General features: G+C 34.2%; 2 protein-coding genes and 1 long non-coding RNA gene across 7 annotated transcripts; 1 reads left to right on the plus strand and 2 right to left on the minus strand.

The window, feature by feature from the left end:
* The first annotated feature begins 24,597 nt into the window (after positions 1 to 24,597).
* On the plus strand, positions 24,598 to 25,595 carry LOC112737629 (uncharacterized). Its single transcript, XR_003169038.2, has 2 exons — positions 24,598 to 24,949; positions 25,217 to 25,595. It is a non-coding gene; the product is annotated as an uncharacterized lncRNA (long non-coding RNA).
* A 1,834-nt stretch (positions 25,596 to 27,429) lies between these two features.
* On the minus strand, positions 27,430 to 28,109 carry LOC112735808 (uncharacterized). Its single transcript, XM_025785297.3, has one exon. It carries the CDS (start codon positions 28,029 to 28,031, stop codon positions 27,669 to 27,671), a length of 363 nt encoding a protein of 120 aa, XP_025641082.1. The 5' UTR covers positions 28,032 to 28,109; the 3' UTR covers positions 27,430 to 27,668.
* A 28,563-nt stretch (positions 28,110 to 56,672) lies between these two features.
* On the minus strand, positions 56,673 to 61,301 carry LOC112737630 (probable protein phosphatase 2C 52). 5 transcript variants are annotated; one of them, XM_072211427.1, is made up of 8 exons: positions 61,030 to 61,122; positions 60,621 to 60,668; positions 60,133 to 60,224; positions 58,970 to 59,503; positions 58,529 to 58,873; positions 58,325 to 58,442; positions 58,004 to 58,227; positions 56,673 to 57,410 (listed from the first exon to the last, which is right to left on the minus strand). In XM_072211427.1, exons 4-8 carry the CDS (start codon positions 59,228 to 59,230, stop codon positions 56,943 to 56,945), a joined length of 1,416 nt encoding a protein of 471 aa, XP_072067528.1. In that variant the 5' UTR covers positions 59,231 to 59,503; positions 60,133 to 60,224; positions 60,621 to 60,668; positions 61,030 to 61,122; the 3' UTR covers positions 56,673 to 56,942. The 5 variants fall into 5 exon arrangements, with proteins under 5 accessions (XP_072067528.1, XP_025643388.1, XP_025643391.1 ...); XM_025787603.3 differs by lacking the exon at positions 60,621 to 60,668 and having other exon boundaries at positions 61,030 to 61,301; XM_025787606.3 differs by lacking the exon at positions 60,621 to 60,668 and having other exon boundaries at positions 58,970 to 59,476; positions 61,030 to 61,295.
* Between the last annotated feature and the right edge of the window lie 10,788 nt (positions 61,302 to 72,089).

The raw sequence follows: 72,089 nt of genomic DNA on the forward strand, positions 1-72,089 counted from the left end.
AGTACGATATATGTCAACATGCAGTGATCCAGCCCTTGAAGTCACTGCTACTGCACTATTGATGATGGCCCGGACAGCATCCTACATACCTAGAGAATTTTCGTTGCCATCATTTAGCCTATACTTGACTAATTCAAGCCAAAAAAAACACAAAGCCAAGAGGGGTAGGGGCAACCAGAACCTCAGGTGGAAAAAAATCCAGAAACCACAGTAATAATAGGAGAATTAGATGAGGTGGTGGAATAAATTGCAAAGGGTGGAGCAAAGACAGCACTAGCTTCTGCAGAAGGTAAAAGTCCCCCAATTGAAAAGCAGACTGTGGGCCAGATTTTTGACAAGTTTGAAACTCCTGCAAGGAGCAATTTAATGTCGGCCGAAATGAAAGAAAAATTCTACCTCTGGGCTACACTTATAAGGACATACGGGGACGGAAGTACTAATGAGTATGATCCAATTTGCACACTCAATGCCCAACAATTATTGGTGTTGTCAAGAGTCCACTTTGCATCTCTAAAAGCTACTTCATATATCGAAACTGACGTAAGATTAGAATAAGATTAATGATTATGTTATGACATGTGACTACAATATTGATTGATGTAATTAATTTGGCTATTTTGTTTTTCTAGATTGTCACTGTTATGTGCCTGATCCTGAACCAAGAAAATATTAAAAGATTCCAGGAAGAAATTTACTGTCTCCCGTCTAATATTGTGGTAAGGTGCAATGTAATAAAATTTGGGTGTATTTTGTTATCTTTTAGGTGTATTAAAAGATTTCTTTTGGTGTTTCACAAATGCTGCAGAACATGGCCATTGGAAATCATCAAGGTGGGGAGTTCTTATAGCCGAAATCCAAAAAGCCATTTAAGGTCGAAGACTACCCAATGTTTATACCCTTTTTGGTAGGGGTGTTCGCGGTGCGGTTTGGTTTGGTTTTTAAAGGAAAAGCCATCCGATCCGATCATTTAATTAAGCTGCGGTTCGGTTTGGTTCGGTTTTTTTTCAAGATCATCCGAACCAAACCAAACCAATTAAAATCGGTTTGGTTTGGTTCGGTTTGTTTGGTTTTTTCAATCAAATCAAAAAAATCTACCATACTATTATGCAAAGTCATAACATTGAAATCGACAAACCGAAATACACAATAGGTAACAAAGTCTTGATCTAATGAAATATAACGACAACAAAATTCAAATACGACAATTAAAGGAGTTTAATAGTTCAACAATCAACACAACTGAAAATAAAAATAAATTGTCATTAAAATGATAGCAAAGTTATGGTGTCTTCTCCAACAAAATAGCTAAACTTCTTAATGCAAACCAACCTGAAATAAAAAAAACAGTTACATAATAAGAACAAGAAGAACAACAACAAAAATAATTAAGGAACTGGAGGCAATCCAGTGTCGCCCATATTCTCACTTGAACTGGCGTCAAACTACATAAACAAATACAATAAATCAAGGACAGAACAAGCAATAAAAGTTTAAATCATTAAGCAGCAGCCAGCAATAAACAAGCAATAAATTGAACAAAACCAGATAATCTTAACAATAAATCAATCACAGAAACAAGCAGCTGAAGTTTAGATCATTAAGCAGCAATAAACAAGCACAGAACCAGCAATAAACAAGCACTTTTACCAGCAATAAACAAGCACAGAACCAGCAATAAATCAAGCACAGAACCAGCAATAAACAAGCACTTTTACCAGCATTAAACAAGCACAAAACCAGCAATAAACAAGCACTTTTACCAACAATAAACAAGCACAGAACCAGCAATAAACAAGCACTTTTACCAGCAATAAACAAGCACAGAACCAGCAATAAACAAGCACTTTTACCAGCATTAAACAAGCACAGAACCAGCAAAAAACAAGCACTTTTACCAGCAATAAATCAAGCACAAAACCAGCAATAAATCAAGCACAAAACCAGCAAAAAATAAGCACTTTTACCAGCATTAAACAAGCACAAAACCAGCAATAAACAAGCACTTTTACCAGCAATAAATCAAGCACAGAACCAGCAATAAACAAGTAGCTGAAGTTTAAATCATTAAGCACAGATAAACTGATAAACTGATAAATCAATAGACTGCTAAATTGATAAATCAATAGACTGATAAACTGAACAATAAACAATAAATAAGCAATAAACAATAAATCAGCAATAAACAATAAATCAATAAACTGATAAGTTATAACCCTAGGCCTAAACTGAACAACAAATCAGCAAAGTTTACCTGAATAGATGGCTCGTACTCCATATGCACTTGAATCGGACAATCGGTGGCTGGGTGGGTGGGCTCCAGAAACGCTGCTGGGTGGACTGGAGGCGGCGAGGTCGGACGTGGCGAGGTCGTGGGAGGGCTCCAGAAACGCTGCTGGGTGGACTGGAGGCGGCAAGGTCGGACGTGGCGAGGTCGGAGGTGGCTCCAGAAACGCTGCTGGGTGGACTGGAGGCGGCGAGGTCGGAGGTGGCGTGGTCAGAGGTGGCTCCAAAAACGCTGCTGGGTAGAGGCTGGGTCGTGCACCGGCTGTGGGGGTTCTCCTCTGTTCGGCGGTGGGATTTGGAGGAACTGAGGAAGGCTTCGATCTGGGATTTGGAGAGGGAGGCTGTCGCGCATGGGTTTGGCCGTCTGGGGAAGGAGAAGGATCAAGGATGCGTTTGGGGGACATGGGGAGTGGGGGTGTGGCCGTCTCACACTCTCACGTCTGGGTCTGGGTCTGGGGGTGGGGTAGGTTTAACTTTTTAGGGTTTTGGGAAGAACCGGTTCGGTTCGGTTCGGTTAGGGTTTTGGTGGTGAGAACCGAAAACCGAACCAAACCGCAAAAAATAGCAACACATCATTTTTTCGATTTTTTTGGTTTTCGGTTAATTCGGTTTTTGGTTTTTCAGTTCGGTTCTTCGGTTTAGTTCAGTCCGGATCGGTTTTGAACACCCCTACTTTTTGGACCTGAAAAAATTAGCATCACATCCATATGTAGGTTTTCTTTTCTAAAACTTCTTATCACAATTCTTTAGTTATGTGCGAATTAAACTAAAACACTGTTCAATGTGGACATGCTTCAGATTTTTGCACTTGTTTGCTATTCAGAGCATTGGTGGATATGTGTGGCTAATGTAAGAAAGAAAAAATTTTATATACTTGACCCGTATCACAAGAAGTGTCCCTCCAAAGACAGAATGAAGCTAAATAAATTTATTTTAAGTTGATTATGTTTTTTGCATTTTAAAATTTGGGTGTATTTCAATTCAAAGTAAGGTGTATAGTGTGATCCTTTGGGTGTATTCATTTATTAGATTTATTCTTTCTTATATTTTGCTTTGTTTTTTGTTTTTAGGGGTACGTGATTTCGAGAATTAGGGTATATGCTGGGGGGCACCTCTCAAGATAAAAGATCGTGAAATTGAACTTCCATACATTGACATTTCAGGCCAACAAACACCGTATAAATCTTTCACTCTGAAAATTGTATTTTCTTTTGCTGTCCTATTTTAATTTGCTAAATTATTTTTAGTTTTAGCTATGATTGTGCTGTTTATGTAATGAAATGGCTTGAAATAATCCAGCCTCAAAACGTTAACAAAGGGAAGTATGAGTGGGATAATTGGACTCAGGTAATTGTGTTTAAAACTATATAACTCTCTATTACTTTTCTAAATTAGCAGAGTTGATTAAAAGAACATTCTTTTAAACTGTAGGCAGATGTGGACCACTTCAGAGTTGAATTTGCTTCCCGAATTCTTTTTCATGAGATGAATCTGATAAACCCATATTTTATGATTTACCTTGTGCTCAATTTGAGTGTTTTTTTATCAATTCTTCACCCACTTATTCATATGAATTGCATGATTTTATTTTTCCTTTTTTATTATATGATAAGTATGAAAACATGTTTCCTATGCTTTAAAAGTATTAATTTTAATTATCCTTTATTACCATTCGATGTCGTGATTTGTGTGTTAATTATTTTCAGGTCTCATAGAGCAGGAATGGCTTAAAGGGCAGAAAGGAAACATACAAAAATGGAAGGAAAGCACAAAAATGAAGTTTTGAAGAAAAGGCAGTGACACGAACGCATGGATGACGCGGACGCGTGCCTAGTGCGAAATAGCATCGACACGAACGCGTGACCCACGCGTACGCGTGACAGGCGCCACGTACAAAAATCTGCAGAAAACGCCCCCAGCGATTTCTGAACCCTTTTTCGGCCCAATTCCAAATCCAGAAACACAGAATATAAGTCAGAGAATGGAGGAATACGACAACAACTTGCAGAACATTCAATATACATAATTTTTGGTTTAGATGTAGTTTTTAGAGAGAGAGGCTCTCTCATCTCTCTTAAGTTTTAGGATTAGGATTTCAACTTCTTCTCAGGTTCAATGTTCCTTTAATTTATTTTCTACTTTTATTTATTTTATTACTTTAATTGATATTTATCTTTTCAATTTGGCTTATGAACCATTCATGTTAGGATTTTCTTAATTAATATAAATTGAGGTATTTCAGATATAAGATTGTTTTATTCTATTTATGTTATTGATGTTTTCGATTTATCCAAATTATTTTCATTCGAGTAGATTTCCTTCTCTTTTGGATTTGGTTGATTAATTGGTAACACTTGAGTTATCAAACTCAGCTGTGGATTGAAACCACCATACTAGTATTCTGAGTTATCAAACTCAGCTGATGATAGATATAATGGTAGTAGGGGGCTTGTGAGTATGGTGGTTTATAGATATGGTTTATAGTTATCAAACTCTACAATGTATTCCGAGGTGCATACCAAGATGATAGATATGGTGGACCCCCTTGTGGTTACCAACAAGTCCCATCATACGCCTATAACCCACCTCATCAACATAACTATAAACCACCATACTCACAAGCCCCCTACTACCATTCACTTCCATATGACCCTAATCCATATCCACCCCAATTACTCCCAAGAACCACCACTTCCCTATGCACCCTGTCCATATCCATCGCCCCAAGAATCAAGGGAGCAACTCAAGGAAACAGTGGAAAAATTTCATGCCACCCTTAACCAATTGAATCAAGCGATAAATCGATTACCTTCCCGACGTTCGGACACTCAGGGAACTCCCATGGCTTCATGTGGACAATCTAATGAAGAACGCAGCATGAAGGAGATACTAGAAACTCCACTGGACAGTAAGGAGCATGATTTTGTACTGGAACAATTGGAGGAAGCTGAAATTATCGAAGAAGAAGAATTGGTTGAAGACTTAGGAGATGCTGAACCTCCATGGGAATCCAGAATTGTGGAGAATTCCGTCAAGGAATTTGCAATTGATGCTAAGGAGGATAGTGCACAGCCCCAAAGCAGGTATCTTATGAAGAACTGGACGGAACAACTCAAGAAGCGAGTTTCCTTGATACTGATAATCACGAGTCAAGTTCTCCTAGTAATGAACTTACATCCGCAAGTGAATTCTTTGAAATTGAAGAATCTTCCCCAAATGAATACGAAGATGATGCGGAGGTAGACTTTTCTAAACCTCCAACTTATGACTTGAGCGATGAGGAAGATATCGAAGACTTTGACCAAGACGTGATTGTAGTTAAAGAAGTTTGCAAAGAAGTGGAAGAATTCACAGAAGAACACAAGGGAGTAGAGCTTGCAAAACCACTGGAAACACATATCCCAAGGCCATTACCACCCAATACAAAATTCAAGTGGGTAAAATCCTTAGCCTTTATCTTTACTTTTCCACTTGAATATGGTTTTCTTGAAACAGATGGCTAGCTTAGAGCTCTTTGCGGCTTTAAGAGTAAAAGGGAAATGGTTCGTACTCAGAGCTGGTATGCAAGATTCAATAAGGTTCCACGCTTCAATTTGAAGTGCAAGGACTGGTATCAAGCTCGATTGAATAGGTCTAGGAAGATGTTTGGTCATCTTGGTGAGAATACAACTTCCAAACCGCCCGTCTGGAAAAATGTAGACCGAGACAAAGGCGGATATAAGAGCAAGGTTTTGGATCCTGGAATCTATTCTGACATTCAACACCTCGGGAGCCTGAAAACCTGTTTGAATTTACTCAAAGGCTTTACATTCCTAGTTTGGGACCCCGGAGGCTGTTGGCATTCCAAACAGTGGTGGAGATTTTTGGATGAATTCAACCACAAGTCACCATAGCAGGAAGCTCAGCAAATGTCCAACTTAAGGACTTTAACCAAAAGTGCTAGGTGGGAGACAACCCATCATGGTATGATTGTTCCTTTTCTTCAATTTTAATTTTATTTTGTTTTGCTTGTTTTTAAGTTTTATTTTATTATATTTTCATTGAACCTGGAATTGTTCACAGCATCCACATTAGCATTGCATGTTGTATCCTGCATCAAAAAAAAATTTTTTTTGCACCCCACGTGTGCGCATGGGCCACGCGTGGGCGTTGAGTTGAAATCCGCGTCAAACATCCAACGCCCAGAAAGTTGGGCTGGAATCGTGCGGCTATGGTGCATTAGGCACAAATTGGGCCACGCGATCGCGTCGGTGACGCGAATGCGTCACCTTCATTATACCTCACCCATGCGATCGCGTCAGTGACACGAATGCGTCACTTTCACTTCACGCACACCACGCGAAAGCGTGGGCGACGCGTACGCGTCGCATGAAAATCCTTGCCCCCTAATTGGAAACAGAGAGTTGCGCCAAAACGACACTAGAACTGCGCGTTTAGCACAATTCTCAGCGACGCGTTCGCGTGCTTTACGCGTATGAGTCACTTACATTTTACCTGACCCACGCGATCGCGTCACTGACACGTTCGCGTCATTTCCCTTTTCGTCCCAATCACGCGATCGCGTGCTCCACGCATTCGCGTGAATTCAAAATCACTAACACCCACCCACGCAAAACCCTACCCCCCCCCCCCCCGCGTCACAGTTCATCTTCTTCCTCCCTCCTCTGCACTCTCTCCTCCCTCCTCTGCAACCCACCACCGCCGGCCCACCACCAGCACCGCCGCGACACCCCCCTTCTTCTTCTTTCTCTTATTCTTCTCCCCCTTCCCTTCTTCCCCTCTCTTCCTCCCCTCCACGACCCCAAACCCATTGTCGTGCCGCCCCATCACCAAATACTCACCACCGCGCCACCCACTCAGAACCGCCGGCCACCACACCCCCCAACCACCACAACCCTCACCCCCCTTCTTCTCTCCTTCCCCCTTAAACCTTATCCACCCACAACCACCAAACCGCCCCTGCCCCCACCACGGACCGCCGCTGTGCCGCCTTCCATCGCCGCCGCGTCACTGCCGTCACCATCACAATCCTATCACCTCTCTGTGTCCAATTTCTGTTCCTACATACACACCAGGTTCCGCCGAACACCGATTCCTCTATCAGTAGCTAGTTAGTTGCATATTTTTCAATTTCTATTCAAATTAGGATAGTTAGAGATGCATGATCGTAGTGGATTTTAGGTGGTTAGGTAGCTAGGATGTGGTTAGTGGATTTAGGCCTGATAATTGCGCCGTTCTTGCTACCTGTTTTTATCTTATTCGCAATTCTAAATTTGCTGTGATGATGATGCTGTTCATATGTTGCTCTTTCATGTTTCATGCTACTGTTACACTGTTCTTTAATTTGTTAATCTTTTCAGCACTATTTAATATCATATGAACTGATTTTCTTATTGTTTATTATCTGGGAACATCCAATTTTAGCCGGAATGCTGCCCAAATTTTTTAAGCAAATTGTTTCACTCAACTCCCATTCATGAATTGGTTTTGGCAAATTTAAGTTTTGCGCTATTTGGTTTCAAGCTAGCCAATTCATGGATGAATGGGCTTGCATTCTCACCCTTTCTGGTTCCCGAATTACTAAATTGCATTATTGATGATTTCTTTTCTTTCCTTTAGCAATCTTATATATTATCATCAATAATCTGCAACCTTTGCTTGAATACGAGTTGATTGTTCTTCAAGTTTGTGAACTTATTGTTAACTAGGAAACCCATTATCATGCCACTTACTTTAACTTTCTTTTTACTTACTAACTGCTTTAACTTTCTAACTTCTCTTTTTACCTAACCACTTTTACTTTCTAACTCAAGGCATGATTACTGTTTTTCCTAATTAACAAGAATTCCACATATCATATATTTCGAATTGTGATTTTTACTCTCAGACTTTTCACTTGCATGCAGTCCAAAAATTTACTTATATTTAACTCATTTCATGCTTCTACTGCTCTTTTGCCTTTATGCTTATATTGATAAATCCTATTTGCTTACCTGTTTTCCTACTTTAGTCTTAAACTGTATCCTGCAACTTCTGCTTTTCAGGATATCTGATCCCAAAAATAAGGAAAAAGGCAAAGCAACTATAGGCAAAAGAAAAAGAGGAGAAGCCTCTACATCTATTTTGGATATCCTCCACGATAATTTCTGGCAGGAGAAGAACTTTACCCCGCAAGAAAAGGCCGATCAGTTACTGCCTACCACAGACCCTGTCAAATTTACCAACAAATACTGTGAGCTGAAGTACGCAATTTTTGCCACTTCCAGGAACTTATACCTGGAAAGGACCCTCAAAATTTCAGAAGAACTCAAACAATACACTTTAGATCAAATTAAACAAAGAGGCTGGTTCTTCTTGGAAAGGAACTTGACTGAAGTCAACTCATCATGGGTCAGAGAATTCTATTGCAACTACTTCAAAACATCCCTGGATGCAGTCCAACTCAGAGGCAAGCAAATTCTGATTACTGAGGAAGCAATAGAAGAAATCCTCCAGCTCCTACCTAAATCAGATCAGCCAGATGGTTACCAAAAGGCTGTGGAGGATATGAGGTTCATGAGATTCGACTGGGACGCAGTCAAGAAGACCATAGCTCTTGATTCCTACTGTTCCATGGGTCATGGGCAAGTCCGCAGTGGCCCCCAAAGGAATTAAGATCATTTATCTGAATGATGAGGCTCGGCTTTGGCAGTAGATTCTGAGTAACTATGTGATGCCGAGCACTCATGAGACGGAGGTGCCAGCTGCTATGATTACCCTCATCTGGTGTGTGATGGAGGGAAAGGACTTATGTCTGCCCCGCTTTATTAGGTATTACATGGCCAGAGTCCATGTCAGAGGCACCCTCCTTTTTTCATACTTGATTACTCAGCTAGGCCACCGAGCTGAGGTGCCCTGGGAGCCGACAGATGAAAAGCCAACCGCTGCAGACTGCAAGAAGATTATCCCTCACAGCAGGAAGTTTCTGGCTTTGGGTTACCGACCTCCTTTTCTCACAGACTCTACTGAGGCAGCCACATCTTCTGCTGCCCCTTCAGGCCCTGCTGCACCAGCCACCACTATTGCACCCTCACCTGCTTCAAAGCCCATCTACCACCTCGTGCATCGCTTATTTGACCGGTTGGACCAGATGGAGCGCCGCAACCAGTGGCGATATGAGAGATCTGAACGTCGCAACAAGCAACGCTATGAGCACTTAAAGTTGATGATCCGATCTGGCCACCACGACATCCCCTCCGAGCCTGACACCCCTTTTGAGCCATCTGAGGAGGAGGCGGACGATCATGAGGAGGAGGCACATGCAGAGGCTGCGCAGGCAGGACCTGAGCAGGCTGTGCCACACCATGAGGAGCCTCATCAGATACAGCCGGCTAATCCAGAGATCCCTCTACAGGCAGAGCCTCCACTTCAGCAGGCAGACCCTCCGACACTCATACAGACTGCAGAGCCTCAGACCACCACAGAGACACATACTGCACATCCTTCTGGAGATGACACTTCTTCACACCCAGCTTGAGTGAGCATCGAGGACGATGCTATTATTTAAGTGTGGGGAGGTCACCATCTCCGGCGAACTTTATTTTGGTGAACCACTTTTCAGACTCTCTTTTTATCCTATTTTGTTTATTTTCTGTATTTTTATTTTTGTTTTACTTTATCTTATTTGTCTTTCAGTACTTGCACATTTTTCTGTATTTTTACTGTATTTCTGCATTTTGCACTTTGGTTTATATATTTATCTTAGATATCTAGTTTAGTTGCACTTTTAGCTTATTAAGTTGTGATATAGAAATTATGGATTAATTAGTTTAGTTTACCCTTTTAGCATACAATAATTTGGTTTCATTGGAAATAAAAAGAGTAAACTAGAGACTTTATTTTAACAGAATCACAACAATCTACATACTGTATATATATATAGCAACAAATGTGAGTTAGTTAACAACATTTCTTCAAGGAAGAACACTAAGATTTTAAGAGCCATCCTAAGATTCACATTGAGAATAATGGGAACTCTTGATTTCTACTTGCACGACATACATAACTGATATATGGTTTTTGAGTCAAAGAACACACAACCCGTGAGTTTTTGAGCTTAATTGTATGGTTATATTCAACCATAAATTTTATTCCTGTGTGTTTCGTATTTCTTTTCTATGCTTGTAATCTTTACTTTGTTTCAATCTATATGTCCAATATAGAATGTAGGTACATACCCACATATGATTGAGGCCATCATTTGAATTTTTCCTTACATATCCCAAATAAGCCTACCTCCTACATCACCTTTGTTAGCCTCCTTGAACTTTTTAAATCCCCTTTTGTTCTATAACTACATTACTAACCTTAAGCAGAAAGAACAAATTAAAAACCCCAAGTTGAATCCTTGGTTAGCTTAAGATAAAAATTGTGATACACACTAAGTGTGGGGAAATGTGGGAACATGGATTGATAGGAAAGGATTAAATTAATAAAATAATTAAGATTTTTGGAGCATACTCATATGAAACCAAAATAAATAAAAATACCATGTGCATTGAAAATTGTTATGCTTATGATTCAAAAAAAATAATATATATATATATATATATATATTAAGTAATTAAATAAGGGGACAGATTCGCCCCAATGATAAGTTTAGTAAAGGAATCAATGCACATGGAGGTAAAAACAAAATAAACTTGGTATATGAGTATGTAATAAGAAAGTGAAAAAAAATTGGGCAAACCAGGATAATTTTAAATTTTTATAGAGTATGTATATGTTAGGTGAGATCTTAGACTAATTAAGGATTCAACTTATAACTCACTTAGCCTTATATATACCCTCACCTTTACCTTGGTCCCATTACAACCTTGAAAAGACCTTATGATGTTTGTATGTATACATTGTATATTTGTTGATTGGTTAGATGAAGAACAAAATTTTAGAAAGCATAAATAGAAAAGAATAGAGTGATTAACCCCAAACACTGAGTGACTAGAGAGTAAACACAAAATCCAATGAGGGTTCAATAGCTCATCTCCATATATCCAGATTTAATTATTTAACTATCTTGCAAGTTTGTGAAATATTTTAACCCAACTCAATTGTGAAAGTATTTTAATATGGCTTGGTCTTATATTTACATATATGATTCCTTGGAGAATATGAATCAAATTAACCACATGTAAGCTCTATATATATAGGTGGATAGTAATTAGAAATGGCATGATTCATGTAGGTAGCTTGCATTTAGAATAGATTGCATTGCATAAGATTCCACCATTCTACCTTCACTCTTTCTCTTGGATTTAGCATGAGGACATGCTATTGTTTAAGTGTGGGGAGGTTGATAAACCCATATTTTATAATTTATCTTGTGCTCAATTTGAGTGTTTTTTATCAATTCTTCACCCACTTATTCATATAAATTGCATGATTTTATTTTTCCTTTCTTATTATATGATAAGTATGAAAACATGTTTCCTATGCTTTAAAAGTATTAATTTTAATTATCCTTTATTACCATTCGATGCCGTGATTTGTGTGTTAATTATTTTCAGGTCTCATGGAGTAGGAATGGCTTAAAGGACAGAAAGGAAACATACAAAAATGGAAGGAAAGCACAAAAATGGAGTTTTGAAGAAAAGGCAGTGACGCGAACGCATGGATGACACGGACGCGTGCCTAGCGCGAAATAGCATCGACGTGAACCTGTGACTGACGCAGACACGTGCCTTGAGCAGAACGCAAATGACACGAACGCATGACGGACGCGTACACATGACAAGGAAAAACTCCAGACCACGCGAACGCGTGACCCACGCGTACGCGTGACAGACGCCACGTACAGGAATCTGCAGAAAACGCCCCCAACAATTTCTGGACCCTTTTTTGGCCCAATTCCAAATCCAGAAACACAGAATATAAGTCAGAGAATGGAAGAATATGACAACAACTTACAAAACATTCAATATACATAATTTTAGGTTTAGATGTAGCTTTTTGAGAGAGAGGCTCTCTCCTCTCTCTTAAGTTTTAAGATTAGGATTTGAACTTCTTCTCAGGTTCAATGTTCCTTTAATTTATTTTCTACTTTTATTTATTTTATTACTTTAATTGATATTTATCTTTTCAATTTGGCTTATGAACCATTCATGTTAGGATTTTCTTAATTAATATAAATTGAGGTATTTCATATATAAGATTATTTTATTCTATTTATGTTATTGATGTTTTCCATTTATCCAAATTATTTTCATTCGAGTAGATTTTCTTCTCTTTTGGCTTTGGTTGATTAATTGGTAACACTTGAGTTATCAAACTCAGCTGTGGATTGAAATGGGAATCGCTGATTGATTTTGATCGCTCTAAAGCTAGTCTTTACACATGAGTTGACTAGGACTTGAGGATCAAATTGATTGGTCCACTTGACTTTTCTTTATTTAGTAAAGGTTAACTAAGTGGGAGCAAAATCCAATTCTCATCACACCTGATAAGGATAACTAGGATAGGATTTCCAGCTCTTATACCTTGCCAAGAGTTTTATAATTATTAATTTATTTTTCTTGTCATTTAAATTACTTGTTTCTTATTTTTAAAAACCCAAAAACATATCTTTTTACATAACCAATAATAAATCATACCTCCCTGCAATTCCTTGAGAAGACGACCCGAGGTTTCAATACTTCGGTTATCAATTTTATTGGGTTTGCTTAAGTGACAAACAAAACTTTTGTACGAAAGAATTTCTCTGCTAGTTTAGAAACTATACTTACAACAAAAATTTATTTGTGAATTTTTTTACCGGCAGGAATCTGTTCGTCAGAATCGTAACAGAGATACAGCGATCAGGGGAAGTGAAGCAATGAGATTGCCCAAGCTATCTGCAGTGTTGTTGAGTCCATATTGTCAAGTAGATTCATATGATATTGACAGTGACAGTGATCAACTTCAGTGTTATCTAGTCTTGAAATAGTTTGAACACTTGTAAATTTTGTGAATATTTAATGCAGTTGTATTATAAAATCTGTTTAAATGAATAAATTGTTTGTGTTGTATTTAAAAACTGTAAATTACAAGTACAAAAAAATAAAGGTAAACAACACCAAACCAACTAATACGCCCAATTATTTTTACTATACACCCAAATATAACCTATATACACCCAAATATATAACCTAAACCCTAAAACCCTAAACCCTAAAACCCTAAATCCCTAAAACCTAAACCCTAAACCATAAACCCTAAAATTCTAAACCCTAAACCCCTAAACCCTAAACTCCTAAACCCTAAACCCTAAACCTTAAACCCAAAACCCAAAACTCTAAACCCTAAACCCTAAATTCTAGAAACTAAACAAAACAATAATTTCTAACATAAATAGCAGCATCTGAAAAATATAAAATTAAAATGTCAAACACATGAGAATTCAGAAATACACCCAAAAAACTGAGCATTACACCAATATCCTGTAACTATACACCCAAAAACCTATCCGCTGCTGCTGCATCCTTGAACTAATAATTCATAACATGTCCGTGATATTGGCTGGAATTTGCTTGCACCACTGATGCAACATCAAAAAGATTTAACTGGAAATAATAAACTCACATATTAACAAAACTATTAACAAAATAATTAAACTCAATTATCACCTATTTAAAGAACATCACTTTTACCTCGCTTAGAGCTTTCGTTTTCTTCTTCTTTGAGACATTTGCAATCTATTTGTCCAACTTTGAACCTAGCCTATTTTTTGGATGTCCTCTTGTTCGAACCCTTGGAGGGCTTTGAAGCTCGTTAACGGATTCCAAGTTGGCATCTTCGTGAGATAATGAACATGTCCCCTTCCTTTTGGCTTTCAGTTCTTCCATCTTAACCATGACGTTATCGTAAGCACGGTGCAAAATGGCAATCAGCTCCTTGGATTCTGATGTAAATTCGCATATATTTTGTGAACGAAACCCCAATTCTTCAAACCTCTTGCTTCTTGGCTCCAACGGTGGCTCGTCGTGGCTGCTCTTGATGTGTGTGTGTCGCCTCTTTACCTTCTTGCTCCATCGTTCCAATATGTATCTCGGTGACTCTTGGGTTACTCGTTCAAAGCTTAACACGCTTAGGGCGTGACGGCACAATATCCCTTTTGACTCGAATAATAAGCACTGGCATTTCACTTGGACTGCTACTGAGTCGTAAGAAACCGCAAACTTGTTGAATATTGAGCTGGAAACTTGTTCTCCAACTTTGTATACTGAATAGCCTAAAGCGGAGTTCATTAATCTTATGATGCAATTCACCTTCCCTCTGAATTGTGCTTGAACTTCCCTAAACTTTTGGTGAGTGTACACATGTTGAAATTGAGCTTCTATGGAGGATTTTGTTGCACATGGAATAACTGTGTGAAAATCTGCAGCATCCAATTCTCTCTCTATTTGCTCCCTGCTTTCGAGGCAATTATCCTATTGTTTGACAAATTGGATAAGTGAGCTATTCCGGGTAATAAACTTGTTAAAATATGAATGCATGCTCTCGCTCCTTTGTGTGCTTCTCATCCCGGTCCAAAAGTAGTGATCCAGATAAATTGGAACCCATATATGACGGTCTTCATAAAGATCTGCAAAATACACCTAAATCAGACTATAATACACCCAGAAACATTCAATTTACACTTCTGCTGCAGATTTTAAACGTCACTACCTGAAAGCCACTTGTTGTCCACAAGACCATACTTCAGTAGAAAATCATCCCAATTCCTATCAAATGATTATTTGGTATGAGAGTTCTAAACAACATGGCTCATTTCTTGTTCGATTTCTACGTGTCCCTTGTAGCCGTTTAATTTGTTTGGAATCTTCTTCATGATGTGCAAAATACACCAATGGTGAATTGTTGTGGGCATACAAGCCTCGATAGCCCTTTGCATCGATGCACATTGATCGGTGAGAATCCCTTTCAGAGCATTTCCTCCCATGCAACGAAGCCAACATTGAAATAACCATTTGAATGATTCAGTATCTTCGTTTTTCATCAAAGCGCATCCAAGAAGTGTTGACTGACCGTGGTGATTCACCCCAAAAAAAGAACCACAAAACCAAATTATACCTGAAACAGATTACGAGAAAACATAATTAAAATCAATAAATACACCCAAATAATGATCTTACACACCCAAAAACCTCCAATATACACCTCTGCAGCAGATTCATAAAACAACATGAATTCAGCATCATAAACCAGAACAGCATGTTACCTGTTTGTATTGTAGGTAGTGTCAAATGAAATAACATCTCCGAAATACTCACAGACAGCTCTGCTCCTTGCATCCGCCCAAAAAGCAAGCTTAATGGACTGATCGTCCTCGAGTTCGAGCTCGAAAAAAAAAATTTTGATTCTTCTCTTTCATTCTTAATAAGTATTTCTCGAATTTTTTTGCATCCTCTTATTCCGAAACATTCCGCACTTCTCTAGTGATGTAATTCCTCACGCCTTTTTCGATAAAATTTAACTTGCGATGACCCCCGGCTGCTGCAGCAAATGATTGAAAAGTTTTGCTAGGTCTGATATCGGCTTCCTCGTTATTCTCTATTGTACGACGCATGGACATGCTTAGTTCCCTGTGCTGTTTGAGCATATGTGCTTGATCTGGACAGCAAGGATGTGAATGATGCAACACGACCTTCGAAATTATCTAAACACCAACATCCTTTAATATGCGTATATAAATTTTTGCAGGATAATTTAAACCAGCTGAGGAATTTGTCTTCTCGGTCGGAGATATTTTCGATTTCCATTTTTCCTCTCTGCTACATGTAATCAATTGATTCTTAATTTTGTTTTCCTTCTTATTTGTGCTCCGAACTCTTGTAGAAAAACCTGCAACCTTCGAATAATCCTTGTAGAATTTTGCAGCATCTTCAAGGATGTTAAAAGTTATCCCAACCTTGGGGACAAACTGGTCATCAACACCACAGAAGGTCTGCAAAATACACTCAAAATAGACCATATTAAAACAAGCATAAACTATAGAATACAAATACAACTATAAAACCATCATCAAAAATAAGAAAACCAGTCATGAATCATAAATAAACAGAAACTAAAACAATTCAACTAAAATAATAAGACAATTCACCCTCCATCAGATAAAAAGTCATAAACTGTAAATACCCCAAACTTTCCTGAAATACCCCCAATTATTACTGATCTACACCCGAATGTCTGATATAAAATGGACAAAATTATTTTAATTCTAATGAGAACTAGTACATTAGATTCAATTCAAACAAGGAAGAATAAATAGCAAATATCATAGGCAAGGTTCACGCATTATTCAGCTACACAATCAAAAACTACTAATTGGATTCAAATTCAGATTCAATTACTAACTAAAAGTAAATCACACCTCAGGAACTTTATTGGATTCAGTTTCAAAATCCACTTCGCTCTGGTTCAGCTGACAATCTGAAGTTGAATCATACATTATCTTCAAAAATGATTTCGCAGCTTGATGTAAAAAAATAATGGATAAACGCACAATGAAAAATCTGAAGCACATAAATGAAGAAGAAGAAAGCAGAGAGAAACGCACGTAAAAAACGAAGGAGAAGGCAGAGAGAAATGCACGAAAGAGATCGAAGACAGAAGGCAAGAAATTCGAAAAAAGAAAACGAAATTCTTTCAAAAAAAGAAGTTATATATTCGCGCGTTGATTGAATTAACATCTGTTAGAGGCGCGTGAAACATACGTGCATAATAGGCGCGTTTGAGTGTAACATCAATTAAAGGACTTATAAGATTTGTAGGGCAAAATCATTTGTATGTCAAGATTAATTGTTTTTTTTTTAATAAATATATAAGGTTCTTAAATGGGTGAAATATTCAATCTAAGTCAAGATTTAATCTTAAAAGATTTTTAAAAATATCTAATATTCTTAAGTTAGATGTAATCTATCTAAGTCTTACTTAAAAAAGTCAGTTAAATATTTAAGGTTACTGGTTAGTGAAGTATCTAAAATTACTTCTTAGTCTAAAAAGATTTGCACTTTTTAATTTAGATATGGAAGGGAGAATGGTGCAAGATGCAGTTATGGAGTGAATGGGTATTTTACGCAACTGTGGTATTAGAAGCTAAAATCGGACCATTCTATTTGTAAGATGTATAAAAATGGGACCGTCCAATTTTTTTGTACATAAATCGGACCCTCCGATTTGTGTTTAAAAATTAAAAAAATTTGGGGTACTCCGATTTGTGTACATAAATCGAACCCTCTGATTTATGTACATCCCATAATTTTAAAAAATATAAAAAATTATAATGTTAAAGTATATCACTCATCTTACTTCCATATCTAAATTTTTTAGTCAAAGATTTGATGTAATAATATCTAATATTTTTATATTAATAAGAAACTAATTTGATTCTTATTTGAGAAGGCCAAACAATGAAACAAATATCTAAAGAATAAATGACCATTTCTATCCATAAAAGATGAAAATACTGACATATATATTCACATTAGATCGAAACTAAACTTGTACCCATGCAAGATGCTTTCCGTGTGACAAAAGTACCCTACGTGGCACTCCAACCTTTCAAAGACAGGGTACTTTTGTCATACGGAGGACATCTTCCGTGGATACAAATTTAGTTTTAATTTAGTGTGGGTACATATGTTAGCGTTTTCATCTTTTATGAGTACAAATAGTCATTTATTCAATATATCTAAAATATTTGATTAGTGAAATAGTCATTTATTCACTTAAAAAAAATTAAGACAATAATATATATCTAAGCTTCTTAATTCGATGAAAAATCACCCCAAATTTTATATAAGATGGTTAGTATAATATAAAATTGTTAAATTGTATTGCGATTCCCAAAGACTAAAAAACCTTTATGCAAATAATATTTACTGTACACTTATTTTATCAGTGAAATTCTAAAACTTCCTCAAATATTCAAGGCATCTTTCTCTTTCGGGGGGTTGTGTAGTTGTTTAGTTGTTTAGTTGTATGAAGGGAGACTAGGATAAGTTGGTGTGTTTTAGGACTTTTAAGCCTCACCCAAGGTCCAACCTCAAATATTTTGTTTTAGACCTTTAGGGTCCGATTGAAAACTCTAAAAGCAACCTTTTTTTTTTTAGCTTTTGATTTATAAAAAGTTACATTAATAATATTTGGTACAATTTTTTAGATAAACTTTTGATTTTTTAAAAAGTTATTTAAGAGCTTTTGAAGAAGTTAAAAAATGTGACTTCTTCTATTTTCAAAAGCTATTTTATCACTCATATTTAATGCACAACTTTAAAACAAGGACTTCTATAATAACTTTCCAAACACAAAATAACTTATTTAAAATTTGTTATTAATAAAAGTCCTTATATTTTAAGCTCCTTTTTCAAAAGAACTTATTTAAGAAGTTTAGCCAAACTCACCCTTAGTTCATAAACTATATCTTCTTCTTCACTTAAATTCTAAAACTAAATTATTTTAGATAGAAATTTAAATAGAATTATTTTTATATAAAATTAATATTTAAAAATTATTAAATAATTATTTAATTAAATTTATCAAATTATTTAACAATTTTTATCAATTAATTTTATATAAAGACAATTGTATGTAAGTATTTATTTTTATTTAAATTTTACCAATCATTAATCTACCAAATCCAAATTTATTAACTAATGACTTTTTTGGATTTTACGACTAATGAGTAATGATTGAGGGCAAAGTCTTTGGTATGGATGAGAAAAAACATCCATACTTATGGATAAAAGGTGTCCATATCCATTATTCAACGCGTGTCATATTAGATGTCTTGGGAGTTGAGCATGTACAGCCACCATGCTGAAATTGTCAGGGTTGAAAAGTACTTTTTAAAATTGATCTTGTCATGTTGGATGGATTAATGTGGCTTAATTAGTTATTAACGAAACAATTTAGTTAAATATTATTGTGGAGTTGGGTTTGTTGGACCAATTAATTTTACGTGCTGTCTTGGGTCATGCATGATGGACTTTAAATAAAGTGTATATTTTTTTAGCAACCCAAGATCTAAAACCAATGAAATGGAGGTTCACTAATAAAGGAAATATTTTTTGATAAAAAAAAGAAAGAAATTTTTTAATTTCATTAATAGGGAAGGGAATGATTCTGGAGAATCCTAAACCTTCATTTATGTGATTATGTGATTAAGTTAACATTAGATGTCTTAGGAGTTGAGCATGTACAGCCACCATGCTAAAATTGTCAGGGTTGAAAAGTACTTTTCAAAATTGATCTTGTCATGTCGGATGGATTAATGTGGCTTAATTAGTTGTTAACGAAACAATTTAGTCAAACATTATTGTAGAGTTGGGTTTGTTGGACCAATTAATTTTACGTGTTGTCTTGGGTCGTGCATAATGAACTTTAAACAAAGTGTACTTTTTTTTTAGCAACCCAAGATCTAAAACCAATGAAATGGAGGTTCACTAATAAAAGAAATATTTTTTGATAAAAAAAGAAAGAAATTTTTTACTTTCATTAATAGGGAAGGGAATGATTCTGGAGAATCTTAGACCATCATTTATGTGATTATGTGATTAAGTTAACATTGGATGTCTTGGGAGTTGAGCATGTACAGCCACCATGCTGAAATTGTCAGGGTTGAAAAGTACTTTTCAAAATTGATCTTGTCATGTCGGATGGATTAATGTGGCTTAATTAGTTGTTAACGAAACAATTTAGTTAAACATTATTGTGGAGTTGGGTTTGTTGGACCAATTAATTTTACGTGCTGTCTTGGGTCGTGCATGATGGACTTTAAACAAAGTGTACTTTTTTTTAGCAACCCAAGATCTAAAACCAACGAAATGGAGGTTCACTAATAAAGGAAATATTTTTTGATAAAAAAAAGAAAAAAAAATTTTACTTTCATTAATAGGGAAGGGAATGATTCTGAAGTATCCTAGACCTTCATTTATGTGATTATGTGATTAAGTTAATATTAGATGTCTTGGAAGTTGAGCATGTACAGCCACCATACTGAAATTGTCAGGGTTGAAAAGTACTTTTCAAAATTGATCTTGTCATGTCGGATGGATTAATGTGGCTTAATTAGTTGTTAACGAAACAATTTAGTTAAACATTATTGTGGAGTTGGGTTTGTTGGACCAATTAATTTTACGTGCTATCTTGGGTCGTGCATGATGGACTTTAAACAAAGTGTACTCTTTTTTTAGCAATCCAAGATCTAAAACCAATGAAATGGAGGTTCACTAATAAAGGAAATATTTTTTGATAAAAAAAAAGAAAGAATTTTTTTACTTTCATTAATAAGGAAGGGAATGATTCTGGAGAATCCTAGACCTTCATTTATGTGATTATGTGATTAAGTTAACATTAGATGTATTGGGAGTTGAGCATGTACAGCCACCATGCTGAAATTGTCAGGGTTGAAAAGTACTTTTCAAAATTGATCTTGTCATGTCGGATGGATTAATGTGGCTTAATTAGTTGTTAACGAAACAATTTAGTTAAACATTATTGTGGAGTTGGGTTTGTTGGACCAATTAATTTTACGTGCTGTCTTGGGTCGTGCATGATGGACTTTAAACAAAGTGTACTTTTTTTTAGCAACCCAAGATCTAAAACCAATGAAACGGAGGTTCACTAATAAAGGAAATATTTTTTGATAAAAAAAAGAAAGAATTTTTTTACTTTTATTAATAGGGAAGGGAATGATTCTGGAGAATCCTAGACCTTCATTTATGTGATTATGTGATTAAGTTAACAACCTTCAACAGAAAAAGCCGTGGATTGATCTATGGAAGTTGAACTTGCCTCACAAAATTAAGCTATTTATCTGGAAAGCTCTCCATGGCCGGCTCCCGGTGCTTGCTCAGATTCATCACCGCATCCCATCTATATCACCAATATGCCCCTGCTGTCATGAAGCAACCGAAACAGTCACTCATTGTTTGATCGATTGCTCTAGAATTAAAGATGTATGGTCTCATAGTTATCTTCGTGACTGTCTTCCCCCTCAGAGTCCTAACGACTTTTGGACATGGTGGATTGCATCAACAGAGATGCTTAATCCGTTAAAGAATGCTGACCGTAATCCTCAATTACTTGCCATCATTTGCTGGAACTGTTGGAAAGCATGCAACCAGTTGATTTTTGAAGGTTCTACTTCAATGCCGTCTGCCATTCTAGCAAGCTCTGTCAAGTTGTTTCGTGAAATCCAAAGAACTCCCAGTTTAGGTCGTCATCTCCATGAGGCAAGCTCTTAGTTGCATTCAATTTGATTTATCATTTTTTTTTCTTTAAGATTTTTTTCGTTTTTTGACCATGCACCGTTGGATGAATACCTTCAGTGTAGTGTTTTTGGAAAATCCCCACTTTTCATTCTGCTGTCCTGCTTTTGGACATCTTTATATTTCATTTTTCAATAATTAATGAAATATAACCTATTATCTTTGGAAAAAAAAAAAGATGTCTTGGGAGTTGAGCATGTACAGCCCACCATGCTAAAATTGTGAGGGTTAAAAAGTACTTTTCAAAATTGATCTTGTCATGTCAGATGGATTAATGTGGCTTAATTAGTTGTTAACGAAACAATTTAGTTTAACATTATTGTGGAGTTGGGTTTGTTGGACCAATTAATTTTACGTGCTGTCTTGGGTCGTGCATGATGGACTTTAAACAAAGTGTACTTTTTTTTTAGCAATCCCAGATCTAAAACCAATGAAATGGAGGTTCACTAAAAAAGGAAATATTTTTTGATAAAAAAAAAAGAAAGAAATTTTTTACTTTTATTAATAGGGAAGGGAATGATGTTGGAGAATCCTAGACCTTCATTTATGTGATTATGTGATTAAGTTAACATTGTAACTCATATCTTTGAAATTTGTTATTTGTTTATTTTAAACTCTTTTAAAGTAATATTATTAAAATGGTTAATTTTTTACAATAATTAAAAATATTATTAAACAGTTAATATTATTAATTAATTGAAATAATTAGGAATTAATATATTTATTAATTTTTTACAATAATATTGTTACGTTGGATAACCAAAGATTAATGGACTAGACTTCGTTGGGTTGACCCAATCGTCTGATGGAGGGAGCCTCTGACCAGGTTTGCGTCTGGGAACCTCCATCCGACTTGTGTGTTGTGAAAGAATGGGGGATGGTACCTGCAAAGACATTCCGATGCTTAAGTCAGCAAGGGTCTAAGTAAGTTTAGAGAGTATTGGAACTCAGAGATACCTGAGGGGTGTCAGTGTATTTGTAGTGGCGAACTAATAACCATCGTTGAAGTAGTTCCACTTTTTAAGGAGGATAACCGTCCCTTTATCTTAGGGAAGTTGAGATATGGCTCCTGGAAGTGGGTTGAGAGATTTTAGGGGCAGTTATTTATTTGAATAAGGATTATCTGCCAGCTAATCTTCACTCCCGACTTCCTTAGAGCAAGTCGTCGTTTGATCCGACTTCTTAAGAGAAGGTTGGTGTCGAGTGAGGGTCAATCTTTGGATTGGGCATTTTATTTAAACCTGGACCTTAGTGTTGGAATAGGGTATGAACAAATATTATTAAAATAATTAACCTGTTGCAATAATTAATATAATAATATTATAACTGTTAATAATCAGTTAATAATATAATAATTTTATAACAATTAATATTATTATTAGCGCGAGTTTTCTATGATAGAAACGATAAGGAAGGGGTTTTAGGTTAGGGAGGTTGGGATTAGGATTCGGGTAGGGTTTTCTGGGTTTAGCCCAAGACAAAAAAATAGTGAAACAAAAGTAATTATTTTCACTAATATCATAATATGTTAGAATAATTTAAAATTTAATTTAAAATAAATAAATAAAGCACTCCAGTATAAATAATTGAACTGGTAATTTTTTTTCTAATAAAATATTTTTTATACCTAAATTAAAAAAATCATGAATGAAGCACTGCAGGAAAAGAACAAGAATGAAGCCATTAGGCAGCAAAAAAAGAAAAAAACGAATGAAAAATTTTTAAATTAAATTTCAAATTATTCTGGTAGGGTTTTCAGTTTCACTAACATAGTTCTTTTTTTTTTAAAACAAGTGAACCATGTCAGTGAAACTGAAAACCCTACTAGAATAATTTGAAATTTAATTTAACAATTTCTGATTCGTTTTCTTTTTTTTTTTTTTGCTGCCTAATGGCTTCATTTTTGTTCTCTTCTTGCAGTGCTTCATTCATGGTTTTTTTTTTAATTTAAGTATAAATAATATTTTATTAGAAAAAATAATTACCAGTTCAGTTGTTGATACTGTAGTGCTTTATTTATTTATTTTAAATTAAATTTTAAATTATTCTAACATATTATGATATTAGTGAAAATAATCACTTTTGTTTCACTACTTTTTTTGTCTTGGGCTAAGCCCAAAAAACCTACCCAAATCCTAATCCCAACCCCGACCCAAAACCCTTTCCCCATAGTTTCTATCATAGAAAATTTACGCTAATAATAATATTAACTGTTATAAAATTATTATATTATTAACTATTAAAATTAATAAATATATTAATTCCTAATTATTTTAATTAATTAATAATATTAACTGTTTAATAATATTTTTAATTATTGTAAAAAATTAATCATTTTAATAATATTACTTTAAAAAGTTTAAAATAAACAAATAACAAATTTCAAGGAGTATGAGTTACAATGTTAACTTAATCACATAACATAATTGAAGGTCTAGGATTCTCTAAAAATCCTTCCCTTCCCTATTAGTGGAAGTAAAAAATTTCTTTCTTTTTTTTATCAAAAAATATTTTCTTTATTAATGAACCTCCATTTCATTGGTTTTAGTCTTTTAGATCTTAGGTTGCTAAAAAAAAGTACACTTTGTTTAAAGTTCATCATGCACGACCCAAGACAGTACGTAAAATTAATTGGTCCAACAAACCCAACTCCATAATAATGTTTAACTAAATTGTTTCGTTAACAACTAATTAAACCACATTAATCCATCGGATATGACAAGATCAATTCTAAAAAGTACTTCTCAACCCTGACAATTTTAGCATAGTGGCTTCACATGCTCAATTCCCAAGACATCTAATATGACACGCGTTGAATAATGAATACGGACACCTTTTATCCATACGTATGGATGTTTTTTCTCATCCATACCAGAGACTTTGCCTTCATGATTGAGAAATCAGTTGATCGCTTGTCTATAGTCTATCCCAAGTTGATTCAAAGGCACGCATGCTCCTACATTTTTTTTTTTTGGGGTTTGCGTTCGAGCAGGAAATATACAAGGGCTCATCCAAACCCAAAACGTGCAGTCTAAAAATATCACCCAAAAACTGAAGTTCGACATCGACAAAAAAAAAAAAAAAAACTGAAGTTCGACCCAAGAAAAGAAAGACCAATCCAAAAACTAAATAAGAGAGATCCTCATTCGTCAAGAAGATTCAAAGCTGCTACAATTCGAAAGCAATGGCGAAGCTCAAAGAAAATGACGATCCCAGAATCAAGAAGAACAACAGGAACCATGGCTCTACGGGCTTCTTCGTCTTCGTTGATTACCTTTTCATCTTCATTTTCATCTGTTTCTTATGCTTCATCATCTACAAGTTTATCGGCATTTGAATCCTGATTCGAAATAAAATAAATAAATAACACAATGCATCAGGTATCAACTTTACTCGTTAATTAGATGCTTCATATGTTCTATGTTCATGTCTTAAGAAGCATTTGCAGCATTTCCTTGATCTCTTGGTTTACTTGTATTCTCATCTTTGATTTAATTAATAATTTTATGCAATCGTGACCTACGTTGCTTTTTCTTGTTATTATTTATGTACATAATGTTGTATCATGGAAATCATTGGATGTAATTTTTGGTAGTTGTATTAATTATTATTATTTTGCTGATTTTCTTTTCTTTTCTTTGGTGCAGGATATTTTCTATTTGACATGCCCTATGGCAGATCTGGTTCCAAGCTGCAATGCCATGGCAGGTGTCGGTTTTGGTTTATCAGACTCTACCATGTTTTTCTTGAATGTATCATCCTATTCTTTACTTAGAAAGTTTTGCTCTAGAATCCCAAATTTTGCATAGTTGATTATATTTTGTGAGTTACATTTGATCCCTCCTCACATTCAATTCTACTAAAACAATGTAGCTAAAATACCTATAACATTTTTCTATTTAGTGTTTTTGTATCATCTTCTCCCTTGGCTATGATAATCAAGGATGACAATGTGTGACAGCTAAAATCAGTATCAAAATATAAAGGGGTTGGTTATAGAAATCCAAATTGATTTTGATTCTTACAGCAGACTAATCTCTCTTTTCATCTAAGAGTTGTGTTACTTGGACATCTATAATTCGATTTGAATTTAGATCCTCTAAAGTGAGGAGATTAGTAAAGTTATAAAGTAAGTGATTAATCACTATTGAATTTGTAACTCCTAAACCCTACTTTCTTAATTTAAGAATGATTTACCCTTCACTTAATCACTTTGTCAATTTTCTCACTTTAGAGAAGTTTGATCCGATTTATTTGTCCTATGAATACCTAACTCAATCTTGTGGAGTTGATGAACTAGATGTCAACACGGTGTATAACTATGAAAAATGAACTAGTTACATTTCCTTTCATTTAATACTTGAATGTGTCATCTTTTCTCTGTGTTAAGAAAATTTTAATCTGGAGTACCATATTTTCATAGTTGAATTCTTGTCACATTTAACTGTAGTATAGTAAGACAATGTAGCTATAACATTTTCTGTTTGGTATCATCTTCTGCCTTGGCCATGATACAGAAGGATGACAACTAAATCAGATGAATGTAGTTTTGAGTTACATTTGATCCCTTATCACATCTAGCTTCAGTAAGTCAATATAGCTATAAAATTTTCTATTTATTAGTATCATCTTCTACTCTTATAGAATGATGAGAGTGTGACGGCTAAAAGGTTGGTTTTAGAGATGCAAAATTGATTGTGACAGCAAAATAATCATTCTTTTTTGCCTCATAAATATTGGAATGAGGGACTCCTTTTGAAAAATGCTGATATTCTGGTCTCTGGATCAAAGGACAAACTTGCTTAATGGTGCTAACTAGTGTCTCAATATCTTTCAAAGGGGAGAGGGCCAAAACTTCGGAATATATTGTGAATTATGTCTATTTTTTCAATTTTCTCGTTGATATGTGGGGGCCCCCAAACTAATTCTTTGCATGTGATAGACCCTTGTGTTACTTCAGCCTATTGCATGTTGATGGTACAGCTACTAAGGATTTAAGTGCATCATTTTCTGTCTTTCAGGATGATGTGAGATGCTGAGGAAAAATAAATGAATTTGTTCCCATAATCCCATAGTTGTTATTCCTTCATGCATTTATTTATAATGTATCATTTATGGACAGTTAGGTTTGTTTTTAAGAGTGAAATTGGAGGTTTGAAAGGTCTGTGATGTGTTTCAATGTTCAGTTTCAAGGGGATTGATTATTATCTCCTGCTTGGTATCAGTTTGTTGTGATTGCCAACATTAGTTCAGTGTGATTTGTTGCTTAAATATGAAGTCTGCATTAATTTTTGGTCAATTAGTTTGCATTAATTTATGATAAATGTTATACTAAGTAAATATATATTCTTATGTGAATGCTAAAGTGTTCTAGAGAAAGTAAGAAGTGCAGTATTTTTTGAATTTTAAACTCTAGATTTTAACATTAAATTTTAAACACTAAATTTTAAGCTCTAAGTTTAAATCATTAATATTAAATAGAATAAAATTGATGATTAAGATTTGTTTATAATAAAGAGTGCATCACTCTTTACTAATTCTTGAGCAAGTTACCATTTCTAATAACGAAAAATTAAAGCACAGATCATGTTGACTATGACAAATATAAACTAACTTGATACCTATCAAAGATTGGATCAACGTTGGATAAAATTACCTAATGAACTATCTATTTTGAATAATTTGTTGAATTAGCCCAATCTTTTCTGAATATAGAGTTAGTTTACATCTTTTATGATTAGAACTATCAGAATCTGAGTCTTTTATAACCAAAGAGGATAGTTTATTCCAAATTTTTTTTAGATATAGCATGCGTGTTAATTACCCAAATTCTTGCCACATATAGAGTATTGACTAATAATTAAACAACAAAAAATATATAGATTACAAGAAAAAACCACAAAAGATGTAGCAGAGCGGTCCTTACTCCTTAGTGTCCAAACCAAGTAGAAGCCAGTGTGTTACAAGCACACATATTTATTTGTAGAAAGCGCACACAAAAAGAAGGAAACAAAACGGGAAATCTTAATCAAACCATAAGAACAGTGACACCATTACAAATAAACTACTTTAGCTATTGCACTAATGCATGACTGAAACTCATGGATGAACTGAGCCTGGAATTCTGCCACCACTGCCACCGGGAACTGGAACCTCGAATCCGGGGTTTGGTACAAAGGTGTCATCGCCACCGGGAACATAACTGCGGCCAGTTGGTCCTGCTCCTGCGCCGGCTCCTCCACCTCCAATGCCCCGGGTGAATGGATTATTTGGTATAGCCCCAAGAGGTGGAAATCTCACTGGTCCAAAGCCAGGAATGTGCACTCCTCCATGAGACTTGAACAAGAATTTCTTGTCATCATTGTTGGGATTCACAGCAATGGTGCGTGCAGAAACAGAGAAAAGAAGGATGTTGGATATGAGAATAAGTGCAATGAAATAAGAGGAAGCTTTGTGAGCCATTTTTAAGACAAGCTAGCTAGCTAGTATGTTTTAATAATTTATGCTTTGTCTCTTTTCTGTGTTGAAGAATGAATTGTAGTGCATGCATTATATATAGTTTCTGTTCTTCGGTTTTGATGCAGAGTTGAGAGTGAACTTTGGCGGCGAGTAAATTGTTTCTCTACTTGATGAGTAAATGTGGTTGGCGGGGATATGATCCCAATTCACAAATGCATGGGGTTGGGATACTACTACTTTGGTAGTTGATCATCACTGATTCTTTTTCAGGACAAGTTCATGAGTTAAAAAATGGTTAAAATGCTGGTGGGAATCTCTTATTATTATTACATGCTATTTGTGGAAGATTGTCACCAATGTTATGGCGGCCACTAAATGGTGCCTTCACCCCTTCACATGGCTGATTTATGCACCGCGGTCTAATAATAAAATGCTTCGAATTGCTTCAAGCTATATTTCGGAGGAAACTTTTAACTCTTCTTAAAAAAGAAATCTTCATCGTTTTCTCTAAATCATTCAGTTTTCGACGAGTAAAATCAGTCGTAGAGAAATTATTAGTAGGATATTTTAGTCTTCAACAAATTTTGTTATACACATCATATTATTTATCTATAAAAAAGGATTGACGTAAAAGTTTTAAAAATTTATAAAAGAGTAAAGTATCGTTTTTGTCACAACGTTTGGGGTAAATTCTATTTGTGTCCCTAACGTTTAAATCGTCCTATTTGTATCCCTAACGTTTGTAAAAGTGATTCAATGTTATCCTGCCGTCAATTACACATCATGAACGCTTTAGTTTGAGTTTTAAAAATCTCTTCTTAAACTTAGAATACAAATGTTTGGAATAGAATCGATGATCTACTCCGAAAAATAGTTCATCAAATGTTGAAACTAATTCCTACAATATTTACATAATTCACTTTTTTAGGGATATAATTGAGTTTAAACACAAATAGTGGGTATAATATTAAAATCGAATACATTCAAGTGAGACCTACTTGAGAATGAATACATCCAAGTGAAAATAATTGAAAAATATAATCTGATTTGTTAGTATAATTGATAGTAGGATAACATTGAATCACTTTTATAAACGTTAAGGATACAAATAGGATGATTTAAACGTTAGGGACACAAATAGGACTTACCCCAAACGTTAGAACAAAAACGATACTTTATTCTTTATAAAAACTATTATGCCTTTTATTAAATAATGACAAAGGCTATTTTATCTAATTTTTTGCCAAAATTAATATAAAAATTAATATGAATAACAAAATAAATAATTATAGATTGATTTAGTGATTATATTAAAATTTGCTGAGAATTAAATTATCCAATTAAAATTTTTTGAAGACTAATTTAGAATATTACTCATTTTGGATTAGTTACTAAACGATGCTTTTAAGATGAGGGTCTTCTTTGGATTCGGTGTAAAGCACGATTCTCTCTATGCATCATCTTTCAAGGGAAACAGAATCAGCTGCTAATCATGTAATTTTCTTTGTGCTTGCTAATTATATTCCACTAATTCTTGTATATGACAATGACTTGTGGTTCAAAATGTCCTTATTTATCATAACTTGTGTACGTTGTCAATTCTTCGAAGTCTGGGTGGGGGGCCTAGACCTATGTTCAGATAGACCGTACGTGCATTTTCTTTTTATTCATTCCTATTGAGAAAACAAGTGGAAAGAAAAGTTAATTGAAATGCGTTATTGTTTTAGTTATTTTGGGAAAGGTTGGGGTATCACTCTGTTGGTATAGTAGAGGCAGAGGGGCATAAGGGAGGTATTTGGTTTCTATCCTCTATGAAGGGTGTTTGTTGTAAGTTCATTGATGCTTTTGATCAAGGTGTTACTGTTGAGGTTCACTTTGATAATTTAATTTGGAGATGTAGTGGTATTTATGGCAGTCCTCGATTTAATAAAAGGGTTCTCCTTTGGGATTATCTTGTTGCACAATCCATGATTTTTCAAGGACCTTGGATTGTTCTTGGTGATTTTAATGAAGTCAAATTTTCTCATGAATCTAAGGGCTGTCAATTTTCTCATCAAAGAGCAGACATGTTTGCTACTTCATTAGGGGATAGTGGTTTGTTTGATCTGAAGACTATCGGGAGGCAGTTTTCTTGGTACAGGAGGGTGAAAAATTATGTTGATGTGGCAAAAAAGCTTGATCGAGTCTGTATAAATAGTAGTTGGTTATCTATCTTTCCAGAGGCTTATGCAGAAGTTTTAAATAGGCTTCAGTCTGATCATTGCCCTATTCTGGTGCGTTGTAAAGGTCGTCCTCAGCCTAAAGGGAATCGACCTTTCCGATTTGTTGCTGCTTGGGCTACTCATCCTAGGTATAAAGATATTGTGAACCAGTCATGGTGGTCTGGTAATAGAGGAATTCATGGCAAGCTTTCAGAAGTACAGAAGAATTCACTAGAGTTTAACTCAAAGGTATTTGGTAACATTTTTGTTAAGAAATGTGAATTAGAGCAGCAGATTAATTATTTACAAAAGCGTTTGGAAGTGGTGGATAGTATTTATTTGCGTCAGAAAGAGCAACAGTTGCTTGATGATTATAATAATACTCTAGTGCAAGAAGAGCTCCTATGGTTCCAAAAGTCCAGAGAGCAGTGGGTAAGGTTCGGGGATAGGAATACAAGATTCTTTCATATTCAAACTCTTGCGCGAAGGAAGCATAATAAGATTCATGGCCTTTTTCTCAAGGATGGAGTGTGGGAAACTGATCCAGAGGTTCTGAGTCAAGAAGCAGAGTCTTTCTATAAAAGCTTATTCTGTCATTTGGATGATGTTGATTTGGGTTGCCTTGGTGATGTGCCTCTTCCTTCTCTGAATGAGGAAGCTTGCAATAATCTTACGGCACCAGTTACTATGGAGGAAGTCAAAACAGCTGTTTTTCACATGAACTCTTTTAAAGCTCCAGGTCCGGATGGGTTTCAAGCTTTCTTCTTCAAAGAATATTGGGAGATCATTGGTCTTGATGTTTGGAAGATGGTTAAGCAGGCATTCTCCGGTGTTACTCTTGATCCGAGAATGTTGGAGACTTTACTGGTTCTCATTCCAAAGGTTGAATCACCGGTATCTATGAAAGATTTCAGGCCGATTAGTCTCTGCAATGTAGTTTACAAGATCATCACGAAGGTCCTTGTTAATAGGCTTCGTCCTCATCTTGCGGAGATTGTTGGCCCGCTTCAAGGAGGATTTATTCCGGGACGAGGAACTCCTGACAACATCATTATTGCTCAAGAAGTCCTCCACTTTATGAAGAAGACTAAATCAAAGAAAGGCACACTGGCCTTTAAGATTGATCTGGAGAAAGCTTATGACAGAGTTGACTGGAGGTTTTTAGCTCATACCCTTAAGAGCTTTGGTTTTCCTATTCCTACACTTAATTTGATTATGAATTGTGTCACTGCTTCTTCCTTATCTATTCTTTGGAATGGGAGTCGTCTGAATGGCTTTACTCCTAGCCGAGGTCTTAGACAAGGAGACCCTATGTCACCCTATCTTTTTGTGTTGTGTATGGAGCGACTGGCATGCTTTATTAGTCATCAGGTTGATTTGGGCTTGTGGGAGCCGGTTGCTATTTCTAGAGGGGGACCAAGAATATCCCATTTAATGTTTGCGGATGACTTGCTTCTATTCTGTAAAGCTACAAAGAGACAAGTGCAAAATGTGATGTTGGTTTTAGAGACTTTTTGCAAAGCATCTGGGATGAAGATTAATGTGGAGAAGTCTAAAGCGCTTTGCTCCAAGAATGTCTCTGCAACAAGGAAAGAGGTTTTCACTGGGGTATCCTCTATCAGATTTGTCCAGGATTTGGGCAAGTATCTTGGAGTTACCCTTAGCCATTCTAGGGTGACTCGTTCAGCTTTCAATGGTGTCCTGGATAAGATTCGGAGTAGGCTAGCAAGCTGGAAAGGGAGTTTACTCAATCGGGCTGGTAGACTCTGCTTGGTTAATTCTGTTGCCGCTGCTATTCCCACGTACCAGATGCAGGTCTCTATTTTTCCCAAAGGAATCATTAGTAAATTGGAGTCTATGATGAGGAATTTTCTTTGGAAAGGACAAGTTGATGGAAGAGGATTGAATCTTGTTAGTTGGAAGGTACTGGTTACTCCAAAAAAATATGGAGGTTTGGGGATTAGAGATCCTTATTGTGTAAATATTGCTCTTCTTGGGAAGCTAGTTTGGACTTTTTTCCAGCAGCCAAACAAACTATGGGTCCAATTATTAGATGCCAAATACCGATCATCTCTATATGACTGTTTTAGTTATCCTAAGAACAAGGACTCTCCCATTTGGAGGTGTCTTTGCAAGGCTTGGAAAGTGTTGAAGGATGGGTTTGCTTGGTGTATTGGAGATTTGAACCAGAATTTTTGGTTTTCTAGCTGGAGGAGAGAAGGACGGTTATCTAATGAGATGGATTATGTCCACATTTCTGATTTGAATCTCCGGATACAGGATATTTGGTCGGTTGGTAGGTGGCATTTGGATACTCTTTATTCTCCTTTATCTCAAAATCTGAAAGATAATATTCTCTCTTACAATCCAGATGAACAAGCAGGTCCGGAAGTGGGTTGGTATTGGAGTGGGTCAGCTGCCAAAGTCTATGACTCACGCAATGGTTACTTGTGGTTGTGTAAGCAGCTGTTTGGTTGGGAGGAGAGGGAGAATTGGCTTTGGCTTTGGCGTCAGCTTGTTCCGGAAAAGCATAAGTTTTTGGCTTGGTTGTGTCTTAAGGAGGCTCTTCCTACTGCAAGTTTTCGCTTTAGAAGAGGGATGTCGTCATCGGATAGGTGTCCAAGATGTCTTTCTAGCCAGGAATCGGTTATACATTGTATTCGGGATTGTCCACAAGCTCAGCTTGTCTGGCAAAGGTTGGATATTCCTTGTCATCCTTTGGATTTGAAGAACTGGTTCTTGTATCATAGCAGAGAGCACCCGTTCAAGTTCTTTTCGGGACTTTGGTGGATATGGCGAGCAAGGAATAATGACATCTTTAATCCCCACGAAACTTGGCCTCCGGAAAAAGTCATTTGTCTGGCATTAGCTTCAGAAAAGGAGCTTAGAAATATTTTTGAATTACAACGTATGTCCCTTCCCTCTACTCTAAATGGTTTTTGGAATCCCCCATCCATTGGTACTTTTAAGATTAATTGTGATGCTAGTTATTTTGGTTCGGGTGATAGTGTTGGTTTTGCTTGTGTTATTAGAGATTGTAATGGGAGCTGGCAAAGGGGGTGTTTGGGAATGATTGAGAGTAATAGTATTCTTCAAGGAGAATTGTTTGCTATTTGGAGAGGATATCTCTTAGCTTGGGATGTGGGTCAACGAGATGTTATTTGTGAGACAGATTGTGTGGAAGCATTTAATCTTGTTACTCAAGATGGTTTTGGGTTTATTGATCCACTGGTGCTCAAAATAAGAGATATCATGCATTGGAATTGGCGTGTTGACTTTCGTTTGATTATGAGAGATGCAAACACGGTGGCAGATACTATGGCAAAGATGGCGATGAAGTTACAACTTTCGCATGTGGAGCTTCTTTCACCTTGGGAAGAGTTTAAGAGTAGTCTTAAACGGGACTGTCCCTCTATTTAAGCAGTTCCTTGTTTTGTTTCTTTTGTTTTTCTTTGTTTAATTTATTTCAGTCACCAAAAAAAAAAAAAAATTTTAAATAGGTCACTAAAGATTTGATAGTCCCACAAATTTGTCTTCCAACAAAATTAATTAGGTATTTAATCTTTAAAATCATTAGATATATGCCATATAAATTTTCAAACAGGTTCGTTTTTTAAAATGTATTATGTGAAATTTAAACCCCCTTAATTTAAGGATGCATCAAGAATGATCATATCACTAAGTTACAATGTTTCTTATTAATAAATATATAAGTATATATGTAAATTATAATACATATAGCAATCTTTTATTTTATTTATATTCAATTTATTTTAATTTTAAATTCACTTATTTTTAAATTAATTATATTTTATTTAACTATAAATTTTATTAAATATATAAAATTAAAAAAAATAAACAAAAAATTTATTAATCACAATTTTTTTAATGTGATATTTATTAATATTATTTTTTAAATAAATATTTGTAGTATAATAATACAATAAATATAAATTAATTAATAAAATATTAAATTTTGAAAATAATAATTATTTTTATAAAAACAAAATAAAATTACTTATAATAAAAAAATAATTTAATTATATATAATTATTTATCAATTCGCTTTTATGACTAAGATACTTTATTAGGTTTCAGTTCAAATTTATTATTTAAGATACTCTGGCTTAAGGTTAAAATTTGTTGTTTAAGATATTCTGATTTAAGATACTTTACTAGCTATAATTTTTTTGGAGATACACTTCTATGAGTTCTTCCAAAACACAACTACAAATTAAATGCCCCTAATATTAAACCACTCACAAACGCACAAATTTTACCTTTCTTAACAACACTGTCATTCTTTTTCTCTAACATGAGTTCTTCGAACACTTTAATTCTCTCATCTAAATCACTATCTAAACCGCACCATCCAAAGAAGCATTTAAAGAAGCCAATTCAATTCAATCTTCTATACTTTCCTTAGCTTCGCATAACAAAAAATGTTATCAAATTGCCGAAAAAATAGTATAATATATATATAATATATAAATCAAATAAATCCCTTAAACTTTTTGTTATAAGACAAAAAGATTTCCAAATTCAGCATATATGTCAATTTGGTCATTTCCAAAGAAACAATTAGAAGATGAGAGACAAAAGTAAGAGATGAATCTATCTATTAAAAATGGCGTTCCCAAAACGACATCGTTTTAACTACATATTCCGAGATTATGTATCCTGAACGCGACGTTTATTATTTTACCTGACACGTCACACTTACATACAACCTTCATGTAAGAGAGAGAATATTTTATTAATCAACTCAACCTGATTTGAAACTTATATAGCTTATATCTAATAATTTTAGAGATTAAAGACCTAATTAATTTTTTTGAAACGACAAATCTATTGAACTATCAAATTTTTAAAGATCTATGTGGAGTATTAAGTAAGTGTTTATTGATGTTCGACTCAATCTTAAACAAAGATGAAACGAATGTTGAAGTGTGTCAACAATTCAACATACATCATTTCTAATTTTTCATAAGTAAAATTACTTATTATTAGAGATATATCAAGATATTTATATATCAATCAATTAATATTAGTTTATATTTTATGAATGATAGAATATTAGATATTTAATATTTAATTATTTTTTATTTGTTTATTATTTATAAATAAACAGTATCTTGTATTATATTTCACATGACCAATATATACTCATAAAATTCTTTCTTTAGTTTTCTCCCTCAATTTCTAACATGATATCAAGTATTTGAATATTTTTTTCAATGAGAATTTTTTCACAAAACTCTAGTTTTTCTTTTTCTCTTCGCTCCTAAGTTCTCTCTCCTTTTTCGGTCATCCTTTTTATGTTGTTTTGTGTCACGACCATAGCATCGCATGCGTCTCGTTGTTTCGAGTTTAATGGACCCAATCCTGTTGCCAGAAGCCTCTGGCCGCGCTTGCCAACTTGAAAATTTTTTTTTTTCTAACTCTAGACTCGTCCAAAGCCGTTCGATCAGTTCCACAATCAGCGGCTAAGATTGCCTCCTCCCCCTATTGATATTCGATTCAACTTAAACGAAGATGAAATGAATATTGAACTGCTTCAACATTATTTCTCATAAATAAAATTGCCTTTTGGTTGTTTACTTAGAGAAATAATTTACCTGAAAACAAACTTGCTTGCATGGCACTTATCAGTATCTAGGAAAATTTTAAAGTGTACAGGTATACTAGTGTTTTATTGGTTTTTAATTATTAATCTTAATTATAAAAAATATATATAATTAAAATTTACTAAAATACTGCTATACTAATATACTTGAAAGCTTTTTAAAAAGATTACATTATTATAAGTCTATTTTAAAAGGAAAAATTGATACCATCAGGAGCGGAATTAAATTTTTTTTTGAGAGGGCCAACATAAAAAATATAAATTAAAAAAAATTAAAAATTAAAAAAAGACTAAACTAAAAAATTAAAAACTTATACATATAAATTATTAATTTTGGAGAGTCATTGCCCCTCTTTCCTCTAACGTGGCGGAAGATACCATTCAAATAAAATGCAAAAAGTTACAACTTAACTTATGATGCTGTTAAAGAAACCAAAAAAAGAGAGGAAAAAATTGGTTTTAACATGTCTGAACAAAAAGGAGAACTAAACTGAAAAATTTATATATAATATAATTTACATATAAAAATTTAAAATTAAAAAAAAATATATTCTCCCTTTTATCCTTATGTGGCTCCGCCCCTGCTACGAGACTAATCTTTAATTAAGTTGAATCTCTCTTGACTAATATCCTACAAATACTCTTTATAAGACATCTCTTATTGCAAATTCACCATTATTAAATAAAATGATATAATTAAAGAGCTATGTTACTGAAATATAGCAAAAATGAAACGTTATTTTAATATATTCTTATCTATTATCCACTGTTAAATAAAATGAGACATAAACAAAATTAAATTCACATTCAATTAAATAATAAATCGAAAAATATGAAGGCATTACTGCACAAACAATATTTTCACTAAGATATGATAAATAGTAAAATGATTTTTTTTTAATTATTTGAAAACTCAAACCTTGGTTGCTAAAGAGGTTGCCACCAAGGACCAAACCAACCCCCCCTCTCTCTCCTTCGGCAAGGTCATTAGGGGGTGCGAGCTAAATTATTAAATTAAAAAAAAAAATATAATGAAATCATGCTCAAAATATTGCTAGTTTTTAACATATTATTCATGATGCCCTCTACTCGTTTCCTAATTGACATAAGCTATAATGGCAAGATATTGTATAGTGAGCATTTAAACTCTAAAAAGGAAGATGATAATTTAACGAAAAAATTCAACTAGATTCACAGCATAACAAAGTGATGAAACTGCTAGAACTTGAGAAGCAGTTGAATCAAGTTAGCTTAAAATTGAACTTCTTTAGTTCTGTTTTCGCCGAAATTAAATATGTAGGAGATTTTTTTTGTTTTGTCTCATATGCAGAAAAGAAACAGAGAAGGAAAAAAAGAGAAAGAGGCCAGCATTGGTTCGGTTTTTAAGTGCCATGAAATTTATGTCCAGTTTCCACCACAACTATGGTAAACTTTTTACTATAATCAACAGATTACAATCACCAATACTATTGAATTACAACTTGATATATGCTCGGAAAGACAACAGGGGCATTCTAAGACATAAGGGCAGAATGGGAATTTCACACTTTCAGAGGGCCCCATCTCTAGAGCACGTGCAAAGAAGCTCAAGGAGAGCTTTGGGAACCTGGCAGCGCTTATGCATATGGAGCTGCATCAAGTTCTAACTAAGGAAGAATGGGCAAGACCCATTGGATTAAGTCAGGACAGCAAGAAGCCCAATAATGCTTTTCAAATTCAGTGGAAGGCATAATTTATCTTTAAATTTCGAAAATCCTAGATTTTTGTTTTAAGTTTGTTATGTGGTCAAAAGTTGTTAGAAGACTTGTTTTATCTGCTATGCTTAGTAGTATTTTTAGGAATTTTTAAATTTTAAATCAAATCTGATCTAATCTAATAAGATCAAGTCTGATTTAAATTAGTTATCATATCTTTAGAATTTTAAAATTTAGATCAAATCTGATCTGATCTAATAAGATCAAATCTGATTTAAATTAGTTATCTTATCTTATCTTTTATCTAGTTTGTTGAGGTCTATTTAAACACCTTCTGGTGAGACAATTTACATAACTTTGATGAATAAATTTCAGTTGCTTTTAAGCACTTGTTATTGTGTGAGAAGTGAGGTGAGTGATTTGCTTCACTTGTTGCATGAGGAAGATTGGAGGATCCAACACTAAGGTGATCTGTGTGGTGGTTTCTTTCAGTTTTCGTCCCTCTGATCTAGGTTGTCAAGGACAGGTTCTTTGAAGGTCTAGTAGGGAATCCTTTCCGGTGACCTAGGTTGTTAAGAACAGGTATCTTAGAGGTCTAGTAGGAAAACTGTATCTATCCTTTTGTTTTTCTTTATCTATCTTTATGTTTCCGCTGTGTCTCTTTATGCCAATAAATTTCTCTTCTTGATGTCATTCTTTTCTTATCCCCTTCCATTAGGATTTTATTACTTGGAATATATTAAACCCTTAAAACCCCAATTAAATCCTTATCATCTAGTATCAGTTACAGGTCGTAGGTAAATTCTTATTTACCTGCACGTTCCAGGAATTTTTTTTAGTCTCTTTATTTTTTTCTATAATTTCTGCAAATTTACTTTAAAAAAAAAAACGAAATTTTTTTTCCTTAAATTCAATTACTGCACTTTCTGTTTATTCCAGTAAAAAAGAAAAAAAAAGCGAAAAAAAAAAAAGCAAAAAAAAATTTTCAATTTTAAATTTTAAATTTTCTCCTTGTTTTATCCTTAATAAGGATTCAATTTTGCTAGTTTTGTCATCCTAGTATCACTTCTTGTTTCCTTTGTCACATACTTTACTTATCCTCTTGTCAAGTTAAACGTCTCTATCATTCCGATTATCTTAGTTTGGTGTCTCAATTCCTCATCTTTTGAAGTGCAACTTGTTAACGCAATCCAAGAGTGGAAAAAGGCAAGAGTGGTGAGCTCAATAGAGGGTAAAAGCCACGTATTAAGTGAAACACGAGTGTCCTACTCTGAGTGATACACGTGAGAGGAGTGTTGTAAGGCCTTTTCTTTTACAGGTTCATTGATGGCTAACACTGAAGAGAACCCCGATCCACAACTAACTTTTCGCATCGACGCACTTACTAGCATCCTTACAAAGATTCAACGTCTTGATGACATGGATTCCCGCATTAACTCTTTCTCCCCTAAACAAAAAGCACAGTCACGAGAATCTGTTCATAATGATTCTACGGAGTCTGAGGAGGAGCCTTCATCCAAATCCCGGCCTCATAGACACTCGGCAGATGTTGATAGTAACCTTAATGCTATCAAGATGCGCATCCCAGAATTTAAAGGCAGAAGTGACCCTGAGGCATACCTGGAATGGGAACGAAAGGTGGAGCTCTTATTTCAATGTCATAACTACTCTGATGTGAAAAAGGTAAGACTAGCGGCTGTCGAATTCTCGAATTATGCCCTTGTCTGGTGGGCCGAGCTGGACAAACAGAGGAGGCGGAATGACAAACCACCAATTCTGTCTTGGGAGAAGATGAAGAAGGTCATGCGACAACGGTCTGTCCCTTCTTACTACTACAGGGAGCTACATCAATGGCTCCAACGGTTATACCAAGGTTCTAAGTCTGTAGATGAGTATCATAAGGAGATGGAGATGCTACTAATCCAGGCAAACATTGAGGAGGAGTCTGAGGCTACTATGGCACGTTTCTTAAGTGGGCTGAACCGAGACATTGCAAATACTGTCGAACATCCCCCATATGTGACTATGGAAGACTTGGTGAACCTCGCTATCAAGGTGGAAAGACAGCAAAAGGGAAAAGGGCTGCGTAATTCTACTTCAAGGTGGGATTCGAGAGGTGCTAATTTCGGGGAGAAGACTGGATCCAAACCTACCGAATCAAAGGAGAAGCCCACCGAGCAGCACAGGAAGACGCACACGCCTAATTCCACTTCTAAACCTCCTGCACGGCATCGTGATATTACCTGCTTTAAGTGTCGCGGATTAGGCCATTATGCTTCCGAGTGTCCAAATAAAAGAACCATGGTAATTAAAGCAAATGATATTTTCTCAGAATCTGATAACTCAGATGGGTTTGAAGACATGCCACATGCGGATGATGCTACAGATAATGAAGATATAGTTGAGTATGCTGTTAGTGGCGAGACCCTTGTTACTAGGCGGATCTTAAATGTACAAGCCAAGGACGATCGTCTAGAACAGCGAGAGAACATCTTTCATACAAAAGTTTTGTTAGGAGGTAAGGTTGGACTCATGATCATTGATGCTGGAAGTCATACAAACGTTGCTAGCTCAACGTTGATCACAAAGTTGGGGTTGAAATGCACCAAACACCCTAACCCTTACAAACTGGAGTGGCTAAGTGATGTGGGTGAATTGAAGGTTATGAAGCAAGCCCACATACAGTTCTCTATTGGGAGATATAGTGACGAGGTACTTTGTGACGTGGTTTCCATGCAGGCTTGTCATCTACTTCTAGGCCGTCCATGGCAGTATGATAGGAAGGTGATCCATGATGGTTTCACAAACCGATACTCTTTCACCTATCTTGGGAAGAAGATTACCCTTGCACCTTTGACACCTAAAGAAGTGTACCTGGAGCAACTGAGCATGCGCAAATCTACTACAGAGTCTTTAGGATGTGAGAAAATTGAAAAACAAGAGGGTAAAGAGAGAGCTCTGAGAGATGACACGTGTGAGAAAAAGAATCAGAGTCTGAGTGAAAAAGAGAGTTCTAAAAGAGAAACATCTGTAGAGAGTGAGAGTGCTCACAAAATATGTTTTTATGCAAAAGAGAGGGATCTGAAGCATGCTAGTTTAGGAAAAAAAGCATTGGTGCTAGTACGATTTAGAGAGTCTTTACTTTCTACCATTGAAACTAACCATGACCTGCCTAGTGCTTTTATTTCACTCTTGCAGGAATTTGGCGATGTCTTTCCAGATGAGCTGCCCCCAGGTTTACCTCCGTTACGAGGCATTGAGCATCAAATTGACTTTGTTCCCGGATCAAGCATTCCTAACCGGCCAGCTTACCGGACCAATCCCGAGGAGACAAAGGAACTACAACGGCAAGTCGAGGACCTTTTGGCTAAGGGTTTTGTGAGAGAAAGCATGAGTCCTTGTGCTGTTCCAGTACTGTTGGTACCCAAGAAGGATGGCTCATGGAGGATGTGTGTTGACTGCAGGGCTGTAAACAAGATTACGGTAAAGTATCGCCATCCTATTCCTAGACTTGATGATATGCTTGATGAACTACATGGATCTGTTATTTTTACTAAAATATATTTAAGGAGTGGTTATCATCAAATACGAATGAAGCTTGGTGATGAATGGAAAACAGCTTTCAAAACTAAATATGGTTTGTATGAGTGGTTAGTTATGCCATTTGGTTTGACTAATGCACCTAGTACATTCATGAGATTAATGAATCATGTTTTGCGAGAATTTTTAGGTAAATTTGTGGTTGTTTATTTTGATGATATCCTTATCTACAGTAAATGCCTTGATGATCATATTTTGCATGTTCAATCTGTTTTAGAGGTACTTAGAAAGGAAAAATTGTATGCTAATATCCAAAAGTGCTCGTTCTGTCTGAGTAAAGTCGTATTCCTAGGTTTTGTGATAAGTTCTGTAGGGATTGAGGTAGATGACGCGAAGGTGAAGGCTATTAGAGAATGGCCCACACCTCAGAGTGTCTCTGATGTTAGAAGTTTTCATGGTCTTGCGGGTTTTTATCGGAGGTTTGTTAAAGATTTTTCTACTATTGCTGCACCTTTAACTGAAATCATCAAGAAACATGTTAACTTTAAATGGGATCATGAACAAGAAATTGCCTTTAACACCTTGAAAGAATTATTGTGTTCTGCCCCCATTCTTATTTTACCGGATTTTTCTAAAACTTTTGAAATCGAATGTGATGCTTTCGGAATTGGTATAGGTGCTGTTTTAATGCAGGAAAAGCAAGCAATCGCCTATTTTAGTGAGAAGTTGAATGGATCCCGTCTCAACTACTCAACTTATGATAAGGAGCTATATGCCTTGGTGCGAGCTTTAGAAATGTGGCAGCATTATTTGCTACCTAAGGAATTTGTGGTACATACTGACCATGAATCCCTCAAACACTTGAAGGGTCAAGGGAAGCTAAACAAGAGACATGCAAAATGGATAGAATTCCTTGAATCCTTTCCGTACGTAATTGCCTATAAGCAAGGTAAGGAGAATGTGGTTGCTGATGCATTATCTAGAAGGTATTCATTAATCACAACCCTTACTTCTAAGCTGTTGGGTTTTGAGTGTATGAAGGAATTATATGCATCTGATTCTACTTTTGCCTCTATCTATGTTGCCTGTGAACATGGTGCACATAACAAATTTTACAAGCATGATGGTTTTCTTTTTCGGGGTAATAGGATTTGTGTACCTACTTGTTCTATTCGGGAGCTACTTGTTCTAGAATCACATAGTGGGGGTTTGATGGGTCATTTTGGTGTGCATAAGACTTTGAATATTTTATCTGATCACTTTTACTGGCCCCACATGCGTAAAGATGTCGAAAAATTTTGTGCCAAATGCATTACCTGTAAACAAGCTAAATCTAAGTCCTTACCACATGGTTTGTATACTCCTTTACCTGTTCCTATGCATCCATGGGTTGATATTTCTATGGATTTTGTTCTTGGTTTGCCTAGAACTGGGAGAGGTCGAGATAGCATTTTTGTTGTGGTAGATAGATTTAGTAAAATGGCTCATTTTATTGCTTGCCATAAAACTGATGATGCCACAAATATTGCTGACCTATTCTTTAGAGAAGTTGTGCGCTTACATGGTGTTCCCCAAACTATTGTTTCTGATCGTGATGTCAAATTCTTAAGTCACTTTTGGAAAGTTTTGTGGAGTAAGTTGGGAACAAAATTGTTATACTCAACTACTTGTCACCCTCAAACTGATGGTCAAACTGAAGTAGTAAATAGGACATTGGGAACCTTGTTGCGTGCTGTTGTTGGTAAGAATTTGAAAACCTGGGAAGATTGTTTACCTTTTATTGAGTTTGCTTATAACCGAACAATCCATTCTTCCACTGGTTTTTTGCCCTTTGAACTTGTCTATGGTTTTAATCCTCTAACTGTCTTAGATTTAATGCCTCTACCCTTGAGTGATCTTATTAGCTTAGATGGAGCAAGCAAGGCTGAAAAAGTTAAAGCAATACATGCAAAGGCTCGTGACCTCATTGAGAAGAAGAACAAAGCCATGGCAAAAAGGATTAACAAGAGCCGAAAGCATATAGTCTTCGAACCAGGAGATTGGGTTTGGGTACATTTGAGGAAGGAGAGATTTCCTACTCAGAGGAAGTCTAAACTTGATGCTAGAGGGGATGGCCCATTCCAAGTGCTTGAGAAGATCAATAACAACGCCTACAAGATTGACCTACTAGGTGAGTATAATGTTTCTGCCACTTTTAATGTTTCTGATCTCTCTCCTTTTGATATGGGCACAAATTCGAGGACGAATCTTTTTGAGGAAGGAGGGAATGATACATGCTCGGAAAGACAACAGGGGCATTCTAAGACACAAGGGCAGAATGGGAATTTCACACTTCCAGAGGGCCCCATCACTAGAGCACGTGCAAAGAAGCTCAAGGAGAGCTTTGGGAACCTGGCGGCGCTTATGCATATGGAGCTGCATCAAGTTCTAACTAAGGAAGAATGGGCAAGACCCATTGGATTAAGTCAGGACAGCAAGAAGCCCAATAATGCTTTCCAAATTCAGTGGAAGGCATAATTTATCTTTAAATTTCGAAAATCCTAGATTTTTGTTTTAAGTTTGTTATGTGGTCAAAAGTTGTTAGAAGACTTGTTTTATCTGCTATGCTTAGTAGTATTTTTAGGAATTTTTAAATTTTAAATCAAATCTGATCTAATCTAATAAGATCAAGTCTGATTTAAATTAGTTATCATATCTTTAGGATTTTAAAATTTAGATCAAATCTGATCTAATCCAATAAGATCAAATCTGATTTAAATTAGTTATCTTATCTTATCTTTTATCTAGTTTGTTGAGGTCTATTTAAACACCTTCTGGTGAGACAATTTACATAACTTTGATGAATAAATTTCAGTTGCTTTTAAGCACTTGTTATTGTGTGAGAAGTGAGGTGAGTGATTTGCTTCACTTGTTGCATGAGGAAGATTGGAGGATCCAATACTAAGGTGATCTGTGTGGTGGTTTCTTTCAGTTTTCGTCCCTCTGATCTAGGTTGTCAAGGACAGGTTCTTTGAAGGTCTAGTAGGGAATCCTTTCCGGTGACCTAGGTTGCTAAGAACAGGTATCTTAGAGGTCTAGTAGGAAAACTGTATCTATCCTTTTGTTTTTCTTTATCTATCTTTATGTTTCTGCTGTGTCTCTTTATGCCAATAAATTCCTCTTCTCAATGTCATTCTTTTCTTATCCCCTTCCATTAGGATTTTATTACTTGGAATATATTAAACCCTTAAAACCCCAATTAAATCCTTATCACAACTTAATTCAATTAGTATCTACCACTAAACTTTCTTCACCAAAGCTCAGCTTTCCAAGTGTTGTCCCAACTTGGAAAGGGAACCTAAACAGATTTAAACTCACCAAGTGCTATCCCAACTTGGTAAGGAAAACTAATCCTAGTTCAACAACTCAATTACACAGATTTTCAGTGGCTCTTTCATGCATATTTCTTGTCTTTTTTCTCATGACTTTTTCACTCACATAATCAGCCTTTTTCTCAATACAAAAGATTACATAAGATAGCCATAACTACCAAAATCAAAAATGAAGCACTAGTAGAAGAAAAAGAATTCAACTCAAGTATGTTGAGATGATGCTCATGAGTTTGTTCTCTTTTTCTTGATTTCCAATGTTGAAATGAAGTCTTTTTTATATCATCAGCTTGATCTCCAATTTTCCTCTTCAATTCCTTGTTTCTTCAACCCATTGGAGCTGTCTCTGATGGCATGTAGTCTTTTTTCATCCTGCTCCACTAACTCTGCTGGTTAAGGAGCCATTCCACCACCTCTGCTATCCTAGGATTTGCTTTTTTCCTTGGCATGCATTTCTTTCTTCCCTCTGCTCCATTACCTCTACTATCCGAGGAGCTGCTCCACTACTTCTGCATTCTTGCAAGTTTGTGTTTTGCTCTCCCATATTTTGAATATTGCTTTATTGATGTCCTTGGAGTAGTGGAATTGTTCTTGTGTCTAATTGCTTTGTTAGAGCCACAGCTATCCTTGTTGTATTGTTAATTCCTTTTTGTTCCACCTGTCCTCCTTTCTCCATGATGAAAATAGATACTCATTTTTCACTTAGTAAATGCATAGCCTTCTACTTTTGCTGAACGGTGCTTGTTAAGTGCCTTGGACTTGTGCATTGATTTGAAGCATTGAAAGAATACTCAAACAAAATGTTGGGTTGAGAATTGAATAATGGGCCTGCACCACTAATACACACATTAAATAATATTGAATTTTTAACTCAAATAATGTTTGTCATCATATATGAGATCAAAATCAAATTTAGCTCAACAATCTCCCCCTTGATGACAAACATGATAAAAGAGGATAATTGAATTTAAAATATTAATTTAAATAAGTTGAGAGCACTTCCCTTTGATGACTATCCAAAGTGAGTAGTACTCCCCTTCACTGTTAGCATTTCTCCCCCTTAATCATGGCTTGTATCTTCAAGTGGATAAAACTTAAAACAGTCAAGAACAATTACCAAAGCAATATATCACAACAACAATAACACAGAGCATAGAGCAATTAACACAGAGCAATTAAAGTTAATCAAAGTAACACAGCACCAGATATCATTTAGCATCATTGTCTATGACCTAAGCCAATTCTAAATTTTCTTTTCTTTTATTTTCTCCTCCTTTTGTCATTAAGGAGGGAAAAGACCCTGCAAAAACTGTTAGTGGCTAAACAAAAGAGTCAAGTAGTTATGGGTTACAGTCATCCAAATAAAAGAAAAAGAGTCCAAGTAAAACAGTCCAATTCACAGAAAAGATAAAAGAATCTAGGCATCAGATTCCAATCATTGGAGGCTTCATCATCATCCTCATTATCAGTGGTTGTAAGGCTAGCCTTAATGTCCTCCACATAATCCCTGAGAATCAGAATCCTCCCCTTAGTTTTCTTGAGCGCATTTTCTTCCATAACTTCATTCCTCTTGTGCTCGGCTCCATAGTTGATGAGAAGATCGGTCAGATTGACGAACTCTTGGAGTACGTTTTTGATGATACCAGTCAGAACTCTGAGCTTAAAGGAATTGGATGTGGGAATCAGTGGATCCTCATCATGGGATGGAACTTCAATGCCTTCATCAGAGTTGTGGTGCTTAGTTACTATTCTTTTTACTGCACCACCACCTTTGATGTAAGAATTACAGTCACTATAAATCTCAGCCCCAAAATCAACATTAGAATATTAAAAAATTTTAGTGAGCAGTATTGCATAAGGTAAAGCATTTTTAGAACTAAAACAAGCATGCATGTGTCTCACTAACAAGTAAGCAAAAGAAATTGAAATTTTGGAAAGAAGAGCAAACATAACCAGTGTTTCACAAAAGGAGACTCGCTGAAAAGATCCACTCTGAGGAAAAATTATATGATTCACAATCCTGTGTAACTGGTCACGAACTGGACCAAGAGATTTATGAGTGGGAGTGGTACCTTCAAGGAGAGGAATGTTGACACAAACAGTCCCTAAGGCTTCAAAATATGATACATTGAGAGACTCATCCCATTTACCAGAGGTGAACATATCAAGTCTCCTGTACTGGTAATCTAGGACTTTTGCTAATGTAATACTTGTCGAGAATGATTATGCAACCTTTAACAAAGGAAGCGATTCTCCCTTCCTTGTAGGACATGTTGCTATAGAACTGCTTCACTAGATCAGGATAAACTTTTTCACGAATGGATAGGATGGGAATCCATCCTTGACATGCAAATAGAGGTGTAAAGTTTAGAACTTTTCTACGAAGTTTGTCTAGATTGACAAGCTTAGAGGGACAAAGAGTACGCTTGTAAATGTCCTTGCAGAAAAACATGTAGTTCATGAAGAAATTATAACCGCGAAAGTCAGCATAGAAGGATTTATAGGCAATGGGATTGGAAAGTTTTGGTTCAAAAACAGAGCGAAGATGAAATTCGATGACTGTACCGCGACTATGGCGAGCAGGGGATGAAGGAAGCTCTTCGTCTTCTTAACGAATGGGTCTCTTGTCCCGGGATGAACTGGATTGAGAAAAGCTGGGATGTGAGACATTTAACTGGGTAAAGGTTGGTCGAGGAGTTACGCCAGGACGGCGAGCAATGGTCATGGTGCGAGCCATTTCAGGAGTGGTATTTGGAGGAGAGGTAGAATGAGAGTTGGTGGGAGATGGAGAAAGAGATGATTGAGAGTTTAGTGAGGAGTAGAGGGTTGAGAACGTGAAGAATGAGCACCACTATGAGAGCCTCTGCGGACTGCCATTTTCTTGCGAGTCATACTTATAGAGCACTAGTTAGTTTCAAAAAATGAAGAGTGGAGTGAAGGAGTGGAGGAGTTGTGTGTGAAAGGGTGCATGTAGTGGAGAGTTAATATAGACCTTGGGGAGTGCAAAGGTCTCAACTTGAAAAAGGGGATAAAAATAAAAACTTTGAAAACCATTTAATTTCACAGTTGTAACCAATATAACTTTTATTTATTTAAAAAAATATAAAAATAAATTTGAAATGTAAATAAAAAAAATTAAAGAAAGCCCAACTTATAATGTTAAATTACAGACAAAAATGTTTCTTAGATCCATGTCCAGAGTGGACCCAAGGTGCTTCAACATAGGTGCCCCACATGATAATAAATAAGCAAACATACTAGGTTCAGTAAGTCTAACCTGCCATCAATAAGTCTAGGTAGCTTCACAATGAGTTAATGAAGCCTATTCATCATCTGCCCAGAATAATCTCATCTCGATCTGTGAGACAAAATGCTTAAACCACAATATCAGTAAAATTAAGAAAAATTAGAAGAATCAAGAATGCCTAATGCAGTGCGCAGTTTGCAGAATCTCTCTTCAATCAATGGTTTGGTGAAAATATCAGCTAATTAATCTTCATATTTAACAAACTGAATATCTAAATTTCTATTTTGCACATGTTCTCTTATAGAATGAAATCTAACTTCAATGTGCTTTGTTCTTGAGTGCAAAACAGGGTTCTTTGAAATATTTATAGCAGTTATATTGTCACAAAATAATGGAATATTAGACACTTTCAGTTTATAATCAGCTAACTGAATTTTTAACCATAGTAATTGAGAGCAACAAGAAGAGGCTATAATATACTCAGCTTCGGCAGTGAATGGTGCCACGGTTGCTTGCTTCTTACTTGACCATACATTGAGTGATTTGCCAAGGAAGCAACACATGCCACTTGTGCTTCTTCTATCAATTTTGTCCCCAACAAAATCTGTATCACAATAACCCATTAATTGAAAGGAATCAGTTTTGGGATACCATAAACCATAATTAGTGGTACCAAACACATATCGAATAATCCTCTTGACAGCTGAGAGATGAGATTCCTTGGGTTTTGATTGAAATCTTGAGTACACACCAACACTATGTATGATATCAGGCCTTTAGGAGGTTAGATACATCAAGGAACCAATCATCCCTATGTATCTTGTCTCATCAATATCTCTAGCATGTTCATCTTTGTCAAGCTTGATATTTGGATGCATGGGGTTCCTATTGGCTTGGCACATTCCAGCCCAAATTTCTTGACAAGTTCTTTCGCATATTTTTCTTGATGAACAAAAATGCCCTCAACAGTTTGCTTGATTTACAAGCCTAGGAAGAAAGTTAGCTCTTCCATCAAATTTATTTGTCATTAGCTTAGTAAAATCTGCACACAAAGCCTCATTAGCAGAACCAGAAATGATATCATCAACATATACTTGCACAAAGATAAAATGATCATTGAAATCTTTAATAAACAGAGTGGTGTTAGTGGCTCCTCTTTGAAAATTATTTTTCAATAAAAATGAGTTAAGTCTCTCATACCAAGCTCTAGGAGCTTGTCTTAAGCCATATAAGGCTTTAGCTAGTTTGAAAACATAGTTAGAAAAGGTTTTATTTTCAAATCCAAGAGGTTGAGCTACATAAACCTCTCTATCTATTATACCATTAAGGAATACACACTTTATGTCCATTTGGAATAGCTTGAAGCCGCAATAAGTCGCATAGGCTAACACAATCTGATGGCTTCCATTTGAGCTACAGGTGCGAATGATTCATCAAAATCAATCCCTTCCTCTTGATCATAGCCTTGAGCAACTAATCTTGTTTTGTTTCGAACAATGGTTCCATCTTCACCCAATTTATTTCTGAAAACCCATTTTGTACCCGTGACATTCTTTCCATTTGAATGAGGCACTAAGGTCCAGACTTGGTTCTTCTCAAACTACTGTAGTTCCTCCTCCATGGTTAATACCCAAGATGGATCAACAAGTGCTTCTTGGATATTTTCAGGTTCTATCTTTGATATAAGAGCAATATTGTTCGATTCAACTCTTTTCAAAGATGATCTAATAGTCATTCCTTTAGAGGGATCTTCTAATATAAACTCTTCACGATAATTTTTTTGAAATTTTCATTCTCTTGACTTTCTGGTTTGGGTTGAGGATTCAGGTTCTTCCTGATCAAAAATTGCCTCTGTATCAGGATTTTCTGCTGCGATAGGAGATAATTCCAAATTGTATCCTGCAGAATCAGTGTTTTCATTGCTAGCAGATGCAGTTTTTTGAGGACTTGAATTTAGTTGAATTGTCTCAGTATTCTTGGTAAATTCAACTTCAAAATCTGGACTATCATCAATACAAATACTAGGAACAGAGTTAGACTCACAGAATGTTACTTGCATGATCTCCTCAACAGTTTTAAAGTTCTTATTATATACTCTATAAGTTTTGCTATTTGTGGAATAACCAAGAAAGATAACTTCATGTGTTTTAGGATCAAATTTTCCCAAATTTTTTTTTATATTCAATATAAAACACTTGCAACCAAACACACGAAAGTAATTAAGATTAGGTGGATGTCTTTTCTAAAGTTCATATGGAGTTTTCTTCAAAAGCTTTCTTATGAGGGTTCGATTTAAAACATAACAAGCTATATTCATAGCTTCAGCCCATAAGAATTTGGGAACCTCATATTCACACAACATAGCTCTAGCCATTTCTTGTAAACTTCTATTTCTTCTTTCCACAACACCATTTTGTTGTGGTGTTCTAGGATAAGAGAAGTTGTGTAATATGCCTAGTTCATCACAAAAAGATTCAAAGAGTTGATTTTTAAATTCTTTGCCATGATCACTTCTATTTGAAATAATTTTTAAACTCTTTTCATTTTGAATCTTCTTGCTAAATTTTTTGAAAACAGAAAATGCTTCATGTTTATTATGAGCTAGAAAGAACACCCAACCAAACCTAGTGTAGTCATCCACAATAACCATTCCATAATTTTTTTCTCCAAGACTTTGAGTCCTAGTTAGTCTGAAAAGATCAAGATGCAACGACTCCAATGGTTTCTTAGTTAAGACATCTTCATTGGGTTTAAAAGAGATTTTTGTTTGTTTACCCATTTGACAGTCATCATAAGTGATGTCTTTATCAAATTTAATGTTAGGAAGACCTCTTACTAAGACTTTTTTAACAAGCTTAGAGATTTGAAACATGCTAACATGTCCTAATCTATTATGCCACATCTATTTTTCAGATTCCATTGAAGAGAAACAGGTCACATTTTGAACTTTAAGATCATCTAGTGTGAGACCATAAACATTGTCACTTCTTTTTGCAACAAATAAAATAGCCACTGTTTTCTCATTAATGACCCTACAATCTAATTTCCTAAAGGTTAAAGCATATCCAAGGTCACACAATTGACTTATGCTCAATAGATTATGCTTTAACCCATCTACTAAAAAGATACTATCAATGCAAGTAGAAAAATCTTTGCCAACCTTACCAAATGGCAATTATTTTACTTTTATCATTATCTCCGAAAGTGACAAATCCTCCATCATACTTCTTGAGTTTGATGAAGAAATTATCCTTTCCGGTCATATGCCTTAAACATCTACTATCAAGATACCACATGTCCAATTTCTTCTTGGATGTAAGGTAAACCTACATGTTCTTCAACTGACCTTTGGTATCCAAATCCATTTGGATCCTCTTATGTGAAATCTTCTTGGTTTTCCAAGATCATTATAATCATAAACAACTTTATACAATTTACTATCATTACCAAAAGACCTCATAAAGATGAAGCATTGTTGAGGATTATGACATTTTCTATTGCACTTATAGCAATGGTTCTTGCTCACTGATTTTTGTGACTTACTGAAATTTTTTGGTTTGATAATATTGGAAGAGGAAGCTTCATATTTTTTATTATTTTGTTTGAAAACAGCCTTACTTTTCTCTTTGAATTCAAGTCCAGATTTTTCACAACCAAATCTTTGACAAACAAATAATTTGTCAAGATTTTATGAACCTTGAACAAATTTTGCCAAGTCCTTATTAAGGTTATTAATTTTTTTTATTCAGCCTTTCATTTTCAGCAATGAAATTAGTGGAGACAATGACCGAATGCCTGAGTTTGAATTTGTTTAATTCAGCTCTTAAAGCACTGTTTTCTTCTTTTAAAAAAATTTCATCACAAGCTTCGGTTGCCTTTACTTTTTTCAATAAAAGTTCATTTTCAGCTCTCAATGCTTCATTATCTTTCTTGCATTTAACATATTTATCTAAGAGTTTCTTAGAGCTCACAATAAAGTCTTTGATAATGTAGTGCAATTCATCAATAGATAGGTCAGAAAGATCTACCTCATCTTTATCAATGTGATCAGCCATTAAGCGTAGTTGAGCCTCTTGATTTGAATCTTCCGAACTGGTATCATTTTTCAAGTCTTTCCATGTTGCCATCATCACTTTCTTTTTGTCTTTCTTTGATTTCTCACCTTTCCTTAATTGAGGACAATCTGACTTGAAGTGATCTGATTCCTTGCAGTGGTGACAGGTGAACTTGGTTTGATCCTTCTTGAAGTCTTTGGATTAAGAACTTCCTTTGCCTTTATTTTTGAATCTCAGTAATCTCCTCATTTTTCTTGCAAAAAGCACTATTTCTTCATCTGAGAAACTATCATCAGATTTTTCTTCTTTATTTGGCTGTTATTCTTGATTTCAGTGCTACACTTTTCTTTTTGTCATCTTTGTCTTGAGACATGTAAGTAGTTTCATAGGCCAGCAGCTTGCCTCTTAGCTCATCATAGGTGATTTTGATCAAATCATTTCTTTCAGAGATAGCTGTGCTTTTTGCTTCCCATTTCTTAGTAGGACTCCTCAAGATCTTCCTTACCAAGGTTTCTTCAGAATAGATCTTCGTGGCATCCAGGTTGTTGATGATTATTAAGAACCTTTCGAACATTTGATCGATGCTCTCATCCTTCTTCAGATTGAACATTTCATACTCCTTCATCAACATATCAATCCTGGTCTCCCTTACTTGTTTAGTACCTTCATGGGTAAGTGGTGCGGAATTTAAAGTCCACAAACTAACTGGCAAGTGCACTGGGTCGTACCAAGTAATACCTCAGGTGAGTGAGGATTGATCCCACGAGGATTAATAGATCAAGCAATAATAGTCAATTGATTATTCTAGTTAGACAATCAAAATTTAGGGTTTCAATAGCAAATAACATAAAAACAAAAAATTAAATAAGAGCAAACTAAAATTGGTTAAGAAAATAATATGATAAAAATAGTTAAGGTGTCAGAGATATTTAAATTTTCGGATTAATATTCAATATTAACTACCTTGATCATGCAAAGATTATGTTCATGGCAAACCTTAAGTGATTAAACCCTAATTTCTTAGTAATTTAATCTCTTCTAACTCAATCAATCGCCAATTTCTTGGTCACTTGATTGAATTAGAAGATTAAGTTCAATTCTAATTTATGAGCCACACAAACCCTAGATACCAAAAAATAACACGATTATATGTCACGTATCGCATTAAATCTAGATAAATAGAGAGTTGTGAGGAATTGATTTCAAGATGTAATTCTAGTGATATAACTTTTTCAAGATTCAAATAGAATTCAAGTTGAACTAGAGTTATTTCCCAATAATCACTAATTCTTAGGATGAAGAATGAAACCAATTCTTAAACAATAATCAAAACATTAATCAAGAGTAGAAGAACAAATAATTATTAATCCATCAAAGTAAAAAGAGCTCCTAACCTTAACAATGGAGGCTTAGTTCCTCATGGAGAAAATAAACCCTAGTAGAGAAAAGTATGAAAATGTGGAATCAAAATTCGGAGAGGAGCCTAGGTCAAGATCTTTTCTCTTTTTATATCTAATCTTAATAAATATAAAATATATTTTCTAAAACTAAATAATATCTTTTTATATTTATAAATAAAATAAAATTTAATCAAAATAAATAATCAAATCTTCGAATACAGCATCACATAGGCACGGAACCACTTGGTGTTAAGACTGGCGCCTAACTTGGGAAATTCCAAGTTAGGCGTTACTTTGGCAGCGTGAATATGGAACTTTGAGTGATCTTGGTGCCTAACTTCAGGAAATTGAAGTTAGGCGTGGCCTTGGCAGCATGCTTTGGAGTGTGATTGCTTCATCCGGTGCCTAACTTGGGATTCTCGAAGTTAGGCGCCAATATGGCCGTACAGGTTGGAGAAGAAGTATATACTATTATATATCGTTGAAAAGTTCTGAAAGTTAGCTTTCCAATGTCACTAGAATCACGTCAATTAGACTTCTGTATCTCAAGTTATTTCCGTTGGAGTGCAAGAAGGTCAGGGTTTACAACATCATTCACTTTCTTCTTTTCTTCTATAAAACTCCGTCAAATCCATCTGAATGCTACCTGAAATAAACAGAATTGCACGCAACTCAAAGTAGCATTCATTGTGGTTCAAAAACACTTAAATATTGATTAAACTTACAAATTCGAATGCAAATTTACTAGGAAAAGATAGGAAAGATACTCACGCATCAGTAAGTCTGAGCTTGTCCCAGATTTCTTTAGCCGTCTTACACCTCGACACTTTTCTGTATTCTTCAAAACTGATTGCGCAGTGAATTAGGTTGATTACCTTTGTATTGAGTTCAACCTTCTTCTTGTCTTTCTCTGTCCACTCATTGTCTTTTTTTGCCACAACTTCTCCATCAACATTTTGCTTTGTTGGAATGTCTGGTCCGTTGAGAATAATCTTCCAAATGTTGTAGTCGGTTGACTGCACGAAGATTCTCATTCTCTCTTTCCAGTAAGAGTAGTTGCTGCCATTGAAGTAAGGAGATCTATTATTCGACTGCCCTTCAGTGAGAGTATACGCCATGATGTTGGGATCCATATTATTGTCCATGGATCTTTGCTCCAAGCTGTAAAGCTTGACTCCTTGAGACCTTGCTCTTGATACCAATTGATGGAACTGCTAAATCTTGAGAAGGGGGTTTGAATCAAGTTAGCTTAAAACTGAACTTCTTTAGCTCTGTTTTCGCGGAAGCTAAATATGTAGGAGATTTTTTTGTTTTGTCTCATACGCAGAAAAGAAACAGAGAATGGAAGAAGAGAAAGAGGCCAGTATTTATCCTGGTTCGGTTTCTAAGTGCCATGAAACCTACGTGCAGTCTCCACCACAACCATGGTGGAATTTTCACTATAATCAACAAATTACAATCACCAATACTATTGAATTATAATTTAATTCAACTAGTATCTACCACTAAGCTTTCTTCACCAAAGCTCAGCTTCCCAAGTGCTGTCTCAACATGGAAAGAGAACCTAAACAGATTCAAACTCACCAAGTGCTATCCCAACTTGGCAAGGAGAACTAGTCCTAGTTCAACAACTTAATTACACAGATTTTCAGTGGCTCTTTTATGCATCGTTCTTGCCTTTTCTCTCATGGCTTTTTCACTCACATAATCAGCCTTTTTCTCAATACAAAAGATGACATAAGATAGCCATAACTACCAAAATAAAAAATGAAGCACTAGAAGAAAAAAAAAAGAATTTAGCTCAAGTATGTTGAGATGATGCTCATGAGTTTGCTCTCTTTTTCTTGATTTCCAATGTTGAAATGAAGTCTGTTTTATATCATCAGCTTGCTCTCCAATTTTTCTCTTCAATTCTTTATTTCTTCAACCCGTTGGAGCTGTCTCTGATGACATGCAGTCCTTTTTCATCCTGCTCCACTAACTATGCTGGTTGAGGAGTCATTCCACCACCTCTGCTGTCCTTGGATTTGCTTTCTTCCTTGGCATGCATTTCTTTCTTCCCTCTGCTCCATTATCTCTGCTGTCTGAGGAGTTGCTCCACTACTTCTGCATTCTTGCAAGTTTGTATTTTGCTCTCCCATATTTTGAATGTTGCTTTACTGATGTTCTTAGAGTAGTAAAATTGTCCTTGTGTCTAGTTGCTTTGTTAAAGCTACAGCTGTTCTTGTTGTGTTGTTAATTCCTTTTTGTTCTAGCTGTCCTCCTTTTTCCATAATAAAAATAGATGCTCATTTTTTACTTAGCAAATGCATAACCTTCTACTTTTGTTGAACAGTACTTGTTAAGTGCCTTGGATTTATGCATTGATTTGAAATATTGAAGAAATATTCAAGTAACATGTTGAGTTGAGAATTGAATAATAAACCTGCACTACTAATACACACATTAAATAATATTAGATTTTTAACCCAAATAATATTTGTTATTATATATGAACTCAAAATCAAACTTAGTTCAACACAAAGAAATCTCTCCATTCTAATTAGGCATCGCCAAACCTCGAAAGAGTGAAATTCTATTAGTTGTTACCTTCAGTTCACATAGGTGTGGAATGTGAGTTAAATGGTAGGTATAACTAACCCTGCCGCTAAAAAGGTGTCCAAATTACATCATTACTCGTTTACTAATTCATGAACAGCTTTATCAGAAGAAAGAAAGAAAGAAAAGTCTGAAAAACACATCATTGGAATTACATAGTTCACATCACATATAATTGCAAGAATCTGAATGGAGGTTGGCTTAGCTTAGCTTAGCTGCAGTTCAAATAAGACAAGTCACATTCATGTTACTGTGACTGTCGGAATTTCGATGCTCTCTTAGCCACAAATTCTTAAATCAAGGACACTATCATAACTACCTCTATCAAAGCGTGCATTAATTTTCATTACAATAATTGTGTAATAACGTTACTTTCACGTTTAATCTAGTAGGCTGCGACCACCCTTGCATGAGCTCATTATATTATTATTTGGACTATTATCATTAGTCATGGTTCGGTGTATAGAGCTTATATATAATTATAATTAGGACAATTCTAAGGTTGCCTCAATCATAATCAATTGAAAATTATCTGTTAAGAGCATACATAGCTGGCTACATGGAATTTCCTAGGTGGAACATCTTTTTAATGTGTCTATAAAGCAATACTATTTTCAACCAAGATTTGCTGGAATATCTTAGACTTAGAGCAACAAAATGTTCCTGTTAAAGTTGAACGTTATTGGGGCCTTAAATTGTGCTAAAAGGAAGACCCGTTTTAATGGTTCCAAGCTAAGCAAGAACAAAATAGTATTGTAATGCTTTTATCATTCATTGCATCACACATAATCTATATTGCAATAGTGTTGGTTAAAACTTGTAATTGCATACAATTGATGTGTTACTTCGAATGACATAAAGTTGATTACTTGATTACTTTCATTTTTCTTCAGTTGAGTATCTAAGAATTTGTCATCATGAAACCCATTAATCCATTATGCTTTTGTGAGCTTAATGATTAAAAATTTAAAACCTACTTTTCTATAAGTAACTAGTTAGCCATATGGAATAAAAAGAGAAACCTTTTTTTGGTGTACTCACTTTTTCTTATACAATCAACTCTTCATAGTAAAAGTGAGTACCAAAAAAAAAGATATCTTGAAATAAAATGATATTTCACTTGCAAGAAAATTTTTTCTTTTGCTGAATAAAGTAAACAATCTCCATTAGTTAAAGCAACAAATTTCATGATTTTGGCCTTTCCTCTGAGAATCTAGGTAGTTGGACCAATGAGTTCACACGAGTAACACCCTCCAAACCTGACCAATTTTGATCATCAGCTGATGATGCTCCATCTTCAACATCAATGGATTGTACTCCGTTATTAGGCTCATTTTCCTCTGAGGATCTAACTGTGAAGTTCCTCTGCAAAGATGGCTCGGATTTTAGTCCGTCGTCTGACTCGACCGGGTTTCCAGAATGATTGCTCTGGAGGGTTGCAGAAGAGAAGCCTTGTTCGTCATAGTCGGATTCTGTGTCCATTTTACCGTCCAAAAATAGGCAGACCACGGCGCAGTCGTCCATCTTTGAAGTCGGATACTTAAGTTTCCACTCCCGGGCTGCAGCATCTACCAGAATCCTTGCGGCTGATGACCGTGTTGGTGCCGAAGATACTATCTCAACCACCTCTTCATTGCTTAAAACATCCCAGACCTGGAAAGAATCAGAATCAGTTACATTCGGAGGAGACATGGAAAGATTCCACTGCTAAGTGCTAACAAACTATTGAGTGGTTACCTCATCAAGGCATAAGGAGAAAAAGAAAATAAAAAAGTTGAAAAATCAATCATTGCAGAGAATAGATAAATTATTGAAAGCATACTTATCCAACAAAATACGAATATTTGGCAATCAAAACAGTAGCTGATTTGTTTCTTATTTTCAACTCATGAAAAATCAAGATGTTTGACATGGCAGTCTCAATCAAGTTAATTTTCATGCAGCAAAGTATGATTATGAACAAAGCTCCAAAGTTCCCACTCAGATCATGCACAAGCTTTGCTGCCGGTTCACAAGAATTATTAGTTCTTTTCAACATTATTAAAAACTCAGTTCTACTAGATGGTTGGATCCTCACTTTTTTCTGTTCCTTCATTTTTTTTATTGGATTCTTATAGGCCATGTTAAATAGTAAGTTAGTAACCAAATTAAACAAGAATAACGAAAAATATAGTCCAACATTTGAAAGAAATAGACAAAAGTGAAAAGAAGATAAATAAATAGAAATGTGGGTTTAAAATTCTTACACCATCTGAGGCAAGAACAACAAACTGATCTTTGTCAGTAAGCAGCCGGTGAGAAAATTCAGGTATGGAAATCACACCATACTCCTTCAAGCAGAAATCTCCAAATGCTCTAGCCATTGCTAATCCCGGTGCATCATCAAAAGGCAACCATACCCTTGGCACCTCAGGCTCATCTTGCAAAGCAAACACCCTTCCCTTGCACCGTTTAATTCTTTCTGCTTCTCCTATGAGGATTTAAAACCAAATTGAAATGGGTTAACATATAGCAAAAATCACACATGGAACAGAGAGATAGGATGAATTCTGATGCAAATAACAAACTTGGCAAATCGGGCTTCAAATCAATGGTCAACTGAATTGCCACCATGGAGTCATTGCTGTCCTTGGATCCCATCACTGCTCGAGAATCCCCGATATATCCCATGAACAAATTTGAGCCCTGGTAAGAGAAGAAACTGAGAAAACCATAATGGAATCAGAAACCATAGCTAGATTCTCTTTTCATTTCTTTTTCCAATGTGTTACCTGCTTCACTATAGTGACAGCCGTGCTCCCACTACAAAAGCAGTCCAAATTCGGATGAGACCTGAGCTCTTTGTCCATAGACTTATATGCCTTCATGAAAGCCTCTCTCCACGTTGAATTCAGTTTATCCTCGGCTGATAAATCCTTCTGAGAGTCTCCATTGTCCGGTTTTACATTCCCCTTGAAGCAAGCTTTACCTGATCCGTTTCGCTTCGATTCAGAAGAATGCAGAAATGAGAGCAGTTTCAAAGGCAAGGCGTCCCTCACTTTGCGCGCAACGAGATGACCATGTGGACCATGGCCATCAAAGACACCACAAAAGGTCATATCTTCAGACATAAAATCCTGCCCAAACATAGATTGAATTTCGTATGTCAATGCCTAAAAAAATGTAACCAAGAATCATAAACTGTTCCTCTGATAATACAAAAACATACTTACTTCCCACACAATCATTGCATCCTGATTGATCCCTTTGCGGCCCTGCTGCGTAAATATGCAAGAAGCTCTACTCTTTCCATTAGTGAAAATCCTGCTCGGCAACGACGCCAAATGGTGTAGTGAAATAACATGATCAGAGAAGGTTCTCCTTGCTTTCTTATGCACACAGCATCCGATTTCTAAGCATGATGGATTCGCCATCTCTCCATTGCTCCGGCTGCTACAAGTACTCTTACTACTAGTTGAGACACAACACCCCATTTTCCTCAATTCCAGAATACAGACATCCGTGTTGAAAATAACGCGAAAAATCGGAATTCCTTCTGTCTGTTTCAACTATATAGATCTCACACCGTATTGCTGAGGTTTCAAGTTTGATCAACTTAGTAAACAACTTATCTCATCAAAAAATTCTCTTTTCTCTCAGGTCAAAACATTAGCCCACTTTACACTTCTTTAGAAAAATGGGATCTTCATTCCTTGGTCAAATGCAAAATCTGGTGGCGCCTATTTGAATAATTGATTAAAAACCAGCTGAGAGTCTCAAACACAAGTAAGACATGTGAGTTTAATAGTCAATATAGGGTATCCGAAGACATGTAAAAATGAAACCGAAAGTTAAAATATAAAAAGGGGTCAGCAAAAACAAGCTATGTGAATTAAAAAGAGGCCTAACATGTGAATAAAGAATAGAATATACTAAAAATCTGACTGGTCATTGAGAACATTTAAAAATGGAGTGCTTTGAGAACTATTTTAATCCAGAAACTGCGCCTTAAAAATTGAACCAGCAAACAAGAAAAAACAAAAGCAGAACACGAGTTAAGACCATGTAACACATTTTTTTCTTTTATTTTTTCACACAAGTTGAGACAGTCAAATTTTGTTGTCTTTCCTTCTCACAGAAACATAGATCCAAAACATCTGAAGTGCTTCTCTCTCTAGCCTTCACTCTCTCTCTCTCTCTCTCTCTCTCTCTCTCTCCATCAATTTAAACAGAGATAAAAAGGAGAACGTGCCTGAAAAAAATACAAACTTTTTGTCCACCAAGATAAGAATAAAATAAAGAGAGAAAGAGCATCAAATCTAATCTAACTGGAAGAAAAGAAGTAGGAACAAAATATAGGATTCGAATTTCAAATACTTCACTAATTTTCACTAACCTGAATGAGATCGACTTCTTTGAAGAACGAATGAATTCACGTGATTACAAGCATGAAAGCTAATTCCATGAACCCGTTTACTTGTGCAAAGACTGCAACAAAGTAAAGCACAAATTTGAAGTTCAAACTTGAGAGAGAGAGAGAGAGAGAGAGAGAGAGAGAGAGAAAAGAGTACAAAAAAGTGAGGTTTCCCACTACAGAAAAATACGAGAAGAGATAAAGTGAAAAAGCACAAAAAAGCAGAAAAGGACGAAATAGAGTTATGATCTTGTCAACAATGAACAAAAAAAAGAGCATAGTGTAGCGTAGGGGCATCAAGTAATTATCATTACCGAATAAAATATTAATTATTAATTAGTAATGTAACAAAAATTGAATAAATAACTAAAGAGACGAGTAATTAGGTAGAGAGATGCTCAATCAAATTAAGAAAATAAGCACACAAGATGTCAGAGGAAGAACAAGGAAAGTAAAGTTCAGAATATAACTGAAGTAGCTGAAGGTGGTTACTCCATGAAGAGACATCTCGGTGTGAACTGTGAAGTTAATATTATAAATTATTAGATAATTTAACATATTTCTCTGCATATATTTGACTAAATTATTTAATTATTTATAATATTATCTTCGAGTAACTACCGTATCGTAGCTGAAAGCCTAACACATAATGCAAGTAGAAACATTTCACAACTAAAAAATATAAGAAAGTAAATATAAGAATAAAAAAAATAGTTGTGAAAAAGATGACAAACATACACAACATGCAAATCTGCAATTAGCAATGGTGCTAAAAGAGAGGAAAGAAAAAGATACTAGTGTTAAATGAAGGCAGATGCAACATTAACCATCAAATTAACCAAGTAAAGAAATGTGTTGAGGAAAAAGAGAAATAGTAACCTTAGATGCAGGGAAAGTGGGAAAATTGAAGAAGTGGGAGATTCCACCACCTTTGTTTGTTGTATTTAATAGTAATAATGCAGAAGATTAATGGGTAGTAATGGATGTTGGATGGATGAGTGAGTGAGAGTGAGAGAAGGGAGTGAAAGAAAGAGCGTTGGAGTATTAATAAGGAGAGATGAGAGTAGCTGAGTAGGTAGCGTGGTGTGGTGTGTGGTGCTGCATTCATTCAAAAAGCAGAGTACACACAACATAAAGAGGGGGAGTGAGAGAGAAAACTAAGCTTCGATGAAATCATAAATACCATCGAGTTTTGGCTAATTTTTATTTTTTTATATGAAAAAATTATAGGTTTTTTTTTTTTTAAAAACGATATTATTTCATATGATTATGAAAAAGTATATGAAATCAAGAGCTAATCAGTCAAAAAGTAAATAATTTAATTAATTTATAATTATATTTAATTAATTTTATTTGTTTTTAATTTATAATATTTGATATTAATTGATTCTCATCCCAAATTAAAATTCTGAATGATACGTTGGAAAAATAGGGGTGAGGATCACGAAACTTTCAATAATTCATATAAAAAATTTTATAAAATATATAAAAGAACATCTATTTAGTATGAAAAAGAAACATTCTAATACTTAGTAGAAGAAACATCTTAATACCTAATATAAATACTATCCACGTAAAAATTTTGAATTTATCCAGAAGCATTTGGCTGGTTTTTAGCTGGTACCCTCTTGATTCTCTAGGATTGTTATTGCTAACACATGAAAATAAAATCATTTTATGCCCATTTGATATTCCAACTCTGGGTGTCTTAATTATGACTCATGAGAGCAAATGATGAGTCTTCTGGTCACATCTCCGTGTGGTAGGCATTTTTTACCTTTTCTGTTTTTATAATAAGACGGGACTAATGTTAAAAAAAAAAAAGTTACAAAAACTCTAGTTGCAATTTATTTTCCATATGGTAAGAAAATTGGTGTATTTATTTAATATTGACAATTAGAATAATTTGTAGATATGTGGGTGTAGCTTAATACGTGAGGGACGTGTTAGAACAGTATCGTCAGTGTCATTATTGAAGCAACATGTAGAAAATGTATTTGTCCAGAAATTCGTCGCAAACGTAGAAATACTCGCACAACAGCAAGAGGCATACGTGCTGCATCAAAGATTTCAACCAGCAGAGAGTTGTCACATATTTTCAAGAAGTTGCAAAACCTTTTCTAACACAGAGAGAACGTGTTGGAACTGTGACTACATGTAGGAAGTTGCTCCTTTCTACGAGAATAATTGACGGAATGCTAAAGCTTTTTAAATTGAGTTCAACCCTCCCTCCTCCTCTGTTGTATCTAGATGAAAAAATAAAGATAGAAGAGAGGAATTTTGAGAAAAAAAATTCTATAATAAAAAAAAAAGAAAGTTAGTAGTTTGTTGAAACAAAAAAGAGTGATTATATATTAAAAAAACTGTACATGTTTTAACTTTTAAAAAAAAATATATCCCATTTTTTAACACTTGTATTTAAACAATTTAAGCAAAGGCACCACTTAAATAAAGATCCCAAAACAACTTTATGGTAAAGACGCTTACGTGGCAAAACCCAAACCATACATTCTAAAGTCATACTTTTCACTTAAAACCATAACTTTTCACAAAGAAAAACGTCACCTAATGGAAAAAAGTAAATTAGAAGATTTAAGAGAAGAAATAATTAAATTATCAAAATTAATAGATCAAAAATTAATGATTTTAACTAATGTTAACGGTAAGGACACCGAATTCTTAAAATCAATACAAAATGATTTTTCTCAAAATCTTTATTTTACTATAAGTTTTATTGAAGGACTTCAAAAATCGGAAAAAACTTATTTTTCACACGGAATTTCTAAAAAATGTTACCATGGAAATGACTCCCCACATTTTTATCATACTTTTAACCCATAATTAAATTCTATAGTAGATATGCTTGAAGAAATATTAGTATCCATAAATTTTCAAAGAAATAAGGAAAAAGAGAATCCCAAAGAAGAAAAACTTCAAAATATAATCAACATAACATAATTAAAAGTAAAACCACCATTGAAATTATGAATATTGAAAAAAAGTTAGAAGAAGTTACAATGCTTTTTAAACAATTAAAAATGGCTCAAGAAAATAATATTATGGAACAGGGATTTCAAATAGAAGAAGAATTAGTAAATTTTGAAAATATAGAAAATGAAGAACACATCCTAGATTATTCAAGTGACGAAGAACCACCAATTCCAATACAAGTAAAAAATGAAGCTGGAACATCTAAGGATAATCAATCTCAATTTAAATGGAAACAGGTTTTGATAATTATGCTTTTAAAAAAGGATTTATAAATAAAGATTCAAAATATACAAAAATACCATCAAAATACGTTCCTAAAATCCAGGAAATGGAAGGAGAAAGAATGCTCGATTTAGACTGTAAAAAGAATGAAAAAGAAATTTTCGAAAACTGGTTGAATTCCTTCTTATTAGAAGCCTTTACTAATCCAAAACTTAGTGAATTGTCTGGAAGAGATATTTGGAATTACATAGGATTTCATACTAAAGGAACTGTAAGAGATTATATGACATCAACAGAAAATCAAATAATAGAAGAATTAGCAACAAAAATAACAGCTTATGATAAGATATTACATATAATGATGATTCTATATAAAGAATTTTTTGGAAAAAATATTATAGATCATAGACAAGAAGTCTATAATAAAGAATATCAAGAAGCAAAAAACCATTTAGCTAATATTCAGATATATGATTTATGTAATGTGGAGTCTTATATATGTGAATATAGAATATATTATTATAAATTAAAAGAAGAAGATAAAGACCATTATCTTAGTATGTATATAACAAAACTTCCATATCCTGCTAATGAATTTATAATGGGAAGATTTATAAGAGAAATAAATAGAGGGACAATTGAAAATAATTTTGGTGGAGCAACCTCTGCAATAAGAGAGGAAATAAAAGAACGTTGTATGCAAGAAGCGACTCAAAAAAGATTTGCAAATATAATTAGAATTTGCTGTCAGGATAATAAAGAGATGCCCAAAAAATATGGTCTTAATAAAAATTTTCAAAGAAAGAGAAAATATCAATTTAGAAAAAGAAAATACTATCCAAACTGGAGAAAAAAGATGTATTTTAGAAAAAGAAATAACAATAAAAACAAAAGACAAAAAAATGACTATTGCCCAAATAAAAAAGAAAATTATAAGTGTTGGTATTGCCAAGAAGAAGGACACTATGCAAATGAATGTCCAAAAAAGAAGGATAAAAAGGATCTTACCAAACAAATAGAAATTGCTAAGTCTTGTTTCATGGAACCATTAGAAGAATCTGATGATAACTTAGACTATATTTTTGAATATGTCTCAGAAACAGACTCAGAGACTGAGTAATAATGCCACATTTATTACTATAAAAATAACAAAAAAGTTTATAAATGCTTTCATAGATACTGGAGCAACACAATACTTTGCTAGTACAAATATAAAACTTGATTGGAAAAAATTAAAGAAACCATTAAGAGTTAGAATAGCTGACAAATCAATATATAAAATTGATCAAAAAGTAGAGATGGCTGAAATATTTATTCAAAATTATAGGTTCATTGTTCCATCCATATATATGTTAGATTCTGGAATGGATTTTATCATAGGAAATAACCTTTTAAAGCTATATCATCCATTCATTCAAGAATTAACATATATAGTTTTAAAAGCTCCACACGATTCTTCAATAAATCAAAAATCAAAACATATAAAAATACCAACTACTACTATAGATAAAATCTTAAAATTTAAAATATTTTCTATATTAGAAACATGTTATTTAAATTTATACTTTCAGATAAATATTCCAAAAAATAATCTTAAAATAAATATAGAAGAACTTTTGGATAAAATTTGTGTTGAAAATCCTTTAGATATTAAAAATATAAATAAAGAATTAGTAAGCATTAAATTAAAAGATCCTACAAAAGAGATAAATGTTTCAAATAAAATTCCTTATTCTGCAAGAGATAGAGAAGAGTTCTCATTAGAATGTAAAGATCTTTTGGAAAAAGAAATTATAAGATTAAGTAAAAGTCCTCATGCGACTCCAGCCTTTTATGTCAAAAACAATAATAAAATTAAAAGGGAAAAACGAAGAATGGTAATTAATTATAAGAAGATGAATGAAGCAACTATTGGTGATGCTCATAAACTTCCAGGAAAAGATTCTATTTTAGAAAAAATTAAAGGAGCAACTTGGTTTTCATCTCTTGATGCAAAATCAGGATATTGGCAACTTCGTTTAGACGAAGAAACAAAGAAATTAACTGCTTTTACTTGCCCAACAAAAGAATCAACAAGTGTGTTACTCTATGAATGGAATGTATTACCATTCGGATTAAAACAAGCCCCAGGTATTTATCAAAGATTTATGGAAGAAAATCTAAAAGAGTTAAATGAATTTATTTTAGTTTACATTGATGATATACTAATTTTTACAAAACAGAATAAAAAAGATCATCTTCAAAAATTATTAATAGTTTTAGAAAGATGTAAAGAAAAAGGATTAGTTCTTAGCAAAAAGAAAGCAAGAATAGCAAAACAAGAAATAAAGTTTCTTGGATTAATTCTATCTACTCAAGAAAAGCTAAAACTTCAACCAAATATTTTAGAAAAGGTAAATTTATTTCCCAATAAAATAGAAGATAGAAAACAATTACAAAGATTTTTAGGGTGTATAAATTATATTTCTGATCAAGGATTTTTAAAGAATATAACAGAATACACTAAAAGCTTATTTCCAAAAATAAGTACTAAAAAAGAATGGAAATGGGAAGAAAAAGATAGTATGCAAATTCAAAGAGTTAAAGAATTATGTGAAAAACTTCCAGAACTTTATATTCCAGAAGAAAACGACTACTTAATAGTGGAAACAGATGCTTCAGAGATAACCTGGTCGGGATGTCTAAAAGCTAAGAAAGCTATAAAAGGTTTGGAACAAGAAAAAAAATCACTAGATTCTAAATATTCCCTAAAGGAATTACTTTGCAGGTATATTTCAGGGACTTTTACTCCAACAGAACAGAGATATACTACTCATGAAAAGGAAACTCTAGCAGCAATTAAATCTCTTAAGAAATGAAAAATTGATTTACTACCCAGAGAATTTACATTAAGGACAGATTCAAGTTACTTACCAGGTTTCATACGATATAATTTAAAAGTTGATTATAATCATGGACGATTGGTAAGATGGCAATTATTTTTGTTACAATATCCAATAAAGATTGAATATATTAAGGGTGACAAAAATGTTATTGCAGATACATTAACAAGAGAATGGAGTTCGTTTACAACGCATTAGATCAAGAAATTCAAAAATATGAGCAAGAACTCGAAAAATGCAAGCATTGTCAGCAAATAAGGACACAAATCCAATCCCTCAAGAAGGCTATTGAGCAATGAAATCAACGCAACAAGCAAAGCCATCAGTGTTCAGCCAGCTAAGCATGGTGGACAAATCAGGTGAAGAAAAAATTTCAGAAAATAAAACAATTGCTGAAATTATTAAAAAATCTACCCAAGATAAAAAATATATGATACCTGGGAAAAAACAGCACCATTCACACATCAATCAAGGATAATTCATAAAGGAGGATTTTTAACACTGGAAGAGGCAAAGGAATCCTTCAGGGAATATGAAGCTCTTCATCCAGAACAAACCCTAAAAAGAGCAGATAAAGCTCCAATTCAAACCCAGAGAACAGGAATAATAAGAAATATTCCTACAAGGGCTGAAATCAAGGAAAAGAAAAGGGTTTGTAGATCAAATCTCAGAGAAACCCTTAATATAGTCCTGAATTGGACTGAAGAAAAAAGGGCAATTTTGGGATATTATCCTATTACCAAAGAACAGCTAACAAAGCTGGTTATCTTTTCAGATGCTTCCCCATCTGGCACTTATCAGTTCTTCCAATATGGATTAATTGATACAATTTTAATTTTTAATGATCTAAAAATTATTAGTGAGTTTCCTGCAGGATTCGTTGATGTAGTAAAGAGATTTAAAAATATGATTGACAATGTAAATCCAAGGGATGTATCCCTAAAATTTACAAACAGTCAACCTATTTTTAATGAAGAAGAAGAATGCTTGGTTCCAGCACACCAAGTAATATTCATGTCCGTCTTCCCAGGAAATTTTCAACCAATTGATCAAATTCAAGATTTAATAATTTACAGTCATGAAGGAAGACTAGCCAGCACATTAGCAAGGGTCTTTGAAAGAACTCAAAAAATAACGAAGGAATCTCACACAAGGATTAATTATAAAAGTAGAAATACTCTGCTTGTGTCCAGTAAAAGAAATGAAATTGAAGAAAGATAGATGAGACTCCTGGTGGAATTTGAATCAGCATTCTACAACTTATCTGGACTTTTAGAAAAACTCCCTGAAGGGATAAAGAGGAATTTCTGCTATTTGATAAAAGACAGAGAAGACCACAAATGTCAGCTATGTGCCTCAGAAATATCTGAAGAAAGCAATAATGAAACGGAATCAACCCACATGATAAAAGAAGAGGACAATGCATCTGAAGCCCACATGATAAAAGAAGAGGACAGTGCATCTGAAGCATCCCTCAACATTATTGCATAATGACGTAAGCGCTTAGGTCATAAGGCACCAACAATGTAGCTGGTGCAAGATAATAAACAATGACGTAAGCAATGACGTCATAAGAAGGGTAAGGATGGGAATTGTCCATCAGACCCAACCATTATAAATAGATTGCTTAGGCAATTGTAAGAGGCATTAGAAAACAGAAAGCAGAAGACTAAGAGTACTCATATGCTAGGAGAGTAAGGAGGAAGCTGCCGAGGCGATTCTGTAGTCTGACAAAGAATTTCCTTAGGGAAAAATAGTTCTAAACTCCCCTCTGGAGTTAGTATCTACAATCTTCCCTCTGGAGATAAAAACACCTTATGTAAAATATACTAAATAAAGGAAGTTTTTCTCCAGAAAGGTACATCTTCATCCTAGTCTTTTAGTTATGAATTATTTAGAAAGTTTAGAATTAACAGAAGAATCTGATTATTATAGATTAACTGCTTTATTAGATAATGAAAAACAGGCTGTTCTAAAAACAGAATTAAATCTCAAATCAAATAAAAATTTTAATAAACAAAATCTTTTAAAAGAAGTTTTTAATAGAAAAAATATAATATACTATGAAAAAATTCAACTTGAAGCCCCTATAAAGATAAAATCTGCCAATGGAGAACTTGAAATAGCTTTGATAAATGATGAAGAATTGAGTAAACAGATTGAAAAAATTAAGGATCAACAAAAAAGATCTAAAATTGGATGGATTCATATTAGTACTATACAAGTCTTAATCAAATCTACATATATGAAAGGAATTAATTCACCAATAAGTTTAGCAATCTGTGACAAAAGAATTACTGATGACCCAATAGATCAAATAATTGGAATTGTTCATGAAAATTTAGCAAACATAAATGTTAAATTTAATGCCCATCTTTGATATGCTATACCTTTATCAACTGAAAATCTTGGAAGATCTATAAGTTTGGCTTATAAATTTCACAGAAAGAATTTAATGGAACAAGATGATGAACCATTTTCAATTACATATACAATAAATTATGCTTTAACAAATAGCCATCATAGCATAATATTTAAAAACAGAGAAAGAATTTATGTCGATGAATTATTTCAGAAAATTGTAAAAACAGAAATACCAAAATATAAAGCTATTGAAAATCCAATTCTATTATTAAAAGAACCATCAGGAAAATTGGTTTCATCGAATTTTCAAATAAGAGAATCTAAAATTAATAGCCCTTTAAGTTTATCTAAGTTAAAGATTAAAGAAGAAAATTCTGAAATAAAAGAATTAACAAAAAAGGTCGAAAAATTAAATGAAACCCTAAATACTAAATTATGACAATAAATAAAGAAGAAATATATGTAACTTATCAAGATAAGAAACAAGAGCTCTTTGAAAGAGAAAATCGTTTGAATTATTTGCAGTTTTTTGAAATAAATCAAAGAGCATTTGAAGCTCTAAAAATAATCTATGACAAGTTGAAAAGAGAAGTTGAAGAGTTAGAAAAATTAATAGAATCTCTAGAAAATAGTGATGAAGCGATGATAGAGTTTGCAAAAATTCTAAAATAAATAATGTTAAACAAAACTATTTTTAGGAATTATAATAAGATTACCTAATTTATGAAGTATAAAAAGATTGAAAAACCAGAAAATAAAATAAAAAGGAAAAGAGCGAGAAGATTAAAAAGTAAAATAGAGGAGTATAAAAGAGAATTAAATAATCTTCAGATCGAAATTGATGATTTTATAATAAAAAAGATAGAAATAAGAATAAATATAAACAAGTTGGAATTAAATTTAAAAAATTTATAAATGCCTGAAAAACCATATTATGAATTAAATTAAAGCTGTTGAAAGAAAAAATGGAGAATGAAATTGAAAAATTAGAAAGATATTTAGAAATAAGAGAAAGTGTAGAAATAAAAAAAGTTTTTGAGGATTTGAGAAATTATATTAAAGAAAAAGACAAACAGATAAAAGATTTTATATATAATCCATGCAAAAAAGAATATTATAATTATGATAGAAATTAGATCGGAATTAAAAAACTATAAATATGAAATCAGAATTATAAATATACATCAAGGACTAGTAATAAATGATCATATAACAAATACAAGAGAAGTAATAGAAATGGTCAATACTTTAGATTATGAAGTTGCAAATTATTTTTATCAAAATCCTTTAAATAAAGTGCCACCAATTGAATCTATACATATTATAAACTTATTCGAAGCAAAATATGAAGAGTTAGTAGAAATTTCGAAAAAGAAATTAAAAAAAAAAGTCGAAATTGAAAAATTGGTATCAGAGCCAAATTAACTATTAAAGGTAACACTTTCTCTTTAAGCAACACTTTTAGTGATACGCTTTTAAATCAATAACAACCACAAAATAAAAAACGTCTTTACAAAAAGATAAAAATGGCACCCTTTAAGCAAACAAATGGCAGGTACGATAGAATTATCCTTCAAGTAAGGTCTAAAGCACATTTTAGTGATAAAAACGAGAGAAGTGATCGAATGGAGCAAGATAGAACTGAAATGATAACCGACAGAAGCTTCTTTTTTTTTGGGACGGGGCTGACAAAAGCTGAAAAGGAAGCAAAGGAGATAAATTTAACGATGATCCAAGGGTGAGCCCAGTTCTTATGTAGTATTTGAGCCCAATATGTGAATGAGAACTGGAGCAGATGCAACGAGGCCTAAGTTGGAAACAACAAAACACGGTAATAGAAGACAATACAGTTGTTCACCTTAAAAAAAAAAAGAACAGATCCAAAAATAAAAAAAAAAACAATAGATTTGGACCTTTGGCCATTCTACCACCAAAAACAGAAAAGAAGAGTAGAGTTTTTAATGATAATTATTAAATTACACTTTAGTCTATTTTACTAAAATACCAATAAAAAGATATTATAATTATATATACATTAATGATAATTATTTTGTTTATTCAAATAATAAAATATAAAATATATTTATTATTATTCTAATAAATTTTATTTTTTTATATTTTATCGCATAATATAAAATATTTTTTTTTGTTATACAAATATTTAATTTAAAATTATTTTAAATATTTTATGATTAATAATAAAATATTTATATTATTTAAATTAACTAAATAATTATCACTAAATCATATTATATATAATGATTATTGATGAATATTTTAGTCAAATAAACTAAGATATATGTTATTTTAATTTTGTAAAAAAAATATACATTTTATAAATAAAAGAGAGAAAAATATTATGTGTAAATATCTCGTAGAAAAAAGGACTAAAGGAATATCATTTTCTCTTATAACTAAGAGAATAAATAAATAAATTATTTAATATAAATTAGTAATATGTGATTGATTTTGAAAGAAAAAAATGTCTGAGAGAATAACACCTCACTATTATAAGAGTGGGAGAAACTCACTTTTATTTGATATATTAAATAGACAAAAAAAATTCGAATTTTATACCCAAATAAATATAAATAAGTACAACAGAACAATCTTAATTAGGTGTTTAGGTACAATGGATTCTCTTAAGTTATTCTGTATTTTTTATTTTTTATTTAAAAAATAATTTTTTGTGAGTTTTATTTTCTAAGAACATATTTTAAATATATAATAATAAATTTTTTTATATTTTTAATATTTTAAAAATGTAAAAAATATTTATCTACTTTTCAATAATTTTTAGTAAAATAAATTTTTTATGATATTTTAAAAATATTTTCTCATAAAAAAAAAAAAAAAAGCAAAAAGTTTTCATGTACATATACATGCATCAATGCATCACTAATTAATTTATTTTTCAGGCCGAACTAACCGAGACATTCATTAATGGAGTTAGATATTTTATTGGCAACTGGTGGTAGTTCTATCTTCCACGGTTACCTACATATTTCAGTTCCAAATTAATAAGTCAAAGATATGTAAGTTCCTAATTTTGCCAGCTAATTGAGCTAACATTTTATTTAGCTGCTTTCATTGTTTGATCATAGTATTGAGCAAACTGTTTTGGAAGAATGCGAGGATCCGAGTCTCAAATAAAGCCGTCAAGGAAAAACTTTGGTCAAAACCTGCTACTTTTCGTAAACTCTTTTATTTGTTTTTTAACACTAAGCTAGCATTTATCCGAAGTTAACGGGAAAAAGGGGAAAAGAAGAAAGAAAAAGAGAAAAAATAAACCATTTACACGTTCAACTAGTTCGGTTAATGTTGAAATCATCATCAATTACTACATAAATTCAAAGGGTTATGAATTGTGATGGTGATTTTGTTGTATTTGTGTGTATATAATGTGCATGTATACATACTTTTCTTGTATATATATCTTCTTTCTTGAGGGCTGCGATGCATTTGGCAAATAAGTACAAG

This window comes from Arachis hypogaea, chromosome 13 (assembly GCF_003086295.3).
Source record: "Arachis hypogaea cultivar Tifrunner chromosome 13, arahy.Tifrunner.gnm2.J5K5, whole genome shotgun sequence".
In the NCBI taxonomy this organism is placed as follows: domain Eukaryota; kingdom Viridiplantae; phylum Streptophyta; class Magnoliopsida; order Fabales; family Fabaceae; genus Arachis; species Arachis hypogaea.

Coding starts and splice junctions, on each gene's coding strand:
- LOC112735808 (XM_025785297.3), bottom strand. CDS start 28,031: ATGGCTCACAAAGCTTCCTCTTATTTCATTGCACTTATTCTCATATCC.
- LOC112737630 (XM_025787603.3), bottom strand. CDS start 59,230: ATGGGGTGTTGTGTCTCAACTAGTAGTAAGAGTACTTGTAGCAGCCGG. Junction 58,874..58,969: donor ATGCAATGATTGTGTGGGAA/GTAAGTATGTTT, acceptor ATGTTTGGGCAG/GATTTTATGTCTGAAGATAT. Junction 58,228..58,324: donor TTTGAAGCCCGATTTGCCAA/GTTTGTTATTTG, acceptor AAATCCTCATAG/GAGAAGCAGAAAGAATTAAA.